Source organism: Homarus americanus, unplaced genomic scaffold, assembly GCF_018991925.1.
Source record: "Homarus americanus isolate GMGI-L3 unplaced genomic scaffold, GMGI_Hamer_2.0 scaffold34360, whole genome shotgun sequence".
NCBI lineage: Eukaryota > Metazoa > Arthropoda > Malacostraca > Decapoda > Nephropidae > Homarus > Homarus americanus.
The window spans coordinates 2,829,288-2,901,376 of NW_024739403.1; the positions used below are offsets into that span (position 1 = coordinate 2,829,288).

Consider the following 72,089-nt stretch of genomic DNA (forward strand, 5'->3'; position numbering starts at 1 on the left):
CAGCCAAAGTAGCAGGGTTGATTTATCCGACACTCCCCCCCCTCCCCCCCGCACACACATACACACACACACAGAAATTTCATGTGTAGATGCGGTGGACGAGGGGCACAATTATGATGTGGTATATCTCGACTTTAGCAAAGCCTTCGACAGAGTCCCCCACGAAAGACTAATTAGAAAGGTAGAAGCGCATGGCATCAAAGGTAATATCCTTAAATGGATTAGGGCGTGGTTAAGGGACAGGAAACAGTGAGTGAGCATAAACGGCACTAAATCGCATTGGAGCAACGTCACTAGTGGAGTTCCGCAAGGCTCAGTACTTGGACCATTATTATTTATTATATACATAAACGACATAGATATCGGCATAGACAGCAACATAAGTAAATTTGCTGATGACACTAAAATAGGACGTGTAATTAAATCTGACGAGGACTCTGCAAAACTACAGGAAGATCTAAACCGATTTTTCGAATGGTCGGAAAAATGGCAGATGAAATTCAATGTGGACAAATGTAAAGTACTCAGTATAGGAGATGTAAACAGGGAAACCAGTTACCAGATGAACAACGATGCCATTGTGGAATCCAACTGCGAGAGAGATTTAGGAGTAATGATAAGTAGGAATCTTAAGCCAAGTAAACAATGTGTTTTTGCTCGTAACAAGACTAATAAAGTACTTGGGTTCATACAAAGGAGTGTTAGTTACAAGACTAGCGAGGTCATCTTAAAATTATATCTAGAGCTTGTGAGACCTCACCTGGATTACGCAGTTCAGTTCTGGTCACCGTATTACAGAATGGATATAGAAACATTGGAAAGAATCTAGAGGAGAATGACAAGACTAATCCCGGGCATTAGGAACCTTGAATACAGAGACAGGTTAAAGTATCTTAATTTGCACTCCCTCGAGAGACGTAGAGTGAGGGGCGACATGATAGAGGTGTATAAATGGAAGTCAGGGTTAAACAAAGGGGAAATTACAAAGGTACTCAAACTATCCAACCAGGAGGGAGCCCGTAACAATGGTTTTAAATTAGACAAATTTAGATTTCGGCGTGAAATTGGTATACACTGGTTTGGAAACAGAGTAGTGGATGAGTGGAACAAGTTACCAAATATCATTATTAACTCGAATACGCTGAATAGCTTCAAACATAGGTTGGATGCTTATATGAGCAATAGGGGTTGGGTATAAACGGGACTGCCCAGTATGGGCCAATAGGCCCGCTGCAGTTTCCTCCATTCTTATGTTCTTATGTTCTTATGAAAATGTCAATTATTGTAATTACAGAGACAGTATGATGCTAGGATTGAGTAGGTTATGTAGGTGTTGTGATGTGTGGTGACTGAAGATAAAGGATGATTTGTTATGATTTAATAGAGAATGTAAGGGGAGGACATTTAAGGAAAAATTGCGAGGAAATACAAATAAAATGTGATAAAAAAGAGTGTAGGTGGAAGACAAGGATGAGAGGAGGGTGAATAGAAGGGGAGAGATGAGGAAGGGTAGGGAGTGCGAGAAGGTGAGATGTGAGGAAGGTGATGACTGGTTGGCTGGTGGGGGCAACAAACAGTTTCCGGTAAGCTGACACCGGCCGAATCCGTCGCCTTCACCTCTCTATACCGCCTTCACATGTCACATCCGAACCCACAATTTGTTTCATTCACAGAGTCAATAAAAATTTGTCTAGAGTATATAACTTTAGAATTAGTGATTTAGATGTTGTAGATGGCATTTTTGGATCCTGCCAGCTGTTCCACTTGTCACAACATCCTCGTGAATGGTTTCTTGGAGGTCAGGTCAGGTCATAGGGTGTGGAGTCTCCCCGCACTAGTTTGTCAACACAGTCATAATACTTGGTTGAGTTCCCAGGAGCCGTGTTACTCAGCGCGCGGGAAGGTGAGGCGACACTACCGTGCACAACCATTCTAAGAGTAAACTAAAATACGTACCTTAAATTTTCGACTATATTTTATACTTTACTTTTAACTTTATTCTCCATATAAGTAAGAAAAATAAGTACTTTTGGTTTTAGGTTTAAGGAAAAGAAATATATGAAATCTTTAACATCTTCAGTGTAGGCCTAAGGTGTTTCCTGTTTTTTTGTGTGTGTGCTGACGGCAGTGACATTTGTGTTAGGTACAGGGTGAAGGACTGTAAATTTCAACTTCGACACTCAAATGTTGGGAAAAAAGTCTCAGATCAGTTCAGTTTGGTTTTATTTTTTTAAATCACGAAAAACCCAACCCCCTCTACTACCCCTTCCTATAACCCCCTCTACTACCCCTTCCTATAACCCCCTCTACTGCCCCTCCCTATAACCCCCTCTACTACCCCTTCCTATAACCCCCTCTACTACCTCTTCCTATAACCCCCTCTACTACCCCTTCCTATAACCCCCTCTACTACCCCTTCCTATAACCCCCTCTACTACCCCTTCCTATAACCCCCTCTACTGCCCCTCCCTATAACCCCCTCTACTACCCCTTCCTATAACCCCCTCTACTACCCCTGTCCCCTATAACCCCGTCCATTACCCCTTCCTATAACCCTCTCTACTACCCCTGCCCCTTCTGCCCCTCCCTATAACCCCGTCCACTACCCCTTCCTATAACCCCTCTACTACCCCTCCCTAGCCCCTCTACTGCCCCTATAACCCCGTCCACCCCTTCCTATAACCCCTCTACTACCCCTCCCTATAGCGCCCCTCTGTCCCTCCCTATAACCCCGTCCCTACCCCTTCCCATAACCCCGCCCTACTACCCCTTCCTATAATCCCGCCCACTACCCCTCCTAGAACCCCGTCCTACTACCCCTTCCTATAACACCCTCTACTACCCCTCACTATAGCCCCTCTACTACCCCTCCCTATAGCCCCCTACTGCCCCTCCCTATAACCCCGTCCACTACCCCTTCCTATAACCCCTCTACTACCCCTCCCTATAGCCCCCTCTCTGCCCTCCCTATAACCCCGTCCACTACCCCTTCCTCTAACCCCTCTACCCCTTCTTATAACCCCGTCCACTACCCCTTCCTACTACCCTTCCTATAACCCCGTCCTACTACCCCTTCCTATAACCCCTCATCTACCCTTTCCTATAACCCAGTCCACTACCCTTTCCTATAACCCTTCTACTACCCCTTCCTATAACCCAGTCCCTACCCTTTCCTATAACCCCTCTACCCCTTCTTATAACCCCATCCCCTACCCCTACCTATAACCCGTCCACTACCCTTTCCTATAACCCCTCTACTACCCCTTCCTATAACCCCGTCCACTACCCTTTCCTATAACCCCTCTATTACCCCCGTATAACCCCGTCCACTACCCCTACCTATAACCCGTCCACTACCCCTTCCTATAACCCCGTCCACTACCCTTCCTATAACCCCGTCCACTACCCCTTCCTATAACCACCTCTATTACCCCCACGTATAACCCGTCCACTACTACCTATAACCCCGTCCACTACCCTTCCTATAACCCCCTACCCCTTCCTATAACCCCGTCCACTACCCCTTCCTATAACCCCGTCCACCCCTCCCCTACCACCCCTACCTAACCCCGTCCACTACCCCCCTCCACTACCCCCTATAACCCCGTCCACTACCCCCTACCTACCTATAACCCCCACTACCCCTACCTATAACCTCCACTTCCTATAACCCCGTCACTACCTACGTCCACTACCCCTTCCTATAACCCCGTCCCCTTCCTATAACCCCGTCCACTACCCTTCCTATAACCCCGTCCACTACCCCTTCCTATAACCCCGTCCACTACCCCTTCCTACCCCCCTCCTACCCCTTACCTATAACCCCGTCCCTACCCCTACCCCTCCACTACCCCTATAACCTCTACCCCTACCTATAACCCCGTCCACCCTTCCTACCCCTCTATTACCCCTTACGTATAACCCCGTCCACTACCCCTACCTATAACCCCGTCCACTACCCCTTCCTATAACCCCGTCCACTACCCCCTACCTATAACCCCGTCCACTACCCCTTCCTATAACCCCGTCTACTACCTCTTCCTATAACCCACTACCCCTACCTATAACCCAATAACCCCGTCCACTACCCCTTCCTATAACCCAGACCACTACCCTTCCTATAACCCCTCTACCACCCCTACCTATAACCCCTACTACCCCTTCCTATAACCCCCACCCCTACCTATAACCCCGTCCACTACCCCTTCCTATAACCCCTCTACCACCCCTACCTATAACCCCGTCCTACTACTCCCTCCACTTTTCTTATAACCCTTCCTATAACCCCTCTACCTACCTATAACCCCGTCCACTACCCCTACCTATAACCCCGTCCACTAACCCTACCTATAACCCCGTCTACTACCCCTTCCTATAACCCCTACTGCCTTCCTTATAACCCCGTCCACTACCCCTTCCTATAATCTCTATTGCCTCTTTCCAGTTTATCGTGCAACTCTTTACCTTCTGTCTCGTCTTTAGTAATCAGATTCAACTTGGTCATTGAGGATTTAATACGGTAAAACCACGTCATGTACGCCGAGAAAAAACACGAACTAGTTTATACACAATGTGAACCACGCGCCCACAAGTATGGTCACCCACCTAAACTATAAACCACGAAACCACCACCAACACTACACGGAGGCAGGGACACCACCACTACTACCAACCACGTCATGATAACCACGGCTTGAGGAGGAGGAGGAGGAGGGGGGTGTTCGATATTTGTCATGTTGTAGTGAGGATCAAAGCCAATCGAAGCCATGACAACGATAACCATCATCACCATCCAGGTTATGACAATCTTGCAACAGCCACCTACACTTCCGCTGTCACCTACACCTCCACTGCCCGCCTACCACACACACACACACACACACATATACCACCACCACCGCTAACACTCCCAACGTCCCTCACACCCCACCCACACCTACGCCACCCACACCTCCGCCACCACCTACATTTCTACCACCACCCACATCCCCGCACCGTCAAGTATCTGTCGGTAGGAGCACAAGCTGTCCCTACTCACACAAATTCCGCGTGTGCATTGTTATGGCTGGACTCACAGTAAGCCTCGAGGTGGTATAAGATTCTCAGTATGATGAAGTGTTTACTATATGGTGCCCTATGGATGTTAATTTAGATAGAAAGGTTTTGTAGGTTAAATATCAACACTAAAAATAACATCGTGTGTGTGTGTGTGTGTGTGTGTGTGCGCCCGCGCTCAGGGTGGCCGCCTAGCTGTCCATCTGGGTAGGTTTTAAGGCACCTCTCTCCTCCAAGGATAGGTGCTCCCCTCCTGATCAATGAGGCAATATCAACTGACAGGTAAATATATCTCACAGGTGAACATAATCTTCTGGCGTTGAGTAGCGGTGTGGGTGGGTGTGGGTGTATGGAAGACACATACACCTCTTCTGTGTTTCTTCCTTACCTCTCTAGACCCCTCGGTGCTTTGGTTAACTCTTCCGTTGTTGTCGAATAGTGGAAAATCTATCGCTACCGCTGTTTTATGTTCCTCTGCAGTAGTTTCCATTACCTCAGTTCTTACTCTTTACTCAATGTGCTTAAAAGGCTTCAGTCGCTTCTTCTACTTCACCATTTACGTCTGCAACCTCATCTCCTTACTCTAGTGGAACCTTTCAGGAATTCATATGTCTGTACCATGGAGACTAATGATCTATTGACAGACAGACAGACTGGTAGAACTTAACTCTCCTCCGTATACTGTATTATGAGGAGGGGCTTAATATATGTATTTCTCTCAGTTTCAATTAATAAATCTCAAATTATTTTGTAATTGTCTCAGTCACTATCTCACTAATACCTCCTCAACTCTCCTGTCATTTCATAACGTGTGTGTGTGTGTGTGTGTGTGTGTGTGTTGTCAGGAGCAACATACCCCAGTCCCTTCAGTCTGAAGTTATGCCAAAGAGGATAGTCAAACACGACGGTATCTGCACACTCAATTTTATTACGCAATATTCAAGCATAAAATATTTTGTGTAGTGTAAAATTCAACTAAATAATCTATTCTTTTACTGTAGGGTTTTACTTAAGAGTAGATACTGTGTGTGTTCTCTTGGACATAGAAAAACAAATCTATAGTGGATTTTAGTTAAGAATTTTACTTCAATAGTTTGTCTTTATTTATTGGGTTGTGTTTGAGAAAGTATCTTTGATAATCTATATAAACAACTTGAACAGCTTGCCATTAGTACTCTTGATACAGTTCATGTATACTACAACGTACTGTAGGAAGCTCTACAGAATATTTACCATAAATTAAGTTGAATACAATATTAGACTCCTCACACCACCGTGTTGCTTAACGCTAGCAATATTAATTTATTCTTGGGATGTATTAAGTGATAAATTTTTGTATAAATTTATCGAAAAAAAATTTTTATATTAATTTTGAAGATTCGTCTGTCAGGATATTTATTGATTACGTCACGGATCATAAATTACTGTACAGTGTGTTGGATGTACTGTGCTGTGTATTGTGTCGTAACGTGAGCACTTTAAAATCAAGGGTAAAGGTTTTTGGTACACTTTCGGGTTAGGAAACTACTGACTTGCTAGACTATCAAACAGAGGAACACTATGCAACAAGTGATCAAAAAATATCTTTAATGTTACGGAAAAACTTGGGGTGTTGACTATAACATTACTGCCGGGTCTATATTAAAGGATAAATGAAAATTTCTGTAACAGTAATTTTTGTACAATATACCCGAGACTGATATATCAAGGTACTGTAAATTACGACAGGGATTTGCTGAATATATGAAGACACTGCAGACAAAACTCTCACCATTTTAAAGTTAATTATGGTAGGAAATTATTCAATCATTTGTGGAATAGTTCCAAGACGTCTTTGGCTAATATTCACTCTATTGTGAAAAGAGTTAAAAACTTTATTACCCACGTTGGCTGACGGTACTCTGAGGAAAGTCTGATACAGACGTTGAGAATCATGAAAACTATTCATAGTATACTGTCACTTATTCTATTATCGTATCAATAAATATGAGATTAGTTCAGAATACTAAAATAACAATGAGTTTCGAAAAAGAAACAAACGTAGTGTTAAAGCGAAGCGTTGCATGCGTTACTAGCAAGTCTCGCCCTCCGCCAGGTAGGTGTTCGTGTCTCCCAGTTCGTGGTGGAGGCCAGAGTAGGGTCCACCGTCTTCTAAGGGGCTGGAGGCTAATGTGGAGGGTGTGGAAGGTGCGAGGGCATGATGAAGACCCGTGTAGGGATCCTCAAGGTGAGCACCCTGGAGATCGGTGGTGGAGAGCGTTGGTGGAGTAGCTGGTGCGTCCAACACGCCATGGTGGGTCAGTACGGGGTCACGAGACGTGCTGTCGCTGTTGCTGGTATTGGTGTTGCTACTGTCACTTGAGGCTTTGCTGCTACTCACGTTGCTGTTGTTTCTATCAGGACTGCTTTTGCTACTAGTGGTGTCCCTGATGTTATTATTCAGTTGCTGCTCTTGAGGCACTTGGAAGGCGGGCTTTATCTCGTCCGCCTGAGGTTGTTGGAGGTCTAGCTGGGTTGGGTTCTTCTTCTCTTGTTGTTGCTGTTGTTGCTGTTTTTCAAGTTGTTGCTGCTGCTCCAGTTGTTGCTGCTCCAGTTGTTGCTGCTGCTCCAGCTGCTGCTGCTGCTGCTGTTGACGTTTCATTGCCAACTGTCCACTCTTAGTCCGCTTCCATTTCATCCGTCGGTTTTGAAACCACACCTTAACCTGGAGGAAAATATAACAAGTATTATATAAATATTGCAACTATATTCACATTATATAAGTTAATTAATAATTCTTAATTTCCAAAGTCATTCTTGTAGGTCAAACTATAAGTTATAGCAGTAGATACATTCTGTTCCTATTGTGACTGTACAGTATATTTATCTCCAAGCAAAATGGAAGGATGGGCTTTAACGAATACTCAAAGAAAAGTTCCCGTAAACACTGTAACTGCTTGAGAAACGCTGAATTAAGACTCCACTAAAGCTTTACCTCGTAACTTTGTATCCAAACAGATTCCTCAATAAGAATTCCATTATTATTAACTATTCCACTTTCATACACAGTCAACCACCAGTAGAGTTTCTAAAATAAATGGACAAATATGTCGATCTATTTACTACAAAGGGCACTTTGCCCACACTTTACAAAGTCTACATGTGTTCTTTTATTAAAACAACTGAAACCTTATAGTAAAACTACCCTCCGTTTTTGCACTTTACTCTCACGGAAATTCATAATATATAGACAATATTTTGCATTATATCATTGCGACATAACCTTTGACACCATCTCATTAGAAATTGACATTCTATCAGATTACTTCGACAGACTTGCGGATATTACACCGACAGATCACCAAAATACACAGTCAACCATAGGTATGACTATGGGTGTATTATGATATTCGAACCCATAATGCTCTCAAACAGTCTTCTAGCAGTACGGCATTCCGTTTTCGATAATGTTAGCGTGTATATATTGTAATATTATCAGTTATTAATATTTGCCCTATTGACGCCAATATTTTTATAAAATGTCTGTACACACACACACTTTGTCTCACTGTTATGAAGCGTGTCTCCGGTATTGTTTCAGTGATATTCCTTTTTATGAAACTAATTCGAATGAATCTTAATTGTTTCGAGTTTTGAACTGTTCAAAATAAACTGAAAAACGGGGTAACAAATTTGTTTTAATAAGCCGTGTGTGCAAAGGTCTATCAAACGTGATTTTTAATGTAATAAAAACAATAACAGAATTAATTACCAGAAGAGGAGAATATATTTGTAGAAAAATATAGAAATCTCTGATGTGATAATTTAAGTGTAAGAGTTTTCGAGGATCAAATTAATTTAAATAATCATATCTTGTAAACTGTTCATGAGTATTGAAAAGGTAATGAGATAATAAACTTGGGAAAATAGTCATTAACAAAAGAGTTATTAAAATTCTACGAAATAATTACTGCAAACACACTAAGTTGTTATTGAATTATACCATTACACGCGTTTCGTTATTTACTGACGTTTCGGTTATCATCATCTACACCTACATCGGCTAACAACTCACACAACTCATTCTCCCAAAACAGTTAACATAACACTTTTACGGGAGCAACAAATTTGCTCTTAGTTACAGAAAAAGATCTAAATGATTATGTATCTGTCTCTCATTACTTACTGAAGGAAAACATACCTATTCAGTTACAGTAACGGATAAGTGACCCTCTATTCCCTACACAACCAAAACCCAGCTCTTTTGTACACGTAGATCAAGGTGACTGACTGACTCACTTGTCTCTCGGTGAGGTCAAGCGAGACGGCAATCTCATAGCGGCGTAGTCTGGTGAGGTAGTTGGAGTGTTGGAACTCTGCCTCCAGCTCGCGGATTTGGTGCTTCGTAAATGCCGTCCTCTCCTTCCTCGGCTTGCCCAGCAGGTCTGCCTTTAGTGCATCTTCTGTTGGAGGAAATTAGACGGTAAAGCTAAGAATGGCTGAGATCTCGACACAAGCAATGTTATGTGCCCTTGTTTATTGTTCTTATCACAGAGGGAAAAAACCGCTGTAACAAAGTTAATGCAAGACAGATAACTGCATAAGTATATAGCGATGATAGTGTGATATAAGGTAGGTGGGGAAGGGGGAAAAGCCTCATTCCATTCATTATATGTAAGGAACACCGTGGAGGCTTGGTACCTGGCTTATATAAGATCACAACACACATCCCACCACCGCACCTTAACTATTCACTGTTGTCTAGAGTCTAAGCAGCAGTATACACTACCCTCACTAACACCCTGTTCATCTGCCTGCCACCTCATTGGCAAGAGCACTTCATCCAAAAAAATGCATTTACAGTAACACACATACAAATCTGTCTTTCATCTCATTTGCAGGAACACATGCAGTACACACACTTGGTATCGCCTCACCAAGTCCAAGTGGCGAAGACGTGCCTATTGGGGGTGCTCCCGTGAGTGAGCTGCCAAGGGTCACGTGTACAATCGGCCACACTTTCACCTGGTACAGTTAGCGTTGTCAATCCTCTCTCTCCGTGATGTGTGAACTCAGGAGTATCGAAACATTATTCCGAAGCGCTCATGGGTGAGGGGGGGGGGGATGACGGGGTGTGAGGGGGTGACGGGGTACACGGGCACACTTAGTACAACTTCATTAACCATCGGTTCTATGTTCTGATTATCCAGGCCAAACTATGTATTTGGTTGTCACCTATTGGTACTTTGATTCGCTGCTCAGGCTCCCATTTGAATCAGTCCTGTCAGTGTTGTTATTATTGTCAACTCTGTATTTTTCTGACTAAATAAACGGTTTCAATATCAATCCAGCACACACACACACACACCCTACCACTACATGCCTTCCCCTCCCACACCCGTTGTCTCCTCCTAAACATGTAGTTACTGTACTACACACATGTCACGGCAGTTCCCTCTAAAAGTATGCAGCCTTTATCCCAGCCACCCCCTCACATACACTGCACATGCCAGCCTTGAATATAAGAAAACAACGTGTGTGTGTGTGTGCGTGTGTGTCCATATCTGTATGTATGTATTTGTGTAGGTGTGTGTGTGTGTGTGTGTGTGTGTGTGTGTGTGTGTGTGTGTGTGTGTGTATGTGTGCGTGTGTGTCTGCAGCTGCAGTGATTAAAAGAACAATAGCGAGAGAAGCGTCACAAGCAGCATGGCACTGGCACCCGGATGCTCAGTGCCAGGTCCGGGTAGGGGCGGGCCGAGGGAAGGGGTAGACGGCGATAAGAAGCCACAGACAAGGAAGAAGAATGTAAAGCAAAAAAAAAATAACATAAAAATATCGAGATGATGAAAAGGCAGAAAAGAATAAGAGAAGTTATCCAAAAAAGGAAAAAAAAAGATTGAAGGAATTTTTTTATGAATTATAATAAAAATTAAAGAACGAAGAAGAAAATATATTAGATTATTTATTTCAGAGACCGCATGTGAAGAATAGTGATAAATCAGCATTCACAAATTTGTGAAGCAATTACGACGAATTAGTAGTAGTTAGGTGATAGCAAAGGAAACAAAGAAATGAGAGACAGTAGAGTAAAACTGTCTCTCTGACAGTCTCTCACCACACCTTGATTAAGAGACATTTCTTCCCTTACAAATCGCATTAGATATTATAACTACATAAAGATTGTTTCATTACATATTTTATTTTTTCTCTTGGGATGTCGGGGTGTTCTATAGGTTGGCGTCACATCGTTGCCATAATAGACCTGACCAGGCCATGGTTACGCTGGGAGATACATTTTTATAACATGTGTGGGGGGGTAGTTTGGTTGAGAAGGGAAGGGAGGTAAGACGAGTACTGGAACGGGGTTGTTGAGAGGGGATTGAGGGGCAATGGAAGAGGTGGTTATGGAGGGGATGGAGGTGGACACTGAAAGAGGTGGTTGTAGAGAAGATGGAGAGGCAATGGAAGGGGTCGTTTGGGGAGAGGATGGAGGGGCAATGGAAGGGGTGGTTTGTGGAGGGGATGAGGTGGACACTGGAAAGGGGTGCTTAGAGTAAGGGGCGGATGGGTGGAGGGGGGTGGGGGAAGCTGGGTTATTTACTGTAAATGCGTATAGTACTGGCACCAATATTTCCACTTCGGATGTAATGCTACGTCCTTATAACATTGCCCGTATCTTAACACAGAAAGACCTGGCCGCTGCTTGCCTTGGCTTGGCTTGGCGGCCCTCTGTACTTACTCTCCCGCCTTACCCTCTCCTCCCCACTGAACCGTTATACTGGGGTGGTAGGACTGGCCGCGGTCATCACCCCACTGGCACTACAACACCATCACTGGCACTACAACACCACCACTGGCACTACAACACCATCACTGGCACTACAACACCACCACTGGCACTACAACACCATCACTGGCACTACAACACCACCACTGGCACTACAACACCACCACTGGTACTACAACACCACCACTGGTACTACAACACCACCACTGGCACTAAACACCACCACTGGCACTACAACACCACCACCAACACCACCACTGGCACTACAACACCACCACTGGCACTACAACACCACCACTGGCAATACAACACCACCACTGGCACTACAACACCATCACTGGCACTACAACACCACCACTGGCACTACAACACCACCACTGGCACTACAACACCATCACTGGTACTACAACACCACCACTGGCACTACAACACCACCACTGGCACTACAACACCACCACCGGCACTGCAACACCACCACTGGCACTGCAACACCACCACTGGCACTGCAACACCACCACTGGCATTACAACACCACCACTGGCACTGAAACACCACCATTGGCACTGCAACACCACCACTGGCACTACAACACCGCCACTGGCACTACAACACCACCACTAGCACTGCAACACCACCACTGACACTACAACACCACCACTGGCACTACAACACCACCACTGGCACTGCAACACCACCACTGGCACCAACGCCACCAACACCACCACTGGCACTACAACACCATCACTGCCACTATAACACCACCACTGGCAATACACACCACCACTGGCAATACAACACCACCACTGGCATTGCAACACCACCAATGGCACTGCAACACACCACTGGCACTGCAACACCACCACTGGCACTACAACACCGCCACGGGGACTACACACCACCACCACACACCACCACTACAACACCACCACTGGCACTGCAACACCACCACTGGCACTGCAACACCACCACTGGCACCATCACTGGCACTACAGCACCACCACTAGCACTGCAACACCACACACCATCACTGGCACTACAGCACCACCACTGGCAATACAACACCACCACTGGCACTACAACACCATCACTGGCACTGCAACACCACCACTGACACTACAACACCACCACTGGCACTGCAACACCACCACTGGCACTACAACACCATCACTGGCACTACAGCACCACCACTGGCAATACAACACCACCACTGGCACTGCAACACCACCACTGGCACTGCAACACCACCACACACCACTGACACTACAGCACTACCACTGGCAATACAACACCGCCACTGGCACTACAACACCATCACTGACACTACAACACCATCAATGGGAATACAACACCACCACTGGCACTGCAACACCACCACTGGCGCACACCACCACTGACACTACAACACCACCACTGGCACTGCAACACCACCACTGACACTACAACACCATCACTGGCACTACAGCACCACCACTGGCACTGCAACACACCACCACTATGGCACTACAACACCGCCACTGGCACCACAACCACTGGCACTACAACACCGCCACTGGCACTACAGCACCACCACTGGCACTACAGCACCACCACTGGCACTACAACACCGCCACTGGCACTACAACACCGCCACTGGCACTACAGCACCACCACTGGCACTACAACACCATCACTGGCACTACAACACAACCACTGGCACTACAACACCGCCACTGGCAATACAACACCGCCACTTTACACTTCTGCTAATGTTTGAATTCACTGCATCTTTTTCTTTAAGTTACCCTAACCTAACCTAACCTAACCTAACCTAACCTACTGTGGGTATAATTTGGCTATTTTATGACGTCTTATATGAAATAGGGTAAATTTTACTCTGGACGTATTAATTATCATCAAGCTGTAGAAATTAAACCACAATATTATTTATCCCTGTATAGTGTGAATTATATCACGTTAAATAGGGATAATCGCTGATTAAGCGTGGTTAGGTTAGGTTAGGTTAGGTTAAGTTAAGTTATTGTAACTTACTTGATCATCTACAGAGCCAGTCAAAAAAATTTCCCCGTAAGAATTACATAATTGTCATCGCTATTGGGCAATTATCACTATTTAGTCTAATAGAGATAAGTAATAGGAAAGGCAACGAGAAGTAAACGAAAGACAAATGATAAGAGAAGTATTATAATGACAAGAGAAGTATTATAATGATAGAAGTATTATAATGATAGGAGAAGTATTATAATGATAGGAGAAGTATTATAATGATAGGAGAAGTATTATAATGATAAGAGAAGTATTATAATGATAGGAGAAGTATTATGATGATAAGAGAAGTATTATCTTCATAATGATAAGAGAAGTGTTATAATGATAAGTGAAGTATTATAATGATAAGTGAAGTATTATAATGATATGAGAAGTATTATGATGATAAGAGAAGTATTATAATGATAGGAGAAGTATTATAATGCTAGGAGAAGTATTATAATGATAAGTGAAGTATTTTAATGATATGAGAAATATTATGATGATAAGAGAAGTATTATAATGGTAAGAGAAGTATTAAAATGATAAGAGAAGTATTATAATGATAAGTGAGGTATTATAATGGTAAGAGAAGTATTAAAATTATAAGAGAAGTATTATAATGATGAGAAGTATCATAAATGAAAAAACAAAACCAAAGAGGAAACAGCAGCAAGATAATATAAGAGAGGAGAGGAAACACGAGAAGGGTAAAACAAAAACAAAAACTAGGATGAAGAGAAGAATACAGATAAGAAGACAGAGAAGAAGACAGATACGAAGACAGAGAAGGAAGAAAACAACAAAACACGAATAAATAACAATACGACAAACCAAAAGACACTGAGAAGAGAAAAAGATGAAACAAGAAGATAGGAAACAATCGTGAAGAGGAAATCATTGAGGAGACAAAACTAAGACAAAAGGATAATAAGGGAAGGGAAGACATCAAGAGTGAAGAGGTTATAAGAAAATGAGATACAGGGGAGAACAAGATAATGAAGGTAACTACAGTGAGAGAGAAAAAAAATCAAAACAAGTCTCATCGTTATTAGGCAGGAGAGTGGAAAGAAACGGCTGAGAAAAAAAATAAAAAAAAGCGTTTAAACAAAGGGTGTTGTTTTACTAACAGGGTATCGGGGATGAGAAGTAGTGGTGAGGGGGGTGAGGGGTGAGGGGATGGAGGGAGTTGAGGGGGGTGAAGGGAGTTGAGGGATGGAGGGTGTTGAGGGATGGGGTAAGGGATGGAGGTTGAGGGATGGGGTAAGGGGATGGAGGTGTTGAGGGATGAGGTAAGGGCATGGAGGGAGTTGACGGTAGGGGTAAGGGATGGAGGAGTTGAGGGATGGAGGGATGGGGGTGTTGAGGGGTGTAAGGATGGAGGGAATTGAGGTGGGATAAGGGGATGGAGTGGAGTTGAGGGATGGAGTAAGGGGATGGAGGGGTGTTGAGGGGGTGGGGTAAGGGGATGGAAGGGAGTTGAGGGGATGGGGTAAGGGGATGGAGGGGCGTTGAGGGGGTAGGGGTGTACTTGTTGTTGTGGGTACGAGGGGCGACGACCGTAGGTCCCGTATTGTCTTACATCCGATCTCTCTCATAGACATCCACCTCATTCTCTAACATCCACACGGCTCCCGTCTACATGTATTTTGAAATTTATCATAAACTATTATATTAAAGATAAGTCTTTACACTATTATTCAACTAGAAAACTTATCAAGCTGTGTTATCCTAGAGAAACAGACTAGTGCCACCGTAAAACTTGTGCGATGTGTTGGGTGCCAGACGACACGGCTTCCCAGCTTGTCTTACACTCACACTCAGTGAGGAATTTATTACAACCATCCCTAGATTTTATGTTGGACCCATGAAACTGTATATTATCACCTGGGGTAACTGACGCTGGTTAGCCACTGGCGCAATTTAACACGTGTTGAGCGTCCAGTCAGTTTACTCCATTAAATGAAACTAAATGTGACCAACGTGGTGAAACTGGCGAGGGTGGCACCTGCTCCCGACACACTTATCTCGCCACTGCTTGTAAAAAAAAATTAAAAAGTACCACGCACATGCTGAGTGTTTATGTTGCTGTGATTCCTTGCCTCGATAATGTATCCAGTAAAGTTATTTAGGAAGCCCACTTAGTATCTAAGAATTATAACCCTATTTACATTTATTCTTTATTAATTAAATTTAAGCAGTTAATAATCTCACATTCTCTATAAAAAAGAAGTGTGAGAAATATGAACAGGTTGATAAGGATATAAGTAGCAACATAACTATTGACGACGAAAAATAAATCACAGTCTTAAACATGATCCTACACTTGGTTCAGCTTATCTTCAGTATACACTCCTTTATGTAGCAGCACTTTACAACACTCACTGCCAACTTGTTTTTATGTGGAGTTTCTCTCTATAATTGGCTTTAATTAGCGCCTTGTGTGATAAACTGGAGTAGATTATCGTGTTGTTTACGGATCTGGTCTGGATTTTCAGACTGCAATACGACGCCTATCTTGGTAGAGAATGATAAAGATGAAGTTCGAGTTGATAAAAACATGAATGCCAGTCATCCAGCAGGATGGTGGCGTTTGTGTGAGAGGAATTCCCTTCGTAGAAATTATGACTAAATCTGCTCGAGTTTTATGCCCTTATCTTTTTTTTCTTTTTTTTTGTAATTGGACAAATTTCTAGTCTTCTTAGAACTCCTTATCTAGAGAATTAAAGTCGTATATAATAAAAATATAAACCCCAAGGGCAGAAAAATTATCGTATAAAAAGACACTGAACGTCCATCTCTCTTCCCAGAAATAGGATTAATTTTGTCTTGAGAATTTTTACTCTCGTGTTCCACTTTCTGACATGCAGCTCAGCGTTTACAGAATACACAGCCCTACTGCCACGATAAAATAATCTCCCTTCAACCTTGCAAGCAGGAACAGCCTGCCACCCATGCCCCATACAATGATACCTCCTCCTTCCCCATCCCCAGGCAGCCCCTTCTTTCCCCATCACCAGGCAGCCCTTCTTTCCCCATCACCAGGCAGTCCCTCCTTCTCCCATCACGAAGCAGTCTTCCCTCCTTCCCCACAACTAAACAGCCCTCTCAAACTCCCTACCCACCTCCCAGCCAAACTTACCACCGCAAGCTGTCGCATAATTTTCTCGGTTGGTGGCGAGAAAGTGTTGGAGCAAGTTTTGTGTCCTGGTGTGTGTGTGTGTGTGTGTGTGTGTGTGTGTTGTTGACGCAGGAGGTGGGTGCTCCACATCCTGGTGGGGGCGGGAGTGTGTCGTCTGCCAGACCCCGGCTCCATCCCTGCCTCCACGCTCTGACACTAACTATATCCTCGTAATGACACTGCTATGTGACTCCCGCGCACAAAAAACGCCCATAAAAACGTGTGCGCCTGGTCCGGGTAACGCACAACCGCCGCTCTGACGTAGCCGTGACGTAGGCGTGACGTCAGTCGGTGGAGTCTCAGGTGGGGCTCAGAAAAACAAAGAGGATCTTGGGTCATGTTTCACTGCGGACTGCCATCTTGCTGACTTTAGGTTACTGCCTCTCTCCCTTCTCTGTTGTGAACTTTTACCGCAAGGAAAGTTCATAACTAAACAAGTAGAGTTAAGTGTGATGGGTTAAGTTACATAAAATGAGAGTTTTTCATCTTCTGACTTCTCGGGTATTATCTCGTATGGGGCAAGGAGCTGAAAGGTCAAGAGGGAGAGATGGTCAACACTTGACTGGTGACAGCTGTCTGCGGGCCCGCGATACCCACAATAATTGCCAGGGAACTGACGAACGCTAATTATCACCAAGAGCGGTTACATACACGATGACATAATGCCATTTTTATAGCATTAGACGGGAAGGGGAAGGGAGGAACCGTTCATGTGTATACGTTCTCATGACTGCCGCTGGGAGAGATTTCAATAGTTTCTTCAGTCAAGCATATATTCTATCAAGCTAGATCTTATTACTCCCTTGGGTAATATAACGTCTCCTAGATTACGGAGCTCACCCCAGCTGCCCACCACCGTCACTATTACAGGCACTACCACCGATACTGACACCAGCACTACCACCGATACTGACACCAGCACTACCACCGATACTGACACCAGCACTACCACCGATACTGACACCAGCACTACCACCGATACTGACACCAGCACTACCACCGATACTGACACCAGCACTACCACCGATACTACCACCGATACTTACCGATACTGACACCAGCACTACCCGATGACACGATACCAGCACTACCACCGATACTGACACCAGCACTACCACCGATACTGACACCAGCACTACCACCGATACTGACACCAGCACTACCACCGATACTGACACCAGCACTACCACCGATACTGATACCAGCACTACCACCGATACTGACACCAACACTACCACAGGCTACTGCTACTAATACTCACACCTACTGTCATATGCTATCGTAGGCACGGTAACATACATTATCACAGGCATTGTCTATTTTCCAAACACTCTCATGGACACTGCCAAAGACATTGTTACAGGCATTACCACAATCAGTGCCGAAGTTACAATCGCTGGCACTGATATGAACACTGTTACACAAAACATTAAATATATAGTAATGTCACTTGCACTATGACCAGCTCTTCCACACAAGCAATATCTCATGTTGGTATCAATACACCTGCCCCCGACAACTGCCCCCATTGCCATTTCACCTATTCACTCGGCAACCATCATACAAGATTTTGAGAACCGCCAAGAGTTTGAATTTTTGAGAACAGTAGCCCGCAACTTGCAATATTAGTGTGTGACGTATGTTAGTAATTTTTTATATATTGATTATGACGGATCTACATATTTTTATCAGATCTTTTACTAATTTTAGTTTTCTTAGAAGTCTGCAACACTAATATGTAGGATTAATTTTTTTCATCTCTATTCAGTCAGTTCCATGTTTTCTGCTTCTTATTGGTAAACGCACTCATTTCCCCCATCAAAGCAGTAAATTTTACAATCTGATACAATAATACCATGCCTTCAGATACTACACCTAGGCACTGTCACGTACTGTCTACACCCACAGGAACTATCACAACAGGCACCTTCATATGCACTAACAGAGTATTTATAACGGATATTACAAAGTCAACAGGTGTAAAGAGTGGCACTACACTTGGCATTGCCCTTAAGCTAAAACAGACACATCCACAAACACTGTCAGAGAATATATATTACAGGCACCACCACAGTGAAACATATTATGCCGCCGCAGACACTTCCAGACACAACAAAGGCTTGGGTTATATCACAGCAATTCCTTAAACCATGTAGTTATAGTGACCACATTACTCTCCCTATCCTGGCATTAGTACAGGTAAGAACTTTGTCTTATACTAGTGGTAGCAATCTCAGTTTAAGACAAATAATTAGCTTTGGTATTAGTTTACAATGGAAGTAAAGGAAATTTGACCTGTGATGACTCCGAGACATATTGTGTATGGTATTTCTTTATGGGGTAGATAAATATTCACAATATGTATTAATGGAAGCGAAGTAACCATTGTTAGTATTTAAAACCTAGAACTGTCATAAGTCTGGTCCAGTCTATGCGGAAACTTCGACAGCTACCATACGATAATAATTTCCTGTTCGATATATTATAGAATGGGACATCGCGCTTTGATTCACGTCTATACTTGATTTGAACTGGGGTTCACTCTATAGGCATTTTCCGTGTATATCAATGCGACCGAAGCAACCCGCCATGAGTCATATCCACGTCTGCTATAGGAACCGAATCCCACTCAACCACTCCACTACAGCGCTGATTAGATTTGATTTTATAAATTTTCTCAAAACTCGAATGACAGACGGGTGACGAACCGTTCTCCACTACAACACATAGTTGATTGTCGTTTGGAAGTTGTGGGAGTCTCGACAAACTATACAAACTATACAACTATACAAACATCCTGACTAAGTTAAAGATCAGAATAGAAATCCCCATGAAAACCTAATGCATGTGTTAACTTGGAAACCGATATTTGCTATCACCTCACAGTCACCAAAGAAACAGATTAACACTGACATAAATCTTGTGTGATCGGTTGTCGCCGCCTTGGTGTTGTCGCTGCCACTCATCTCGTCGTCATGATACCCCTTACAGTGCTCCTCATCCGGCGCCCGGGACACTTTGGACTAGAATATATCTGTGTTCACTTACGATCGTCCCATGTTAAACTGGATTATATGATGTTATTATTATCCTCTGATGTTTATAGCACCTAACCTGGGAATGTACGTACAAAGATAAATGTTCCCTTCATTTTAGAGGTCCCACCTCTAACAGGCCCCAGTTCTAATCGACCCCACCTCTAATAGGCCCCAGTTCTAACAGGCCCCAGTTCTAGTAGGTCCCACCTCTAATAGGCCCCAGTTCTAACAGGCCCCAGTTCTAACAGGCCCCAGTTCTAGTAGGTCCCACTTCTAATTGGTACCACTTCTAATGGGTCCCACTTCTAATAGGTCCCACTTCTAATAGGTCCCACTTCTAATAAGCCCAACTTTTAATAGGTCCCATCCCTAATAGGTCCCAATCTAACCAATCATATGACTTAATTAGCCCACCACCTCTCATGATGGGTACAGGTTCTTGTGTTCCTTATCCAGTTGACTTGGAAACCATGTTAGACGACACTATGGTAATGTACACAAAGTTGAAGTGTGACAATATGCACAGCGGTGATGGGGGTCGTGTTATAAACAATATCGATGAATTCATATTAACATGATAGTGTATACCATGATGTTAATTATATGATTGGTTGAAATGAACTATCGATTATAGACCAACGCTAGATTGAGGTTAGGTTAATGTACAGGATGATGCCGGAGATATGGTAGCGTTTAGTTTGGTAGTATACTTGAAGAAACAAGCTCCCGGCGCACCTATATTGAGAGTGTGACCAGACAAGTGGGAACTGTCTCAAAGGTACATTGGTTTCCTGATTTGGTGCAAAATAACAAGACTTAAATAACCACAAATTCCCAGAAAAAACTGCACTCTCCTTATATAATCTCTTAAAATATTTGTAATTTATACTTTTCTTTATTTTTTATTGCCATTAAGAACCATTATACAGTATAGTGTCACGTTGATAGATAATTAATTACTATTGCCAATGTCTTTTATCATCACGACACGATCCTGGGTGTGATTGTCTTGTTGTTTCACTATAACACGATCCATGTTGCATTACTTCCACTCACTTACCAGATTACTATGTCATTAACTTTACATCATAGGGTTTTGGTACTCCAACACGTTATGAATTATATTTGATGGATCTACCAAACAGTCGTATTTAACTTTCGATGATTGAATGTTTTCAACCTAAATCATCTGTTCGAATAAAAAAAATCATCTGTTCGAAGGTCCATTTATTATGTGGTGTCTGTCTCAGAGTCTTCATCTGTGTCAAGTTTGACGACTAAATACAAGTTTCGGATCGAGTAGAACTGTACATTGAGTCAATTTTTTGGCTTTAGTGATAATGTTTAATAACAGCTTAACTCTGTTCTTTAATAGGTGACGTTCTCGTAAATTTAAAAAGTTTTTCACTTTTTACGAGAATCTAAACCAACAATATGTCAAATAAGCGAATTTTGTTGTCTTTCCTGCAGTTTATTCCTTATTAATTATATATAACTATTAATAAAAAAGTTGTAAAAATTATTAAGTGTAGATTATAACTAAGATTTGATTAACAAAGGAAATGCTTTAAAAAATGGTGACTTGAATTATGGTTTAAAATGATTAATAACTAAGGGACGATTAGAATTTATGGTATTATTGAAGTTAGTTTATAGGCCAGCCAGTACCCGGCCACTCACCAGCAGGTCACTCGGGAAGGGAAGCGGACATTTCGGTCGTCAGTAAGTAAACAGACTCGGGTGGCAGGCTAAAGTAAGATGATACACACAGGCTGCTACAACAAAATCAGTAAGGTAAGCAGGCTATTGACAAAACTACATTATGGTGGTATTGCAGGCTATACACAGGTTGTATCAATAGAGACATACATAGGGCTAGCAGACTACATGTATGATGAATCAGTGACTAAGTAGGTTGTAGGTTGGTGCTCTACATACATAATGAATGAGTGAATAAGCAGGTTAGGATGGCAGGCTATACACAGGATGTATAAGTAAGAAGATAAACTAAGAAGGTGAACTACACCGAGAATGAATCGGTGTACAGACTTGATCGTTGGTCACACACAGTCTGAGACAGTATGAATGCAGACTACGGTCACACACACACACGGAGACTGACAGTAGACACTGACGGTAGACACATACTCGGGCGGTAAGTACATAAGTTCGAATTATAAACACTTAACTTGAGGTGCTGTACACTCAAGCTAGGATGGTTTAAACACACAGCAGTACCATGAACAATAGACACAACATACATTAGAGCTTTGTCAATAGTGTCATGAATGATTTATCACAAGATGGTTTGAGCAATATACATATGCTTTCTAGAACACACAAACATTTAATAAAGGCAATATACACGTATTGTTCAGGACCCAAGCTAGAACGAACCCGTATATACATGCTAAATATGTGGCAATACACGCTAAAGTTACGTTCCGTACACATATGACATTAAAATACAGCAAAACAGAACACACTCATTAAAACGGTTCCTACGCAGAGTATAGAAGGACGCACTCGTAGCATAGGACGACACACTAGCAGGGAAGGATGGTCAAACACAGCCTACGACAGTGTCAATCTACGCAAGCTATGATATTATAAGACTGTGCACGTGTGAGGACGGTACAATCATAGGTTTGTAATGTACACACACACACACACACACACACACACACACACACACACACACACACGCAGTAAACAAAATAAGGAGGTAGGGTTAAAGAGTAGCCCTGCCACGAACCACCAGTCTCTCCCCTCGGTGTTCCCTAAACCAGTGTTATGATACCCGAGGAAATTATTCGCTAGGTGACAGAAATAAGAGCTGCTGCCCGACGCACGTTCCCTTCCCCTACCTAACTGGCTGGGAAAGGGATGACGCATACTGAGTAAAACTTTTCTAGAAGTTTCCTGTCTTTTCATTTTTGTTATCTATTTTATCGTAAGAAGATGGTACCTGTATATAAAAGGGTGGGTTTCTTTAAGACAATTTTTTTTATAACATGGAGGAGGACAAGTGGTGAAAGTACGGCTAAACAAAGTGTGTGTTATTACGGTTGACTAAATCTCTTGCGCAGCTATAATGCAGGAACGTAATAATGGTTAAGATCGTACTGTATACTATCAAGATTTGGTAAAAGATTTCGTTGCCTTTTCGCGTGAGCGTTTTTTTTTTTTCAACAGTGTGTAGGTAAAATGTAGGAATATGTATGTTTGTGTGTACCATTCAGACATGAGTATATGCTTCTTCGGATACTGTCACAGTTTTTGAATATTATATGTAAGAAGTAATGTATGTGATTAAAGATTCGTTAGTACCATTGCAGTAAGAAAGTGTGGTCTGTAAACACTGATAAATACATCTATTTGTTTACCGTCCTCTTCTGTCTGCCTTCTGTCCTAGACCCTGTACGTTACAACCATCCTAGTTTGAGTATATAGCACCTCAAGTTAAGTGTTTATAGCTCGAACTTATGTACTTACCGCCCGAGTATGTGTCTACCGTCAGTCTCCGTGTGTGTGTGTGTGACCGTAGTCTGCATTCATACTGTCTCAGACTGTGTGTGACCAACGATCAAGTCTGTACACCGATTCATTCTCGGTGTAGTTCATCTTCTTAGTTTATCTTCTTACTTATACATCCTGTGTATAGCCTGCCATCCTAACCTGCTTATTCACTCATTCATTATGTATGTAGAGCACCAGCCTACAACCTACTTAGTCACTGATTCATCATACATGTAGTCTGCTAGCCCTATGTATGTCTCTATTGATACAACCTGTGTACAGCCTGCAATCCTAACTTACTAACACTGCCTTTGTATAGTCTATCACTAGCCTACCTACTTGCTGATTCACTTGCCTCAGCCTGTGTGTATCCTCCTACTTTAGCCTGCTTACTTATTGATTCTGCCTCTTTAGACTGCTACCTTAACCTGTTTATTTACCGATTCAGCCTGCATATACTGTAGTCTGTCACCCTAGCCTGCTTATACTCAGTGGTTCAACATGTGAAAGAGTCTGTTTTATAGAAAGCTTACGAGTTGGTAAATTTAACACTTGTGAATCATTTTGCCATGTATGCTTTCAGAGAGTGCCAATAAGTATTTCTTCTTTGTGTTTGTAGGTGTGTGTATAATAGTGTCTTTATGTAAATGTGCATGTCTTATGTTTAGGAGGGAGATAGGAAGGAACTGGTTCACAAATAGGGTGGTGGACGAGTGGAACAAGCTTAGCAACTTTGTAGTAAGTGCGGGAACTCTGTAAAGTTTCAAAAGGAGGCTAGATAGATTCATGGATGATAGAGAGTGGTAGTAACTCTCGACAGGAGCTGCCATGCACAGGCCAACCGGCCTATTGCAGACTCCTTATTTTCTTACGTTCTTATGTTCTTATATGCGTACAAAAATGTGCATGTGTGATATTTTTGTGTGTTCAGTCTTATTTATTGTAGGTACTTTTTACGCTCTCAATCAGTTATGTGTATCATTATAACTTCAGGATGTGTATATGATGAGCTCGTGTACACAGTCTGAACCCTTGTGTGTATCTCGTAGTTTGTAAGTGTATCATGAGGGACATTGTACCTGTATGTCTGCCGTCTGTTAACTCTGCCACCGGGAGTTATCAAGTATTGTCTGAATAAAACAAAACATTGAACATTAAACATCAACCCCGAGAGCGTAAGGGTGAGGAACATAATCTTAAAATAGAAACTAAGTGTGTGAAGACATGAGATAAAAGTGACAAATACGCAAATGTTTGGAGGAAAGATGTTACGGTTTCGGTGGGATATATTGGAATCAATTGAAGTAAGATGGAAAAGTTTAAATAGTGGTAGTGGAGAATATCAGGTAGTGAAAAGGATGCAAGGTAGGTAGATGTCTAATAGATGTAGAGCAGAAGTTGGGTATAGTGTCAGACGGCTACTTATTGTTTAAGATTACTTCTAAACAAATAGAATCGGCAATAATTCAGGTTAATTTACCAACTAATGATAATTAGAATGAGTTTTATAAGAATTTAAAGAAGGTAAAAGAAGTTGTTAATTTTAATGAATATGCCATGAAAAACGGTTCTTAATAGAGTACCACAAGGCTCTATCCTTGGACCCACCCTCTTTGTGATCTACATAAATGACATCTATAAAAATATATCGAGCTACATTGTCAAATTTGCGGATGACACGAATATATTTGGAAAGGTAGCAAGTCAAGACGATGTAGCAACAATGCAGAAATACCTTCATGAACTGTTCAAATGGTCTCGAGACTAGCACATGCGCTTTAACATTACGAAATGCAAAACCCTACACGTAGGATACAACAACCCTAATCACAATCATTATGTTAATAACACTTTCCTGGATACTGTCGATAAGGAGAACAATCTTGACGTTGTGATAGATCATTCACTGTAGCAACAGCAAGTGACAAATGCTACTAAATGGTCTATGTGATCAAAACCAAAGCAAAAACGTTTGGGGTAGCTTATATGTGTACTACTGCAGTGAGTGTGTGTACCGCTGAACCTAATATGTGTATAACAGAAGCCAGTGTAGATACTCCGTAGGTCATCCTGTGTATACCACAGATTCTCGTGTGTGTACAACCACAGCTCTGTCCACAGCACTATGTGTGCGTACCACTGCGGTTAGCGTGTGTATAGCATCGTGGTTAGCGTGTGTGTAGCATCGTGGTTAGTGTGTGTGTAGCATCGTGGTTAGTGTGCGTACCTCCACAGCTCGTCTCTGTACCACCACAACTCGTCTGTGTACCACCATAGCTACAGTGAGACTCAGCACGGCTCTCAACGAGTACCACCACAGTTTGTGAGTACAACGGGCCCCGGTAGCATCTCGGGTGTCTGTGAGTAAATAATGGTAGCTTTTATGTTGTACAGTCGGCCGCTGTGTTGAGGAATACCAAAGGTAGGGTTACCGCTGCTGGTGAGAGCTAAGGGTTGAGAGGCGCCCATCTTCCGCGATTATCCCAGCTCAGGAGAGAAATGTTGGGACGATCTACATGATCTAGCATTGACAGCTTATCCTTAATACAGATAAGTTATTGTTTTCCCCTAGTTGAAAATAATAACATTTATATTATTCGAAGTTCACAGTTTTCGATAACGTTTTAGCTCTGGTTTCTTGAATATGAAATTAAATATTCCCACGCACCTTGACCGCCTTGCACAGATAGCTGACACTGCCCTCCGAGTTACCAGAACGAGGCGCTCACATCTTCCCTGAGACCACTACTTTTGTGAAACTATAAACGACCTTAGTGACTGACTCCCTGAAACACTCCACAGAAACTAGAGATGTTGATAAGTTTCTTTAGCTAATACTGATACATAAACAAGTTTCACTGCCCTGTGAAAAAATAATTGACTTTATATAATTCCGTCTACTGTGAACTGATGGTTGATTTTCAGTTACTTTTACGATTAATTATGTTGGGATAATTTGAATAATTCTATAACGTATTTTTACTCTAACTATTGGCCGAATATTTCCTTCTGATCTGAATACAAACAGTTCACTCTAGTATAATCATAATTTGTAATGTTCTCAGAGATATTTAGAGCCTCAAGTTTATCACCAGATCACACACTAGTTAAACTCCATCTATTTATATCAAACTCAAATATCTTTAATCATATATTTCATAATAACTCACCTGTGTACCACCACAACTCGACAGCAGATCACATCACACAAAAAACAATAAACTTACCTCAGTTTTAAAGCGACGATTAATTCAGGCGTTGATTTTTAATAAGGTGAAAACTATATTATTCTTTATATATATATATTAATTTCAAAGGTTATCATCTATAGCGAATATAAAATCTGTCGTTCAATGTTCATAAAAAAATGATAGCACCGCATTCTTTCAAGCACTAACACGTCCTTCCTCCTCGATATCATTGATGCAACAAGAGACACAGACCAACACAAGGGAGAGACGAAACTAAATACTACATAGCACAAATAACTGAGTATCTCGGCGGTGTTGTGTATCTGTCACGCTTGAGTAGTAGTGTGAGTGGGGTGATCAGCGCTCCCGTCTCCGAACATTAACTCTTATTATACTTAACTAAATCATGACTTATTTAACCCTTTCTCATTAATACACTAATTAGAACCTGAGAAAAGGTGAAAAAAACAACAACTCGTGGAAATGGAAGTCGTTAAAGAGAGAGAGAGGGGGAGAGAGCTAAGGTGAGCCGTTGTCCCTTGTAAGGCGAACCATGTGTGCTCTCTCTTTCAAGACTCGAGATCAAGTGACTTTTAAAAATCTCCCACAGCTGTCTTGGCTAATTTTCTTACGTCTCGGTAGTAGTTTTGAGAACATTTCACTACAGTACTGTCCCTTCTGAAGGCTTTATATGGTATAGTGAATATTTTGTATTCCGTATATGTATTTAATATTGCATCGTTAGGTATAAGGCAAAATAAATTAAAACAAATTTACTTTAAAAACTACTACAAATATATTATTTTCAAGGGGAAATGAGACAAAATATAAACACATATTCAAGAATATTTGATTCGCTGAAATATTGTTTCTTTACCAGTTTGTGTGCTGCTACAACACCATCTGAAGTCGAAGCTTTACGGTCATGTTCCTCTGTAAATATGACCCTTTTGACGGTTTACTGATTGATGGAAAATCATAGTTGACTACCTTCACAAAATCTCAAGTTTCTGATGTACCGAAAAGTAATAAATTTGAAAAAAAAACTAACCACTTAAAAGCGTTCGATACTACCGCTTCCTTGTTCTAATTTGTTTACAAGTTTTACACAGTCTGTGTGAGACACAAATTTAAGAAATATGAAGACGAAGACACACAAAAAAGTGTCGGGATCACCGGCCAGACCAATAAGTGAAACAGATTGTGTTACCATCCTACTGTGCCAGAGGGGCTGAGCAGGTCAGTACGTGTAGCAGATTTTGTTGCCATACTACTGTACCAAGGGAGGGGAGAAGCAGGTCATAAGTGGAGGCCATAATACTCAAATACGGCGTTGGGTTAGGTCAGCAAGCAACCATGGCACCTACCTGTGGTGTCAGAAAGTCAATGGTCAAGGCAATATGTAAAGCTGCTGTGGTTGTGTCATTCGGCTACCGTGTCAAAGTGCCACAAGATAGGCCATTAGAATTATTTTTTGGTGAGAAGAGGCAATTGATTCAGTCAATATGGTTGATTATGTCACTCACCTGAGGTATCAGCTGGGTCGTGGGACAGATCAGCACGGTGTTCGCTCACTAAAGATCCCAGAGAAGTAAGTACGTCGCTACTCAAGCCCCCGAAGCCCATCTCCCCAACATTATGGGTTGTTAGGGGCAAGAGAGGACCCAGGGAGGCAGCTTGCTGTTCAGAGCCCCCTACGGTACTTGGCAAGACAGATGTTAACGTCGCTAAATCGTCGGTTGGCGGTGACAAACTGCTGAAGGTGATGGTGTGGCTAGGCAGGTAGTTGGAGGAGGTGAACTGTGAGGTGGGCGTGTAATGAGAGGTGGGCGGGAAAGCGTTGGCAGAAGGCAGTAAATGTGATGTTGCAGGTGGGGAGGAGGTCGGAGAACCATTGCCATCAGAGGGTGGATCACTATCAGGTGTCAGGGGTGCCGGGTACTCCATAGGGGCGGCGTAATGCATGGGGTAAGTTAAATCATGAGGAGGATGGAGAGCATCATGAGGCGTGGGAGTCCGTGGTAAGATGGGAGGGAGACCATATTCTACCAGTGAGGAGGAAAAGAGGCCGCCATAGTCCCGTGCGATGTCAGTAGTTTCCAGAAGCCCCCACTCCGAGCCCGGCAACAGATTTGGGTATGTAGATGCCCTAGGAGGTTCCAGGGGCGCCAGGCTTGCCAAGGAAGACCCCAAGGACATCATGCTTCCAGTGGTGGTCACTGGCAGGGACACACCCCCGCCGCTCAACATCGTTTGCTCCATTTCTTGTGATCTTTGTATTTTGTGGTTGTCGTTCTCAGCACAGTTGTTTATCACTTATTCCCACGACACCTTGTGTTATGTTTCCTGGCAATGAGAGTTGTCGCGTAAATATTGTTATTTTAAGTGTATAAACTCTTTTCGCTAAACAATCACTTAACGAACGATACATAAATGTGTTGCTATTTGCCAGTAGATTATTGTTACCTTATTTCACAGCAATCATATTCTTGTTGCTATAAACTGAAGTTTTAAACACAGTAGATTCTTAACTGCAAAAGTGAAAACTCTACAGCATGTTTATAGTGAGCTGTGTTTCACTGCGGCGACAATGAATACTTAATTTTGGGAGTCAGTACTGAACCACTTCACTGAGGCAATCAGGCCTATTAAAGTGCAGTTAGCAATAGTAACTACATGCACGAGCACTTAACACCTCTCACAAATTGGCATCACCTCACAGTCACTCAGCGTAAGCACAAGCGGATGCGTCAGGTCTTCACGGAAATCTGTGGCGTGTGGGCCACCACCTGTCAAGCGAGGGTGTCGTGGCGGTGTGTGTCCCCTCAGTCGAGGACACCCGGGCACAAGGGGGCGGGGCTTCCTTGACATAGAACCCGCACCAACCAACCACAAGTCCCCCTCACCAACCTGCTTAACCAACCATAACATGAACTTTAGTTTTGATAAGAATACCGGCACGTGATTGGCTGTACAGGAGCTAAGATCAACAAGTGTTCCCCTTCCTGACAGAAGTCAACCTGAATATCCAGGGCTTCTGGTCGCTGTTGTATAAACAAGGTTCTGCCCTACACACATCTTACTCTAAAATTGGCACACTCAGCCTACTATACTACTTCAGAGTACTATACAATATTATGCCTTGAGTTTCTCTCTGGTAAGAAATCTCAGGTTTTGTCGGAGGAATCTTTGCCGCAGAGATCCACAGCCTTAATGAAGTAAATAATATATTTTTTTCATTATTTCCACTGGACAAATTAAGTTGTAATGTGAACGTTGCATTCCATGTCAATATATTCGACGATTCACACGTTCATATAATACTAACTCTCCAGCAGTTGGGTATATCATTAAAAATTCCTGATAATGTGTTTCTTGAACGACTGAAAACTAATAAGATATATCACTAAGAACTAGAATAAAGTCAAAACTGTCCTCGAGAGAGATAGCTTTATTTTCTTTATAGTTTATTTCGTATTTATTGGGTGGAACTTCATTTCTATTTTTGTAGATTTATTGATACTGATTAGTCCCCTAAAACACAAGGTCACCTCTGGCATAAGCATAAGATACCTTTGGCTTTCCTTAGTCAAATTGACTTACTGTTTACCATTGTTCGTATAACCACACTGTCTCCGCACAATCACTTGTTACTTGTATGGTGACTTTATTGAATGGATACAGGTATATACAGTATGTCTATTCACAAAAAGAAAAAAAACATAAAATGGTAATAGAAAGAGCCTACGCGTCTTTATACATCGAAGACACGAATGAATTGAATGTTTATGTACAAAATTTATTCACATCTAAATCAGACCACACCACCACACTCTTCACCTATATACTGAACACGTCTACGTACCGAATGATAATGTGAGGCTACAATCAAAACATTCATTCATCAACTTACCGATCAACACTACTTATTGACTGTTATTGAATGATAAATTGAATATTGTTTATGCCTCTGCTGATAAGTTTCCCTCGGAGTCACATTCGTAAACGGTGAATTAATCCTATATTACAGCTGAAAAATAAATCGCCCCCCAAAATCCATAACGTCCTATAACATTTGGTAAAGTATCTACAAGTGTTCGAAAAAGAGTAACTCAAGCAATTATGAGCCGGTAGATGTAAATAAAATAAAGGACAATTACAATCATTATCAGGCGAAATAAGGAAATCTAAAAAAAAATATAACTTTCTCCTGAACAGCTCTCAATGTACGGCCTTTCACTCATGTTACAATAGATAATGTATGGTAATGTAAGTGTAAAATAATCCCCTACATTACTCACCACCTCAACTATTATACTTTATCAACGTGGACAGTAACTTTGGTGAAGACATTCCAGATTACCAAGAGGGATTTGGAACCTACTTACACATGAGAATGTTACAGAAAATGAAGAAATAGTTTTCGTAAAATTTCCAAAGCTTCAACAGCAGCCTTGGCAAGATAACAAGGCACATATCATTAGTTATCTTGTACAGTCAGACATAGTAATTGTTATCCCCCCCCGCCCCCACGTTAGTAACCGGAGCCACGTCAAGTGAAGGTCTTGTGATTGGACAAACACTCCCCTCCCCTGTCTAAAACGTCGTTGTGTAGTTTTGGAACTGTCTTCACTGTGGCTCTGGTTACTAAGGGAGAGGCAGCAATTACTACTTCTAACTGTACATTTGAGACTTCCACTATGGTTCAACCTACATCTAAACCTGGTGATAAGGCCTTTCTAAGGACAACACTTCTATGTCAATTCTATTTGCTTAAGTAAAATACTCGAGAAGCTGGCATATAGTAGACAAGAATTTTACAATAACAAGACACCATTACGAAATCTCATTTTAACTTTAAAGGTAAAAAAAAAGAACTGAAGGTATCCAACTGTCCTTCAGCAACGACTCTTTGACACTCATTTCAAAAGCCCTAGCTGATACGGTCGACTTCACATCTTATTCTTAACACATAAACATCATGCCGTGATGGCTCTGAATCACGGGAATGAGTCTCTGAACTTACTTAGCTTGGCTGTCATCTGGTGCGGGTGTGTTGGTTTATTTAATTTGGAGTCGATGCTTGCTTCAGTTTGGGAGGTGAGCGAACCTTTGATCCCGGATGAACGTGAGATTTGTACAGTTGAAGTAAATTTTTTCTAGCTTGTGTATTCGAAGGTGTGCTTTTAATTTCTAAATCTCGTGTAGGATCTTGCATTTCGTAATGTTAAAGAGCATTTGGTAATCTCGAGACATTTGAACAGCTCATGCAGACTCTCTGCATTGTTTCGACATCATCTTGACTTGATACCTCTCCAAATACATTCGCGCCGTCCGAAAACTTGAAAATTTGGCTCGATATACTTTTATCTAAGTAGTTTATGCAGATATAGATATTTAATAATTTCTTTGAGAAATGTGCTTACCAAGAGCCTGGCAAGAGAGCTGCACCTCTAAAAAAAAGCACAACCATGTCAATGCTGTTGTATAGTTTGTCTCTAATATTTGGTCAATAAACTCTTTTAATTTAAATGACTGAACTTCAATTAATACCAGTTTCCACAGCAATTATGAAGAAATTGTCGGCAGTGTCTTGGTCAGTGTAAAGCATTATGGAATTTTATTTCTATAGTTGATAGTTAAAATTTAGTTGTTTTCTATAAATATTCTAATATCTTTAAAAGAAAACGTAAATAGCAAACTAAAGTAAATGAAGCGATGGATGGCTACTTAATATTATCACGTTGGAAACACCGCTTCTTGTCAGATCAGCCAAATTAGGCAATGTTGGATCTGGTTACTATTTTATCAATCTACTGCATAATATTATATTTATTGATTTTTAGAAAAATGGGAGATAAAATATATTATTAGTGTGACATAGATTTGACACAATTTATTTAATACTTTTAAAAATACATCAAATTCTAACATAGAAAGCAAAAGCTAATATAACTCAATAGTTTTATCGATTTATTATTTAGTATAATTATTGTACACTCTGGACGCTTGCCATATCTCGACAGTATACACAGCCTCGCCGAAAAAAAGAACTACATGTTTCTACCATAAAAATGACTGAGAACTGTACACATATATTTGAAATTATATCTTGTGTTATCTTCATCAACTTTCTACCAACAACTAAACGTCAGGACCAAGGCGAGACAAAATATTTTGAGCTACATTCATATATCACGGCTGGTGATGGCGAAGGGGGGCTTGCCGAGGAAGTTGCTGCTGGGGCGGGTGGTCCTCGGTGTTTTCAACTGCGTCTGTATCAGGAGCCAACACCTCACCACTCTCCCTCATCTGCTGAACCAAGCGGTAGTTGACAGCAATACTAAGGGCCGACGAGAGGAACCAGGAGTGATAGGCTCTGCAGAAGGGACAGTATAGAACACGTGTGACCCTCAGTATACCAGTGATGCACTTGGAACATAGGGTGTGGCCACAAGTGAGGGACCGAGGCAGCCGGGCCTGGAGATTATAGGTCTCTAAACACACCCCACACTCCATCTCAGCATCCAACACCAACTGCAACGAGGATCATAACGCTTGTGATACAATACATGGTAATCCTTAAGGCTGGCTGGCGTCGGTAGTTCTTAAATACTAGCACTACTGCCTTAACCCAATATAAATATATATAAATAGGTGCTAGTTTGTACAAATTGTCATAACTTTATGTTCAAAAATACGTATTGCGTAACTTGGACAAATCTCGAAAAAAATACATGGCGTAGGAACTCATTAATGATGGTTTACCATAAAAGTTATAAGAGGAGGAGAATATGAATTGTAAACAGTATAAGCAAATATATAATGAATGGCATAAAAAAATACCAGAACTCGCTAAAAAGCTTCGACAATATCCTGAGCTATATTTAAACAATGTGCAAACTCATGTAATTGATAAATGCAATGTGAAATAAGCAGGAAAAGTTGTAAACAAAACAACACATAATAACAGCGTGTCACATTACCTGTCGGTTTAAAATTTGTCCCATATTGGTGAACCTCCTGATTTCCTCCTGCTACACTGTCTCTCACTCAACTGTGTTTGCTGACCTCTGATGTAACCTTATATTACCCCTATTACCTCACCCCCCTTATAAAAATACCAGGGCTTGACCTAGCTCTTCCACTGTGACCTGACCGCCCCATCATTTAGGTCATTTCAGTAAGCTGGCCTGAATCTGACTACATTAACCCAGTCTTTGATACATTTAAAATAACCCTTTAGGATCTGACATTGCTACCCCAGGTTATTTAACTTAATATTCCCTAGTTGTTGTTCATATAATTATCATTCTTGATCTCTCTCTGGCTAATGCAGGGGCGGATTCAGGAATATCAAAAGGGGAGTCCAAGAAGTTGTCGGTGGGAGAACAGGGCGAGCACAGGGAGCCCACCCAGCCGAGGGTAAGGTTGGGTGGTGGGTGCTCTTTAAGCCCCCGATAATTTTTTTTAATCTGACCAATATCCTGGGCATTTTGAGGCCTTGTGCATTTGATATTAGGAGATTTTTCTGAGGTCAATAATAATAATAATGTTTTAATATACAAACACGCCTGAGTACAATACTGCATTAAATAAAAAGTATTGGAATATTTTTATGAAAAGGGAATCTCCTGACCCCTCCCCCAGTAATGTAATAAAGGAGTTTCTCAGGGGAGCGCGTCCCTGTTTGATCTGTCTAAATTTATACTTTTTCTGGCCGACTATATTTTATAGAAAAATTTTCCATCAGTTTGGGTCATTATAATTTTTGAGGTTCAAGCAAGTATGATACTTGTCTACCGTGCATCTCGATATTCAGGTCATTTCTGAGGTCTTATCCCCTTGAGTGGTTAGAGAATCCGGTGAGGTCAGGTCAGTAACTGAGGTTAGGACACCTTGTACACTTAAATGCGGCCAACACATCGCGATATCAAAATCTGGGAATGTGATGGAAGCTTTGTTCTTGAGTTTCTTCGTGCTATTGAATATCTAATTTCTGTACTGCCTGGGATACCCGGGTTTGGGATCACCTGAAGAATCTCCACCCTAGTTCATTTCACCAACAGTTTAACGAGTCTAAACCTCAGGTCATGAAACCTTACTTTATACCTTAGCAGCCAATGAGGAGTTTCTATCAGAAATTATCTCAGGTCGTTGCTGGGTACGGCACATCAAGTGCTTGTGTGTCTGTTTGCGTTTGCTGACTTTGGCTGTTTTATTACCATGTTATATAATAAATTAAATATTTTACATAAGAACATAAGAAAGTGGGATACTGCAGGAGGCCGACTGGCCCATACAGGGCAGATCCCTTTCACACCCATCCCAGCACTTCCATGTGCCTATCCAACTTCGTCTTGAAGCTCCCTAGCGTCCCCGATCCTACTATAGCACTCGGTAGCCTATTCCACATATCCACAACTCTATTACCAAACCAGTGCTTGCCTATATCCTATCTGAATCGGAATTTATCTAATTTAAAGCCATTTGTTCTAGTTATTTCGTTATTACTGAGCTTCAGAACATCTTCCATTTTACCCTTGTTAATCCCACTTACCCACTTGTACACCTCTATCATATCTCCCTAACTCTACGCCTCTCTAATGAATGTAAGCCTAAGCTTTTCAGTCTTTCTTCATATGGAAGGTTTCTAATATTATGGATCATTTTTGTCATTCTTTTTTGTACTCTCTCCAAAGAATCTATGTCCATTCTATAATAAGGACACCAGAACTGAACCGCATAATCCATGTGTGTGGCCTCACTAATGCTAGGTAAAGTTTCAAGATAACGTCAGCAGTTCTGTTACTCACAGACCTAGATATGAACCCAAGAATCCTGTTTGCCTTGTTGCGAACGCTAATACATTGTTTTCTAGGTTTCAAGTCGTTGCTAACAAATACACCTAGATCTTTTCACAAACTGAGTTTTCTATTTCCGTGTTACCTAGTTTATACTTAACGTTTGTATTCGTCTTCCTATCTGTAGTACCTTGCATTTATCAGTATTAAAATTCATTTGCCAGTCTACTGACCACTCATGTAAGGTATCTAGATCTCTTTGAAGGTGTTCAAAGTCACTGTCTGAATTTATCACTCTCCCCATTTTGGTATCATCTGCAAATTTACTAATCCTACTAGTTATGCCTAAATCAAGATCATTAATGAATATAACAAAACAGCAGAGGGCCTAATACAGATCCCTGGGGAACTCGCTTTTGACCGCACCCCAGTCTGACTTTAATCCATTTATGCTGACTCTTTGTTTCCTACCAGTTAACCATGACCTAATCCATTTTAATACTGATCCACCTATTCCATGTGCTTCTACCTTCCTTATCAATCTCTCATGAGGACTCTATCGAATGCTTTACTGAAATCTAAATAAATTATATCATATGACTTATCATTATCTACCGCTTCATATACTTCTGAGAAAAAGCTAAGCAAATTTGTGAGACAAGAACGTCCCTGGGTGAACCCGTGCTGAGAAGAATGAATTAAGTTGAATGTTTCAAGGTGGCTTCTGATTTTTGTAGCAATAATTGACTCTAGCAACTTGCCTATGATTGACGTGAGACTAATGGGACGGTAATTTGATGCTATTGATTTATCACCCTTTTTGAAAATCGGAACTACATTTGCAAGTTTCCAAGCTTCTGGCACTAGGCCCGATTCTAATGACTTATTAAATAAAACTGCTAATGGATTACTCAACTCATCTCTACATTCTTTTAATATTCTAGCATATACCTCGTCTGGACCAGGCGATTTATGAGGCTTCAGTTTGTTAATTACTTTAAGCACATCTTTACTAGTAATATTGATATTCATCAACATAGTTTCTATACTGTCGTTATATACCTTATGAACTTCTGGAAACTGTGCTAGGTTTTCATTTGTGAATACGGAGCGAAAATGACTATTTAACGTACTACACATTTCTAACTCATCATCTTATCTTAAGGGGTTTTGTCTTACGGATTTTTGTCCGATTTTTCCTATCTACACTACATTCTTGTTTATTATATTAATAAATAAATATTTGGAATTTCTTCATTAAGTACTTTAACTTTATAATCTATTGTCTTTTATGTTTTTATTATGATTATCATTCTTGATTAATGAATCTACCGTGGGGAAAAACGACAGTGTGTGTATGGCAACAGTTGTGAAGGCAGAGGTCATAGGTGGAATTTTGTGGTAGTTCTCCCCAGTGGCTGACCTACCCCGAAAAGGTGGTACTCTCGCATTAAAAGTGATGAATGTCACAGGAAATAATTAATATTTTATTTAAAAAACATTAACACATTGACAGGTAAAGTAATAAAACCAAAAGCATTTTAAGACGGACACAAGAACATAAGAATGGAGGAAACCGCAGCGGGCCTATTGGCCCAAACTGGGCAGTCCCGTTTACACCCAACCCCTATCGTTCTTACTGTATATCCATCCACAGATTGACAACACATAATTTAGTATCATGGCATTATGGGTATATACAAAAAATCACATCTTATTAAATACATTAAACATTGTAAAGTAATAGAGGAAAGTTTGTCCTCAAACTGACCACTGGATCTTTTATCACATTTCCACCACAACTTAGGTTTGCGACGGACAGATTTTTGAACCACATTTATTACTGTTGTTACGAACCCCTCCACCCAGCACTACGAAGCACGCCATCTATTGTCCTGATCTACCTACCCAGCACCACGAGCAACGCCATCTAGGGACGAGACACGAGTATGACTCGTCTTAGTTACCACTCCGAGGTTTCCCTTCTCCCTATCCTGGTTGTTGCGTCACCTCCTCAGTCTTCTTTGTCAGCTCCAATTCGAGGAGAGAGCACTTGGCTCTGGGAAGTGACCACAGGATCATCTATCCTCTAAACCTACGTGCAGTGACTACCTACCGTCTTCTACAATACTCAGCCTTACTCGTCAGCCATCTCAGCTCCTCACTTAAGTACTAGTATCTTGTGTTAATTTCCCCACGTCCACTTGCTTCGAGATTGTTTTATGTTTATTAATATGTATATACTGTTAATGTTTAGGTTAAGTTTGGTTAAGGGTAATTTATAAGCTGAATATTTTGTTAAGGGATTTATGGTACTCTATTATATACAACGAAAACTCGCATCCTTTGTCTACCCTTTTATAGTCCGATTGTCTTTGTTTTTTTTTATTGTTGTTACCTGTTGGGATCTGGGTAGACGTATAACTATATTCTAAATCCCCAACTCGTAACACTGTCAATAATATCCATGGCAGCCGTACATAATCCCCGAAAATAAAATCATCGACAACGTAGCACAACTCTGAGCTTTACACGTTTTTGCTCTTATTTTCAATTGTGAATAATAGAATTTACAAATATTATACTGTAGTGATTATAATTACGTGTCGTATTGTACTAGACTAGACCAATTGCGCAGTTACCCAAATGTAAGCAGACCAGTTATTAAAACAAAATAAAAATGAAATTCAAGTATACTCGTATATTCACCATGAAGAGTAAAACTTGGTTAAAGTTTCTTAATGAATTCAAGCATTTTCGCAGTTGTCAAAGCTTTTGTTTGGGTCCCACTAGAGATGTTAATAAAGAAAGTGGAGGAGTGGAGGTACAGTACGTGGTAATGGAGAAGAAATACTAAATTGGATGCGGGGATAAATAGCTGACAGGAACATAAGATCAGCACAACTTGAGATTTAGGGCACATTAACTTTTTTTTTTGGGGGGGGGGTAGCTCCTAAACGGTAGAGTGTTCTTTCCTACTGATCTCTTATTATCATGGTGTTTCCTCAAATTCATGCAAACGATACAAGAATTATACATTTATCTTTATACATTCCGTATCAATATCCATCTAACATTAGTTGGGATTATGAAATCTGTAAAATTGTGTTTTATTACATAAGAAAAGTAATGTGTTGCCTAACATGGCACAAAGATTGCCACTGGAACCACGCCAACAGAAGGAAGCGCCACAAAACTGGGTAATTCGTACACTCATAATGCCCTGTTGATATTTCATGAGACGTCTCGTAGGATAGTTTAGTTGGAACACCTAAATGATGAAACTTGAAACTACTTACAATTATTTTCAGTCACTGTTGTCTCTATAAAGGTTTTGAATAACAGAAACAAGATACTGATAAGAGTATTTAAATTTAATTACCTATCTGTTCATGGTCAATATTTTATTAACATAAGTTTCCATCAGTCGTGCTAAATATATTAGAGAAATGTAACAATATTTTTCAGAAGTTTATTTTATTTACTGACGAGAAGAGTTGTCGCAGGACTATCTGACGTAGTCGTAGTAGTAGGCGGGTAAGTGGCTGTTGCGTCTGTTGTAGCCGTGAGTCAGCTGCTGGTGGTGCCCGTTCCCGAGTGCTTCAATGAGCAGTGAGCCCTGAGGTCCATATTTGTTTGCAAAATGCCGCTGGTTCCTGTGGGTGAGGAGATTCTCATTAAACTCCAGGCATAGGTAAAGTAAATCCGGAACTCCACGCAGTGCCGGATTTAGACCTGTGGAGGCCCATGGGCAGCCTCTTTGTGGAGGCCCCCCTCATTATATCTACCCAAGAAGGTGGGGTGGCGAGTGAAGCGAGCCTAAACATCTGGGAGTTCAGGGGGGCGCTGTAAGCCCCCCGGGAAAATTTTTGAAATTTGAACACTTCTTTGGAGAATTTTGAAGCCATATGCAGATATATTGAGGAAATTAGAACATTGAGAAATTTTTAATTAACTGTATATTTATTGGTAGTGTACAAATTCCCATGAATTTTAAAGAATGAAAATAAAAATAATCCAAATGAATAAACTAAATAAAATATTGTAATATGTGGAGGCTCCCAGATTCTGGAGGCCCCTGGGCAGCTGCCCACTTTGCCCAGTCCTGAATCCGGCCCTGACTCCACGTGATTATTAGCGAGACAAATCAGTGTCTTCGCTAAGATATGTGTCGCTTACACAGAGAGAAGAGAAGGGATAAAATTTAAATGATACTTGTTTGATAACAGATAAATCTTGATTAACTCATCGTAGTCTATAGGCTATATACAATATGTTAGATTTTTGCGAAATCCGTTATTTTGTAAAATGACTGGCAAGTTTGTTGGTTATTTTGCAAAATAAACTGCAAATAGGCTAACCGAACATTTAAGGTCATTTTACTAATTGGCGGGTGATTTCGTAAAATAACCGACTTCGCAAAATAGCCGTAACACACACACACACACATACACTTTGAATGTGTAACAATAAAATTCAGGAAGGCAGACGATTGCTTAAATAATCATCAGGGATATAAAGTGTTTTTAACGTATAAATTTATCATAAACAAACACTATGTGATAACGTTATTGAACCTGTAAGCTGCATGAGGGTCTGTCTCGTAGTGGACAGGGGTGACGATGTACAGGTTCCCCAGTTGGCTGAGTGTTGCTTCCGTCGCTGTCAACACTAGCCACAGCAGCACCACGCCCGCCCTCTGTCAGGAAGTTAAGGGTTAGTCAAGGTCATAGTTCCTGCTCCCACCACCACATAGTCTAGTGCTTAGTAAAGATCACCAAAAACCCTCACTACTATACCACACTGTAGGCGAAGTGAAGGTTACTAGGAAGATCGTAGTCATTACTAAAAATTGTAGTAGTAAAGACTGCAAAAAAAAAATATTCACACCCACCACACTCTTACAGCTTAGGACCCAAATTCGCCGCAAACAGAGAGAAGCTGGAGAAGCAGCCATCCCCCTGGACTCCTCGCCCACCTGGTACGATGTCCTCCGTAAACTTCCTGACCTCTCGTATGTCTATGGGAAAGGGTCGCGGAAAGGGGACGTGATTGCTGCCCGTATCATCATTGGGTATGACTTTGCTTGGGAGATTGGAATCCCCACATCCCCTGAGCAACGCTCTTGTGCATTATGCAGAAGACCCGACAGCCGCACCCTTATCCACTACCTCCTAAGATGTCCCCACACACAACGCTTCCGTGACGCCTGCTGGACCACCACTCCACGACCCCCTGACCGAGACACGATGATCCTCCCCATACTGGCCAGATATTATGTAAATAACATTGATTATGTGGTAAAGGAATATCCTTCCTTCCTTAGGCTTTAGTAAGCCCCTTTATAATATTTATACTGTATATACTTGTCACACTTGCCAGATGCTTCTGGTGTTATTGTACAGGGGTACCTAGTGGCCATAGCCATCAAACGAAACATACAACACAAGATACACGACTCATTTCAAGAAAACTTTCTGGCGATCGAAATTAACTGCCCAACAGGACCTATTATAATCGGCACCTGTTACCTCCCTCCGAGAAGACCCATATTCCCACTAGCAGACATGCTCAAACTCCTGAGAAGAAACATACCAGCATATTTCTTGGGTGATTTAAATGCTCGACATCGCGTCTTGGGACACCAGGACAACAACGCCGTGGGCAAGATTTTAAACACATTACTGAGTCATGGCAACGCAATACACCTCGGCCCGGAATTCCCCACATACATCAGTGCAGGTAAAATCGGACATCCAGACATAGTACTAACAAACCAGCATCACCATCTTAACCTGCAAATGGAACCCGGCCCAATAACCACCAGTGACCATCTCCCTATCGTAGCCACACTCTCCACGTCGCCAATTCAGATCCCTGCCAGGACGAGATACAGCTACAGCCGATCCAACTGGGAGGAATTCCAAAATGAGCTAAGCAACCACCAAATAACCCGGCTAAACAACAAACACACCTCCCAAATAGACAGCACACTGGAGACATGGTACGGAAACGTGATCCAAGCAATGGAACACCACATACCCACGACCACTCACCGCACATTACCACACCCCCAATACACACATCAATCAAGAATTTTACAGACACAGTTTAGTAACTTATTCAAATTAATCCTAGAACATGGATGGACGCCAGAATACAGAATACAATATTACACCATACACGATCAACTAAGAGACATGTCCAAAGAAGCATACGTGAATAACTGGGAGAAATTAATAACAGACACAGAAGCAACTTACCACAACCCGAAAAAATTCTGGCGAAAAATTAAAAACCTAATGGGAATCTCAAGCAACGAGTCAAACTACATTTTAAATAGCAACCAAATCAAATTAACTGAACCCAAAGAACAAGAACCTGAATTCAGAAAATACTGGAGCAAAATTTTTCAAATAAGCCAAGAAGACAACCTGAACTTCTGTATGAATACCGAGCAACAAGTAACCAATCACATGACACACACAACCCACATCTGGCAACCAAGTCCCAGCATAGACACAAACGCTTTGGACGATCTTTCCACACTGATTCAACCAATCACCGCAGAGGATATTCAGAAAACAATAATCAGTTTCAAGAATAAGGCCCCGGGCATCAGTAAAATTAACAAACCCATACTCCAGCATCTACCAATCAACATGATACACCAACTCAGTCACATTTTTAATGCAGCACTTGCCTCTGGCTACTTCCCAAGAAAATTTAAAACAGCAATCATCAGACTTATATCAAAACCAGGCAAATCCCCAACCCAAGTAGCAAACTACAGACCAATCTCTCTCCTAGAAATACCGGGAAAAATCCTAGAAAAAATAATTAACCGCCGACTGAGAACACAACTCGAATTTGAGGAGAAATACAACCCCAGACAGCATGGATTTAGAAAACATAGAGGAACCCATACAGCCTTAGCCCTAATTTACGAAAACATAGCAAACGCGATGCACAACAACGAGCAATGTAACGTAGTACTAAGGGACGTAGCTAAAGCATTCGACAAGGTCTGGCACCTAGGACTCAAATACAAAATTACCACCCAAGAACTTCCCAACAACTTTACTTCCTTTCTTTGCAACTTCCTCGACAATAGAGAGGCCAAAATTATCATAGGTAACCACACAGGCCCAAGCTTCAAATTATACAGCGGAGTACCACAGGGAAGCAACCTCTCGCCAACACTACACAATATATACGGCGGACATGCCACCTCCTGTACACGGAGAATATGTAGCTTATGCTGATGACGTCACACAAATCATCCGACATCCAGGCAAGGGCAAACAGATGATGGCAAGGATAACAACCCACGCCATCGAGCAAATCAACGAATATGAAAAAAAATGGAAAATTCAAACCAATACACAGAAACTAATGATAATACATATTGCCAGAAAAAACCCTACACCAATCACAGTCAACAACGTACCTATACAATACTCCAACCAAGGTAAAATTCTGGGACTCACAATAACAAGAACAGGCATAGCAAAACACGTAAAACAACGCAAACAGACTGCCCAATCACAACTCACGAAACTAAGACGATTCAGCAAAATGGACACCAAAATTCAACTACACCTATACAAAGCACTTATCCGCCCACACCTAGAATATCCACCAATACCACTCAACACGATCAGCAAATCCAGTCAACTTAACTTAACTTCCGCCATACACCACCAAAATACAAGAACTTCACGAATTATTCAATATCGAACCACTGAACATACGTACACACAGCCAAGCACAGAGAGTATGGACCAAACTTGAAGAGCTGGAGGACCCATTATTCTCCAAGTTAAAAGAAGAAGGAACAACTAAAACACACAGCTGGTGGCCTAAGAGCTTCCATGCTGACATTGCAGAACAAGAACCACTCTACACAAAGAGGTAAACAAATAACACTACCACCGGACAAATAAAAATTAACACCCATTACAATAATGAATATCTAGCTAGCTTAACTCCTCCCCCCTCCCTCCTCAACCTCCTTCCCTGAGCGGACGGGCTTGTGCTGCGCGCTGCCGCCACCCAATCATTTCAACTCGTCTCCGCTAGGTGGACAGCCCACCTGCTATCTACCCCTCCCACTCTTCTTCCCGTTTCCACGCTTTACTTCTCTCTCTCTCTCCTCTCCTTTCCCAGTGCAAAGTCATTTGCCACTTTACTTCATTATCATCATCATCATCATGGTACCTAGTGACAGCACTAGGATCCCGCTTCCTCTCTCAAGGAATAAACAATTGAAATTGAAATTGAGGTACCACCCTAATACTTAAACTTATACATACTACGTGTTAAAGAATAGCTTCCAAAACTGTTATCATTTGGTCTTCATAGCACCTATTTCTTTAATACTATTAAAATTAAAAAGCGTGTCGTATTTTATCTTACATTTGTTAAAAAAACAAGATTAAACTATGCACGTAGACTTTTTCTTATAATCCAAGGTTCAGGAGATATAACAGGTGTATGGCCAACCAATATGGTCCGGCTATCTGATGTGTTATTGTCAACGTCGGGAATTCCAGCGGTCTCAGAATGGTTGACAGACGCTAGTGCAGAGAGTGTAGCCAAGAACCAACTAGGAGAAATTACTAAGGATAGCAGATAATAGTTAAGTTCAATAAATTGTATTAAATAATTGTGATAATAGAATATTTGACTCTCTTTAATGTTAGACACAAATATAAGAGTATTCTATAACAAAACCTTAAATTTTCTTGACCATAGTTTTTTTTTTACATATCCTATTTATGTTATTCCGAATTCGTTTCTCTGAATGACATTTTAGGGTTAGTTGACCTTAATCATTGCTGGATACGGTACCACATAAGAGAGAGCAAGTTATTCGACATTTCCACTGCGTGTTGGATTGTTTGGTCACAATCACAAGTCACCCAGCAACTTGATCCACCGCTTATCACTTTACGAAATGTTATTCACGCATTGCTTTCCCTAGTGTGTCAAATTAAGAGAAAGAGTTACAAGACGAGCAATGTTAGTAGGTGTTCATCACATTTAAAGATACAATTAATTTAAAACACACACACACACACACACATACACATTGCAGAATAAAAGATGGAGGAAACTAAAACTAAGAATTGAGGAAAAAGAAAAACCACAGGACTAAGGAACTCTCTTAATGATGACCTTCATACCACACCCACACTGAGCCTCTATACTTCCTTGCTCACTCTCCTTATACGTGGACTCTTCCTTGTTATCCCCCTCCTACCTGAATACTTCCTTGTTAATCTCATACCTGGACATTTCTTAATCCCTTTCCCTAGACACTCACTCGTTACCTGGGTATTTTCCAGTCAGCCATCCCCCTCCCTGTATACCCCTCTAGGCAATTCATCTTTCAAAGATACTGTACAATACATTGCCGGGAAAACTGAAACAAATCATCAAGTGAACCAAAACACAAAAGACCTAAACGTTTGCAGACTATAGACTTTTAAGGAAACACATCACGGCCTCATAAGACATCATCAGCTTAAGTTTAGACCCAAGGAAAGAAAGATAATGTGCAAATTGTAATGAAAAGGAGGAAAAGAGTTAATGGTCCATCAAAATTATCAAATATACTAAGGACAAGGTGCAAATAGTCGGCTTTCTGAATGATGGAACATTTTAGTGGTGTGTTGACGAGTGGAATTGTGCCAGATGATTAAAGCAGAGTTGTTATTTGTCTGATGCAGAAAACAATGATGATGGTGTTGATAGTGGTGGGTGTAGTAGTATGTGGTGGTGATAGCGAGTTGGGGTGACGGTGGTGGTGTATGGTAGTGGCGAGTTGAGGTAATGGTGATAGCTAGTTGGGGTAACGGTGGTGGTGTATGGTGACAGCGAGTTAATGGTGGTAGCGGTAGCGTGTATTGGTGGATGCATTTCAGCTGGAACACAAAACCCTCTTCAATTTCTTCAGTAAGGAATTGCGTAGAGGCGACAATTAACACAGCGCTTGGTTACTGCAGGACCACATAGCACGATTTAGATAACACACACATATACACACACGAGTCTACCCAAACCAGGAATTTCCCCGAGGGTCACTGAGGATTTCCAGACACCGTATCTAATCCCTCAGCCCCGCCCGTCTCCTTAGTTCACGCTTGTTGGTAGAGATAATCTCCCTTGTCCTCATTATACAAATCTCTTTCTCACATCATATTTGAGGTTTCAGTGAACCTTACGCTATGCCCTTTTATTGGACACACCTGTACTGTCATATATTTAACACAGGGAAGGTTTGTTGGGTGAGTTCTCGGAATTAATTAAAGGAATGTTAATGTTGCTCTTCAGACTGTAAACAAAATATGAGTTTCTTTGTCTGATTTATATATCTACATGATTCTGGTAAATAATGACTTAAATAATGTAGAAATATGATAGATACACAGAGACAGACACACATAGGGAAAATAGATTAATAAATAAATATATATGGATTTAAAGTTAGGGGTAGAACCACATATTATTCAGCTTAAGATATTAAAAGAAGTATCGCGTCTTAAACTAAACATATTCCCAGGGACTAGATAACTCAAGTCTTCTATACTAGGAATCTGTAGACTGTCAAGTAAGCATTGTAGCGCTATGGGCATTATATTAAAGATAACTACGTTCATCATTCCATAGAAAATGCCTACACTATACTTTGACAACCAGACTATACAATCCTGTTATGTACTAAGAATGTGACACGAGTTTAATGAACATACAAAAACTCACACACATACAAACCGATTACATTAGTACATTCTCTCAAGGTAACAGTATTAGATACAAGTAGAAAAAGCAAGTAGTAAATAACATGTACTTACCATAAATGTTTTTAAGAGATGCATCATCCACGGTGGTCACTGTTCTCTCAAATACTTATCACTGAGAAAACTATACAAGATTCTCTCCGATATCCAAAACCTGAGCGGCGAGAGGTGTGTTACTGCGTCGTCGCTTGGTTCATTCACGTCACTTGCATAACAAAGTTGAGAAATTCAGGAGGTGATTATAATGAATGAGAGGGTCAGTGGGAGTTCATAATATACGATGTTGCATAAATAGTTCATTGCTGGAAAGATGAGGACAGTAATTATTGGTCACACTGTTGTTCACTTAACGAGGAGAGTCGATATAACGCAGAGAACTCAGATATATGGTGATCATTGTAGGTAAAACACTCGGAAGGAATAATAGATTTATATAGATTTATATATATATATATATATATATATATATATATATATATATATATATATATATATATATATATATATATATATATATATATATATATATATATATATATTTTTTTTTCATCAATTCTCAAACTGTTACGAATATATGATAATGGCGATTAGGGTTAGGTTTTTATTGTGCTAAATTACCGTTTCAGTATAAACAAATGAACAATAACAAGGCAAGGAGAGAGTGTAATTGGTCTGCAGTATTTACTTCTATGGATCAAATAGTTTCCTGGAAATAACGTCCCTAACTTGTTATACTGTGTGTTGACTCGGGACAGCATGTGTGGCACCACGTGAGGACAGTAATGGGTCAAGGTTCTCACACACACGGGCGGCTAACCACTACCTGTCTTACTGAAGGTTAAAGGGTGAATTTATTGGTAAAATTTGCATCTGTATTATAAATGAAAGTTGAATACGAGGGGACGGACGACCATGTCACTTTTAAATGCGAAAGTAATTGTGTTCGAGTTAAATGATCGAGTTATATACGTAGGGACTTACTGTACGAAAGAGCTTCCTGTATAAGCTGGCATTAAGAGGAATTAATCTTAAGCTCAGTCTATCCAGTTGACGGGACTAAGTAACGTAGGTGGATGTATATTCAGCTCAGGACACTGGTTCGGGGAATGAAAGTTAATATAACTCTTTTTCTTTAGGTTATTCTGGGAGGAGCCAGTAGAGTACTTGGAAGGAGGAAGGGAACACTATTGGTCTGGTGACGGGAAGGAGCGTGATAGTGAACGTGGTGTAGGAAGTCTTATCTTGATAACAACTCAGGGAAATGTACTGTACAGATAGTGGAATTCTGATTACAAACGCAACTCCTACAACGAACACGGATGAATACCGGACTATTTCGCCTGGCACATGAATATTGTTGTACCGCGACCCACAACAAGAGCGTCAGGCGCCATCTTTGTCTCATTGTGTAGCCAGTGCACCACTGTTATTGTTGAAATTTCGTCTTTTGATGTGGAAATTCGCGTTATTTGTATAACTAGTTTGTTATACAAGTATACAATTGTAACAATGAGTCGTCCAAAGCGAGTGAGAAAGCTAATAACCCTTGAAACTAAGAAAGAAATTATAAAGAAACGTGAGAATGGAAGAAACATTGCGAAACTTAGTGATGAATATGGGATGGCTAAATCGACTATATGTACGATTTTGAAGAATAAAGAGGAGTTAAAAACTGTGCAAGTGGCTAAGGGAATCTTTAGACTTAGCAAAGCAAGGTGTAATGTGATTGAAGAGATGGAAAATTTACTCTTAGTGTGGATAAAGGAGAAAGAAATGGCAGGTGGTAACATTAGTGAAGCCATAATTTGTGAGAAGGCTAAACAATTGTTTGAGGACCTTAAAGCCAAGACTCCCAGTGGAAGTGATAGTGATGTGCCAGTGTTTAGGGGTACCTGCATGCTGAATAACACTAAGGTAAGATAAAGTACCGTATTTTTTACATTTTCCACAGAATTTTTTCAGTGTTAAGCGGTTTTATTTGGGGGCCTGGAACTGATTAATCCTATAACGAACGAGGTTCTGGAACCAATTACGTTCGTTATAGCATACCCCACTGGTATATATATATATATATATATATATATATATATATATATATATATATATATATATATATATATAAGAAATCCAAGTTATTGTAGAGAATTGGGTTTTATCTAGGTTCGATAAACTGTGTTGCCTACACTTTGTTTAACTAACATTATTGTTTGATCTGTGCCACCTACCATCTGTAACACTGTAAGGTGAACGGTGTTTACTGTGGTGTTCTGACGGAGATTGACTGTACTGTGCGTTATTACCTCGTTATATTATCAAAATGTTAGGTATCATTTGAATGCACAGAAAATATTTCAGAATTTAATTTTACTTCCTCTGTCAAACGTCGTATACACATTGGTGCCTCCAATGTCTATACATCTTGGCTCCAACGTTACTGTTGTCTCCAATGACAGTGTCACCGTAGCGGTACACTTCCAGACGAAGTTGGCTGTGTGAGGGTCATGGTTCCACCTCATGTGATGAAAGCTTACGAAAGGATTTTCCTTAATGTTCCCTGTAGATTAATTAGTTCCACATTTCCCGGTGAAACCGTGTTACTAAGTTTAGATCTTAATTGTCAAGTTATGGAAATGAATTTCCTGACCATATATTACCAGCAACACATACACACACATATACCTGTATATGTGTGTGTATCTATGAGGAGAAAGTTAAGATTGTTGATCAACAAAAACAAAACACGACATATGCAATCCTCTACGCTCCGCTTGGGTAGTGAGCTGAATAAACTGTGTTACCCACACGCTCAAGTCTTCTCTCACAAAGGCACACATCCGAGTATACACAAACACGTAAGGAAACGTACAGGTCCACTGGTACACTAATATAAACACACTAACAAACACATTTAATCAGTTAGAAAATATCGTGACATCTAAACTGAAGGTCTTAAACAGTACTACAGAGACAAACAGTTGGTAGCTTTCACGTTCTATGTACAAATTGTGTACACGTAATACCGTACACGATAACTTTATACAGAGGAAGCAAAAATCAAAATAAGTTAGGTATATCTAACTACACAGATGTTAAAGAGATATATTATATAAAACTAATATGTTAAAGAATGAACGATAAACACATTTTAATGAAAAGGAGTATCATATGGCATACTTTAATTTATAAGTGTAAAAACTCTAGTTTACAGGATATTGTTTGAACATGTCACCTAATAAAAAGAAGTAAACTATCAACCTATGGCTTACCAACTACTCACAAGACTCTTGCTACATGTAAACAACAAACAACACTTTGTTTCACGTCTGGCGGAGAAACATAACATTCTTTTGAAGTTTAGAGTGAGAGGTTACCAAATATCGCAATCATCAAATCACTGTTTACAACCCTGTATCTCATTACCATCTCAATGGCGTCAAATATCGGCTGAATATTCGGGAGAGTCATAATCATATTCCTCTATATGATAACGTTAACAGGAATCATGACCAAAGACTTTAATATAATTACAACTTTCCTGATCTTTGGAAACTATAAGGGCTCTGTTTTAATGGTTTCTATCAATTATAATACACACACACACACACACACATACATAGGCTACGAACACAATTTATGTTCAGCATTTCAAATTACTTCGTACATAATTCTTTTTACATTTCAAATACAAAATGTTCCGTTAGATTTTTACAGATCATACACACATTTGTTAACACAGTCAAACATATCCAACAGACTTACACAAACTAAACACACCCAAGTAAGCATATTAAAAAACACAACCAAACAGCGTTACAATGAGAAACTGACTGTCAACCAAACAGATACAGTGACACAAAGCTCACCTTCACCCACACCACAGCAAAGTGCAAGGACTTAAGAGTGTCGTCAATGTTGACATAGATTAATGACAACGTCAAGGATAACGTTCATGACACCTGGAGTAAAGGTCTTGAACATATTAAGTCACTACTTAGGCATGGGTCAATAACCTACGAAATATATATATATATATATATATATATATATATATATATATATATATATATATATATATATATATATATATATATATATATATATATATATATATATATATATAAGATGATGATAAATAGATATACACGAAATTCATAAAATGTTAGGTAACGAAAAGCATTTTTAGTTCACTGCACATTCTTAAATCACCATTAAGTTATGAAACGAAGACTGTAACTTGTAAACGACCGGTTATTAACGCACACTTCGTACATCCGGTATAATACGGGATAACAACACAACATTTCAGCGACCAGCTGTTCTCACACGTCTACCTCTCACTGTGGCGAGACTTGTACTGGGGTTCTGTCGACACTCGACAGGTGTAGAAGGTGAGGCTTGGCCCACCCATCAGGGAGCGCTTCACGTGGCCTTGAGGGGAGGACACGCCACACGGTAACCTGCCCTTGTCTAGATATAACACATTCATTTTATCCACAGTTAGATATTCTTATCTGTGTCTGTGTGAATACATGTATACTTTAGGTTTAACTCTACCGCCGCCAATAACTACCAAGTCCCCCCCCTCCCTTCATCATGCTACCTGCTGTTCTTGGGTATTTATTTCTCTCACTTCTAGGATGTCCTTAACCTCATCTAGGCATTTCCTTCTTGGCCTTCCCCTCTCCCTCCTACCATCCAGCTTGCACTCTACCATTCGTTCACTCCCCATTCTCTCACTTTATCCACAATAACCATAACAAACCTTAATCACTTTATGCCTGACTCTTCCTTCACATTTATGGGTCACTTTTTTATTTTTATTTTCTGTATATAATTCACCTCACAAATTTCTTTAAGGCATGTTGTCTCTGTTGTTTCGGATTTCCTGTTAGTTATTGCGTATTGCGCAGTGAATCCCCTATATACGTCATCTCTTTGTTTTTTTTAAACATTTATAAATACACCTACCACTTTTTTTCGCCTTTCATCGCCCTGGGAGTCAATTAGTCAATCATTCACTGTTTCATTTGCTGATTCGTCTAACCCTTGTTAATTTAAACACTCCACTTCTATTTTTTAACCATTCAAACTAACTAACTTATTCACTGTATATACCCACTCGCACTGACCCATTATCATTCTTCAACTCATTAATACAGCCAGTACCTCTTTTACTTAGACGCTGCTCACTTCACCACACCCTAAACAAAAAATAAGTTTGCTTTTCATTTGTTACCTTTAAAATAGCCTTGATTCTCACATTCATATCGTAAACAAAATATAGGTTGTAAGCGTGAGAGTGAGGACCTCGGCTGTGTTTACTCCGCCTCTTCAGGAAACATAGTCAGCGTGGCAAGGTCGTCCCCGAAAGGAGTGTGGCACAGATAATTAATTTATTGACCTTCGCAGTTCAGGTTGACAGACTTTCACTAGAATTAATACTGGTTAAGCAAACTCGAGTTACTCAAATTTTGTTGTAGAATCTATTGGTACTTTTTATCAATTAGGGCGGATAGGTTAACAAAAATACTTATTTACTGACATAACAGCATATTATTCAGATAAGTTTATGGACTTCCAAATAATTTCATCTAAAAACAGGAAAGTAACTTTACAATACATCGATTGAAGAAAATAATAGTGTAATAGAAATGACATACGTTATTATCAGTGCAAGAAATTAATTTAGTGACAATAAACGTGGTGAAATTAGCAGGACATTAGTAATGATAGTTGTAATGATAGATATATAATTTTTAATTTACAAGAACTATTTTTAGTTATAGAATAGTAATTACTAGTTTTTCATCATTAGTAAATCCTCTTGATTATCGGAGATATTGCTATTAATGCTATTAACGGTGTACGTAAGGTTAGGTCTCATAGATCCCACGGCTCGTTTGGGGTCACAGTAGAGAGAGAGAGAGAGAGAGAGAGGTAACACTGCAGACCGAGTATGTCATGGAGGACCGAGCTTCAGGCACCTGTGACGTAGCCGCCCAACAGCAAACCAAACTTGCATCAGTTGCCCACAAAATTATTACCTGCATTGTGGTGAAATCTTGCATATAATTCCTTACAATATACAAAGTTAACAACCAATAATATTTTAGTAACATTCGTATTTTCTACTACATTGTTGTTTACATTTTTAAGCGTAGTTATACATAAATAGGTATATAGATATTTCAGGTCACCTACATTTCTTAGTGTTTTAATATTTTAGATCTGTAGCGTAAGGGTTTCTCTACAGAATATAGGGAGTAAAATTGTGTTTCTTTTTCTCCTTCCCTCTTGGCTGCCTTGAGGAGTTGCTAGTTCACTGGTCTAAATTATAATGGCTGGTAAGGAGTTATTTGGATTGGATTCATTTTTTTTAAGTTTTGAGGTAATTTTATATTAGAATACCAGGAAGACAACAACGTGGGGCCTAACGTGATATGGAGCTCTCAGAGGAGGAAGAATAAATCGGCGAGAAATCCTTCCTTTGGTGATGTCTTGTAAATATTCAAGGTTAGGTTGAGGTAGAGTAGGCAAGTTTAGAGTCAATAAGCAAACAGTGTTGGTAGCTACGTCATTGTGTGTGTGTGTGTGTGTGTGTGTGTGTGTGTGTGTGTGTGTGTGTGTGTGTGTGTGTGTGTGTGTGTGTGTGTGTGTGTGTGTGTGTGTGTGTGTGTGTGCTTGTGTGTGAAGGATAATTTTCCTTATCATGTTTCACCCTGACCTAATGAAATAAACCCACAACTTTCATGTGGTGGGCGAACATCTTCTCTGTAATGACGTGTCTCGTTACTACTTATGATACACTCTGTTATTACCATCACCACAAACTACTGAAGACTGATCAATCTTAGTCGAGGTCGTGATATTTATTACCTCAGATTCCACATTAATCTGGGTTTTATATTTCCCTTCGTATGTACTATTTTTTGGGGGGGTTAGGTTAGTTTAGTTTAGATTAGGTTTGGTTAGGTTAGTTTAGGTTAGGTTAGGCTATGATCGTTTATGGTTAGTCAGAGGTATTTATATATAATGATTTTAATATATGTGAGATTGGAGAGGGAGTGTGGAGGTCGACAGTATAATGTGTATTTTGGGATCAGATTCATTGGTATATATTACATAGTTGTATAATGTTACTGTAGCTGTTCAAATAGACTTACAATAAATATAATGAACACTTAGTAGTGTAAAAGACTAGTGAACTACACGGAGTAATTCAACGCTGTTTGCGATCATATTAATTAACGTTTATATTTACGAACATCTTCATTATAATAATAATAATAATAATAATAATAATAATAATAATAACAATAATAATAATTAACGGTTTATTAAGATAACATGGCAGCCCGAAGGCTGAAAATATACAATGAACAGAGGTGATTGGTTTACATAAGGTGGAAGCGGGGAGTGGGTCACTTGATTTACAAAAATCTTCATAGTCACCCATATGTCAATGACTTTATATTTATTGTTCTTTGGTTGTATATGTCTCTGTTATATGTTGAAGATCTTACTTGTACCCCCCCCCCCCTCCTCCTACCCCACTATCCATCAGTTGGGTTACCTTACGTGTCACTGAGGTACTGTCACATGTATTGAGTTACCTGTGGGGGGGGGGAACCTAATATATGCAGGCAACTGTACATGTATACATTTAGGGGCCTACACAATGCCTCAAAATCGCAAGTCAATATTGGCATAGTAGATGAATGCGACATGAGCAAAACAGATTTCTTTGTCATCCAAGATAATATTCTAACTAAGGTATATAGTTAGTTAGTGTTTTGTAAGACGCAGATAACTGTCATTGTCTCTTGGGCAACTGGTTGACTCATTCTCTATTTATGTCACTAACTTGCGAGGCGAGGGCAGTTTTGCAAGCTGTCGAGTGTTGCTGGTGAACTAAACTGATGGAAGGAGAAATATAGTAGATGTTTACATATGCAGATGAGGCAGAGGAATCGTCCTAAATATGAAGAGTTGAATATGTTGTATATAGTTTACAGGGAATCGGTGCAATTAAGGATTTCATGTAATCCCCAAAATGATCAGGAATATCATGTAATCAGCCAAACTGTCAGGTATTGTATGAAATCCTTAATCTAATCTAACCAAACCATTACCCTTATTCTTTGATCATGTTAATTATAAACATTTCTTCATTACACACATATTCACTTACTGTATATGCAGCTAAGAAATTCCTGTAACAACATACTCGAAAAGGTATTACACGAATCCTAGGTACTTTTTTTTTTCACTGGCGGGAGTGATGGGTGATGACTGGCATTCGGAGCACCTCAAATGTTGCTCCAAATTAAGTAACGTCTCGGAGCAGCTTGGCGGTGTGGAGCAATATTTAGTGGTGGCGAGGTGTGTCATTCGCTCGTCTCTAAAACAGTAAGTTATTTTGAAACCTGGTGTGTATGTGATGACAAATGGCGGCGTTGCAAGTTACTGTTCTTTCTGTTCAGTGTTACAGATTGCTTTTATTGTTGCAGATATATTAGCCTCGTTTTGACAATGACAATTTCTAATATTATTATGACCTTTGTATTGCTATAGTATGCAATGATATATAATAGAGCGTATATTTCACTACTATGTCATACGGTCGAGTACACATGTGAGATGGGTGTTATCCAGTGTGACCCTCACTACCAAACATCACAGTTTCCTCTAGGTATACTGCGGTTTTCTCCTGTACTAAAACTGGACAAAAAAGTTCCTAACACAGTAACAAAGAACAGACCAACGTCCCAAACGGCTAGTAAACTAAGTGGTGAAATGAGAATAAAAAATATAAATAAAGGAGACAGATCAGACTGTGGCAACTGGCACCGACTGCGGATCTTGCTATTTATTGCCTGTACCTAGCAAGAGTCTCGCTGTCTTCCCTCTAAAGAGACTCCTACCTGAGGCGAAAAACTTCTTCCCGGAGTCTCAATGTGGATTTAGAAAACCCGTTTCTTCCACCCCGTTAATGCCAGTTCACACAAAATTTCACCTCATATTTACACGACTGTTTTAATGTCGGTTTTGTATTTCCTTTTCAGATAAATTATTTTTTTTGTCGTATTTCGTTTTTTTAATTAATAATTCTAATATATATATTCATTTCCACAATTATGTATCCTAAAGTTTGTGAAGTACTGTCATCCACTAACCTAAAATAGATTACACAATTAGTTTTCTTAGTCTTGACAAGAGGGCCAACATTTGTGAGCATCTTCGGGGCTATTCGTGTAAACATGGCAGATTTCAGCTCTCTGTCTTAAAAATCGTGACCTTACGTAGCCAAGAAACGGGAAAAATATGTCTTTTGATGAGGGAGAGTTCTACCTTTGGTGACCAATGGGACAAACTCTAAATAACTCCAACTACGGGACACTAAGGATGTAAGTGTGTGCATCTCTAGAGCAAATTTCAGCTCTTAATCTTCAATATTCTAGACGTGCATATGTTATCTTTTAAATTTGTAAATACTACACTGTGGACCGCTCTGATTTCCCTAAGAAGTTACTTAGAACAATGAACAAGAGGTTTTTGTTTATTATTATTATTATTATTATTATTACATTAATATTATTATTTATCCAGTATGATAACCACAAAGGCATTAAAAAAATCTAACAAAAAAGTGTCACAATAACAAGAGAAGCAACAAACGCACCTTATAGCAACGAATTTCTCACTGCAGCAACACACCGCAGTACGAGAGCAACAAAACTCGCCACTCACACACACACCTTATAACGTCCTTGAAAATAACCTACTTCCACCCAACTAGAGACGGTGTGTCGCCATCGTCCGTACAGCTCTTATGACTCTTGAGTAACCCTGCAGCTAGGACCAACCTGCTGATGGCAACACTGTCGCAGGAGGCCTTGAATGTCACGGTACAGCAGAGAGGACGGGGAGGGAGGGAGAGAGGGAGGGAGGGATGAGAGAATAGGAGCAAATTCCATGTTGTTGGTAAATATGACGGTACGGGTGGTGTGATGTAGGTTACGGTGTGGGTGGGTGGTGGTGGTGGTGTGATGTGGGTGACGGTGTGGGTTGGTGGTGGTGTGATGTGGGTGACGGTGTGGGTGGGTGGGTGGTGGTGTGATGTTGGTGACGGTGTGGGTGGGTGGTGATGTGATGTGGGTGACGGCGTGGGTGGGTGGTGGTGTGGTGTGGGTGGGTGGTAATAATAATAATGATAATAATTAACGGTTTTTTGAAAAAATTCTGCAGCCCGAAGGCTGAAAATATACACTGGACATAAATGACTTATTACATACATTGGTGGTTTGACAAAAGCCTTCATTAGAGAAAGGTAAAGGAACATACAGTGAACATACAGATTAATGTCGGTGTTGAACAGCAAACTCGTAGTGTAATAATAATAATAATAATAATAATTAACGGTTTATTGAAAGAGCTTGGCAGCCGGAAGGCTGAAAATATACAGTTACATATTTGGGGAATGGGTTTCGAATTACAAATAATATACAAGTAACATAAGTGATGCAAATAAGATATATAATAACTAGATGGGGAAAAGCTCAAACTACAGTGCATTTCAACATAGTGACAGTGCAAGGAGTAGTGTTTACTGGGAGTGAATACACTGGTTTATTACAGGTTATTGATAATTTTTACAATGGTTGGGACTGGGCTGTTCTTATAGCGATCAGTTCGTGCACGTATGGGCTGGATGCGGTTGTGGTGTCGAACAGCAATTCTCGGGCTAGGGATCTCAGGTGGTAGTAGGAGCCGGTGTCGAGGATGGTGTAGAAGCTTCTTACCAAATTTGCAGATGAGGTCGTGGTGATGGTCAGTGAGAGTCGAAAGGGTCAGTGTGTTGAGCGCTTCTTGATATGTGGAGTAGGAAGGGGGCGGGAGGAAGACCAGGTGGGGGAGGCATAGGTGAGCTTGGGAAGTATAAATGTTGTGTAAACACTGAGGAGCTCGGGTGCAGGAACTCCGAGGGACTTGAGTCGGCGGAGGAGGTGGAGACGGAAACTGGAGGATTTGACAACTTCACTGACGTGTGGTTTCCAATTTAGTTTGTTGTCTATGGTGACGCCGAGGAGCTTCGTGGAATCTACAACCTGGAGTGTGTTCGGACCTAGAGTAATGGAAGGAGGTGGGACAATGTCGGAGGAGAGGTTGATGTGCATAACCATGGTCTTGGTATGGTTGATGGTGACATGGTTGTTGGTGGCCCAGTTTTGGAGACTGTTCAATAAATCCTGAAGGGCGGTATAGTTGGGAGCAGAATTGTTGACGCTGATCCCAATGGTGGAGTCGTCGACATATTTCCAGCGAGCAGGGGTTTCTCTTAGGGCATCATTGATGAGCATAAGGAAGCAGAGTGGTCCCATCTTGGTGCCTTGGGGGACGCCACAGGTGAATGACTGAAAGGTAGAGACAGCCCCTCGGAAGCGTACAGCTTGGCGTCGGTCGCTGAGGAAGTCTGTTAGCCATGGTATAAGACTTCTCCGAAGCCCGAGGTCAATAGCTTTGTTGATGATTATATTGTGGTCGACTAGGTCGAATGCTTTAGTGAAATCAATGAAGGCGACAGCTACAGACGTTTTTCGTTTCTCAAGATGGCGGTATATGTAATCGAGAAAGCTGACAAGACAGTGAGTGGTGGAGGAAGTTTTCATGTTGCCAAATTGCTGAGGGTCTACGACTCCTGCAATATCAGCATAAGCCCAGTCGAACACAAAACTTTCACAGATTAGGCTGGGTATTGGGGTGATTGCAATAGGTCGTAGCTGATTTAAGGATTGTGGGCTGGTTGACTTGGGCACTGGTGATACATAAGAGGTCTTCCAGTCAGCTGGGCATCTGGCTTGACTGAGAGAAGCATTGATGATGGAGCATAGGGGTTTAGCAAGCTCCGGGGAGAACTCCTTGAAGAGTTTCATTGGTAAGTCAATGGGGGTGGTAGAGCGTTTTAATTTTAGTTTGTCCAGGCGTTTTGCTACTTCAAATTCTTCTACTAAGTCAGTGGGAAGGGGGGCTGGTAGGTAAGCAGGGAGAGTGGTTGTGTCAAGCCGGGGGAGCGTCTGGCATATAGTAGCGAAATGGTTATTTGTTTGCTCAGCTGCGTCAACATTAGTGAGATGGCTAAGGAAGGGGAGGGGGTGTGTCTTATTGTTTAGTCCACAGAGATCTTTAAGCTTACCATACCATTGACTGATGTTGGTCTGCTTCAGGTGTTGTAATTTGGTTGGGTAGTGGGACTTCTTTGCAGTGCGTATTTCGCGGATGACCCGGTTGCGAAGGGACCTGTAGTGGATGTGGTCATTGAGATGAAAGGCTCTGTCTCTCTGTCGCATAAGTCTTTTGATCCGAGGTGTGATCCAGGGCAAGTCAGCTGGGTGAGATCTGACGGACTTCTCGGGGAAGAAGTGGTGGTGAGCTTCCGTGGTGGTGTTGGTATAATTTATCCATTTGGTTTCCACGTCATCCACGCTAAGTACTTCAGTCCAGGGATGGTGACTATCCACTGCCCGAAGAGGCGCACTGCAGAGTCAGTAATCGGCCTGTAGGTCTTGATGTAGGGTCTCTGTACTTGAATGGGAGTGGCAGCTGGGGACCAGAGCACTGATAAGTGTGGGTGACGGTGTGGGTGGGTGGTGGTGTGGTATGGTGTGGGTGACTGTGTGGATGGGTGGTGGTGTGGGTGGTGGTGTGGTGTGGGTGACGGTGTAGATGGGTGGTGGTGTGGTGTGGGTGACGGTGTAGATGGGTGGTGGTGTGGTGTGGGTGACGTGTGAGTGGGTGGTGGTGTGGTGTGGGTGGTGGTGTGGTGTGGGTGGTGGTGTGGTGTGGGTGGTGGTGTGGTGTGGGTGACGGTGCAGATGGGTGGTGGTGTGGTGTGGGTGGCGATTGATTTTGATTTTGCCGCTTGCAGCGGCTACTTTATTGTGCACCCCACACTCATCCTGTGAGCGGTAGCGCAAAAGGATTACAGAGTAGGGTTTACACAGGGTCATAATAATTAACCCCCGTTGTCAGGATATTATGGCACTGAATGTTACACAGTATTTCAATTACATTATTTGTTTAGTTCTATACATAAAGGGTAACTTATTCACAACTGCGTGAGTACAAGCGTGTGAGGCAGTATGTCTGGCCTCACACTTTGTTATTCACATTTACGTGAGAAGTATTCAAGCACATTGCGTATTTGGTTCTGTACATGAGAATTGATATAGTTACTAAGTGCAAAAAAGTGGATACAATCTTAATATGTCGGCTATCTTGCCATTAGAGATGAAGTGTTGTGCTATTTCACACACAGTGTGCTTGGACCTGTCCCTAAAAGGTTCTATCTTCACACAGTCGAGGACGTAGTGTTCAAGTGTGTGGCCATATGTATGGCCACATACTTTACATTTAGTTTTGTTTACATCTGCTTGAGGAACATACTGCCAAAGGTACTTATATCCTAACCTTAATCTAGCTGTTACAACATCTTGTAATCTAGTGATCTTGTTACTTGCTCCATATACATGTTTCACTTGATACATCTCATCATGGTAACCTATGGATCGACTAGTGCCTGTTTGCACTAGTCTGCTTGCGTCAAACTCATCAATAAGTTCTTTCCTAATTACAGTTTTAAGGGTTCTTTTTGACAGACCCAAATTGTATTCAACCGTGTCTTTGTTAGACGCGAGTTTGGCGAGGGCATCAACTCTGTCATGTTTTATGAGGCCTATGTGAGAGGGGATCCACAACAGTTTGACCCTGACACCCCGGTCAACAAGGCACGCATATTTGTGTCTGGCTTCAGAGACAAGAGCGTGACAACCTGAGTCGAGGGTGCCAAGGGCAAGTAGTGAGAATAGAGAGTCAGTGATGATGAGACTGTCAGTAACAGTGGTTTCAATGAATTTAATAGCTGTGAGTATGGCAACTAATTCAGTTTGTAGAGTGGATGCCCAGTTGTTAATTTTAACTCCTTTCTCAATTATATTACCGTCAAGTTGAGTCAAAACAATAGCACTTCCAGCCCTCCCACAGGCGGTGTTAAGAGATCCATCAGTGTATATGGTCTGTGTGATATTATCATCAGTCGGTAGAGTGTGTATGTGTTCAAGAGCTCTCAATTTGGCAGTGTGTTGGAGATAAATGCTTTGTATAATTAATTTTTTAGGCGGATACGTCGGTATTGTGATATCGAAGGGAACTGTCCGCCAGGGTGACAGGAAGCGCTGTTGTGTCTCAACTTTGTACAGGTGGTCTAGTCCAGACATCTTCATATGTGTAGCTGTAGTTTGGATCCATTTAGACTCAGTAGTCCCATGGTTCATACATTCTAGCAATTTTAAGGAAACAATGTTATCAGGATCACCACGCAGAAGCCTCAGGGTTATCATGAGGTTGACTTCAATTATTCTGTCTTTAACACTGGGTATACCTAGTTCTTTCCTCATATTAAGTACTTTAGTGCTCATGGGACATCCAAGGATAATTCTGAGGGCTTTTTTTGCATTTTCTCGAGCTTGTCAACGCCTTTCCCGTCACGAATGACCAGGGCTGGTGCGTGGTAATCTATCAGAGATCTTATATAGCCTAAGGTACATTGTTTTAACATTCTAATATTAGCACCATAGTGCGGGCTGTACCCCGCTACACTTCTAAGAGGTCTCAGTCTGTCAGTACATTGGCGGGTTAGCTGTTGTATGGCAGGTAGGGTACAAGGGACGGAAACACCAAGATATTTAAAAGAAGAAACATAGTTAATAGTGTTGTTACCTATCTTGAACTTGGCGGGGCCGCGTTTGCGGTTACCAGCTTGTTTGTTGAACACCTTAGTTTTCTCAGTGGAGATGATAGACCGAGATGTTCACAGGCTGCGTATACATGTTTCAGGGTGGTTTGCATTTCACGATGAGTTTTAGTATGTTGTTACGTTTTAAGTGCAGGAAAGTGGCTTTCTTACCGTAGAACTCGGATACCTTCACACTGGTTACTCACCCAAGAGATTATGGTGTATCACTACGTAGAATTTTGCTCTGCTTCCGGCACTCAATGCGTTATGTACTTGAAAAATGATGATTTAGTGAATTCCACTAACTTCCAACATGCATCTAAGTTATTGGTTATACTTGTCATAACCAATGAGTCATTACCCTTGGTAATAATGATAATAGAGGGATCACAGATACGGGCAGATGATTGCACTTACGTTTATTTGGCACACTTCCATACACTGGACTTATAATTTGCATGGATAGGTCAGTCACTCACATTCACGCCACAGTACCGTAAGTTATAAGGGAGAGTTTGTCAACCTGGTGAATTAATCGTTTAGATCTATTAGGCCGGCCTGGAGTGCTCTTGTAGCAAACAGGCCCTCACCATTGATCACTTCCTTTACAGGATGTGTTAACTTGTCGCTGGACTTAACAAAAAAATCTCGGGGATTTGCACACACAGACCCGTAGCACTGGTAGGACTGTATGGCCCCTAATCTTAAGTCCGCGGAGCAGGAGGTCTTCTCTAACCCAAGGTCTAAAGCCCACTGGCTAAATTGGTTTTTTTTGAGGCGTGAAGTGATGAACAGTACACCACTGTCTCACTGGCCTGCCCCCCCCTACATGTCCCAGTCATGGCTGGCCGGTTACCTTATCTCTACCGTAAACAAACATTTGGGATGGGTTGTGCGGGAGGCCCAACGCAACCCATGACAATATATATATATATATATATATATATATATATATATATATATATATATATATATATATATATATATATATATATATATATATATATATATATATATATATATGCATGCATGCTTCTTGGGGGAACGTAACCCTCAGTAAACACAGCATGATCTAGAGCAGTGGTTCTCAACCAGGGGGGAATTCCCCCTAGGGGGGGAATTCAGGTTTTCAGGGGGGAAAACTGATTCGGGAGCAAGAGATATGTTCGATGAGAAATCAATCACAGAATTTTGGCCCTTGATGTGCGATTCCTACCCAAAAGTGGCAGAAAGAGCTATCCGTGCATTGCTTCCGTATGTGTCGACATATCTTTGTGAGTCAGGCTTTTCAACTCTGTTGCAAATTAAAACGAAGCAACGTAGTAGATTAGAGGTAGAAAATGACCTGCGTTGTGCCCTTTCAAGCACTCCTCCGCGTATCCCAGAATTGGCGAAGAAAAAACAATCACAGGTTTCTCATTGACTGTAATCTTCATCCGAATAAAATTAATTACAAATTTACAATATTCTGGTATTCTATTGAACTTTTTGTTTATTGCATTATGCTTCAGTGTGGTCTGTTAAGTAATTCATTATAAAAAAAAAAACTATTTTACTTTTATTTAAGTTTTATAAATCCATCAACATTTTCAATTGGCATTTAATTTGTAAAACTCCACTATAAAAATAATCCATGTAAAATTGTAAATGTATATGTACTAATATGGAAAAAATAAAGGATTTTCAGTATTATATGCATATTATTTGGAATGCACTTTTTGAGGCAGACAATCTTGGAAAGGAGGGGGTAATGACATTCTGACATATGGTGAAAGGGGTGCATGGGGCAAACAAGGTTGAGAACCACTGACCTATATCCATTTTGGCTAGTTCGTACAATATCAGTTGCCTATTGGCAATATCAAATGCAGCTTTTAGGTCAAGAAATGTGGTGTATCTGTGCCTTTCATCACCATGCACAGTTAGGAATGTGGTGATGCAATTATGTACACATTTACCATGGGTGAAGCCATTTATGTTAGGAGACATGTGTTCTCTGATTCTATATAAGAGTCTGCCAAGAACCATCCTCTCAAAGGTTTTACACAGGCAGCTGGTTAGTGATATGGGACGAAAAGCATCAGGCTGTCCTGGTTTCGGTATTGGTACAACAATACTGCTTGACCATGATGTGGGTAGTTGGCCCTCGGCATGACTCATATTGTACAATACCAACAATGGATTGCCTGGCACGCGCCTTAGTAGTCTAACGATGTTGTAGGTGACTCCGTCCTCTCCAGGGGAAGTAGACCTACCCCTGGCGAGGGCGGGGTCAAGCTCCCACTCAGTATATGGAACATCACACTCATCGTGCTGTTTGCCCAGCATAAAGCTAATAAGATTACTTCTCTCTACAGACTTCGCATCAAGGAGTCCCCGAGTCCCAGCTGGTAACATGTCATAGCGAGACACATGAGTCCACTTTGTTATTAGCTCATTCGACTTTTGCAGAGGGTTTGGATGGGAGACGTGTCTATTGTTTTTACCTCTGATTATGTTTATGTCTTTCCAGGCTTTGCTGAGGGATGTGTGTTGGTTCAGGCTGTTGACATACGTCTCCCATGCATTTTGTCTGAGTTCGTTTACACGTTCCCTGACAGCAGCAAGGTAAGCTTGATACAATTGCAACATTTGAGGTGTTCTAATTTGTTTGTAACCCTTACCCACCCTCCTGACCCTAGCCCTGAGTTTTTTCAGCTCAGGGTCATTATAGCACTGCTGTTGCCTGTTCCCATTATGCTGACCACGTTTTCTCCTTTTTTTTTTGGTGGAGGCATTGTTGGTGAAGTATGCATAAGTCCTATCTATCAGATCGTCATGGAAACTTTGATAGTTGTCAGGCTTGTAGTCCTTGTACCAGTCATGGATGAAGTCTATGAACTGGCTTTCATGTTCTTGCTTGAGTGTGATTCTACGTCTGTTGAGTTTACCACCAGTGGGGGTGTCATTGGCTACATGTATACTAGCTTGGATTGGGCTGTGGTCAGACATAACATCAGTGACAACATCAGAGCTATGAGTTGTGTATGATAGATTAAAGCCAATACATTTGTCTAGACCCCCGCCATAGATGTGTGTTGGTTCATTATTACCTATAATTTGAACATCTTCATATGCGCTGAGAAGTGAGATAAGTCTCCTACCATTGGTGTTAGTGGTGGAGTCACCTAATTTCTTGTGTCTAGTATTCAGGTCACCCATCAGGACAGTGGGCTCAGTGTGTAAAAAGTCTGGGAGATCTGTGTACTGAAGCTGATCTGAGGGAGCATAGGCGTTTAGCACGTTGAGTGTGGAGTTGCCCAGGTGGATAGTGATCCCATGGTACTGAAGGTTGGTAGTCTTTTTGGATACAAGAGGTACATGCGGGAGTGACTTCATAACATACATCAAACATGTGTGAGTAGAACTAGGATCATAATACACATAATTGGGCAGACTGGGCGGGGGCTTACCATTAGGTGTGAGACACTCCTGCAGACACACAATATCGATGTCCTCAGTCACAACTTTGTGGTGTAGGTCAGGGTATCGTTTTCTAAGGGATGAGATGTTCCAACTCATCACCTTCACCGCTCTGTATCTTTGTCTGGTATTAACACTGGCCATTATGAAATGTATTTGGAAAGAAGCAAAAGGCATTGTATGATACTGTTCTTTTCTGCGCTGCCTGTCCCTTCGGTAGGCAGTAGGCCAGTTAACCTTTTTGAAACATTTCTGCAGCATGTACGGCTCAACAATTGTTGTATTTCAATGGCAGACAACAACACACTTTGGTTACACTCGACATCACCACCATTTTCTGTTTGTGTTTGTTCATCTTCACTGACCATGTCCACAGAGGCATCAGTAGAACTGTTACCAGTATCACTATTTTCCTCTGCGTGGACACTAGTTCCTGGTGGGTCTTGAGTTTCCACATCTGGTACTGACATCTGAATGTCTTCAGTTTGACTGTAATTTTTCCGTAGCTGCTGCACTGTGATGGTGGTGTTTTTTTTTCTTTAGTGTATCACAGAGGCTCCTTAACATTTCAGTTTGAGCTGTAAATTGAGCTTTGAGTTCTTTAATTTCATTTTTCAAATCATTGATCTCTTCACGTTGTGCGTGTTCACGGAGTGTGTTGGCAGCTACCTGTTGTGTCGGTACGTCTGTGTTGCCTCATACTGATCTTTCGATGACTGCTGGTGATGATCCTGGAGCTTTGGTGGGGAGGGCGGGCCAGGGGTTGGCCGTAGGGAGTACCCTAGCAGCATTAGCGTTTCTTGAGACCTGCCTGGGTGGCGGGTCTGGGCGCTGAAGGGGTGTAGGAGCTCTAAGAACATAAGAACATAAGAATGGAGGAAACTGCAGCGGGCCTATTGGCCCATACTGGGCAGTCCCATTTACACCCAACCCCTATTGCTCATATAAGCATCCAACCTATGTTTGAAGCTATTCAGCGTATTCGAGTTAATGATGATATTTGGTAACTTGTTCCATTCATCCACTACTCTGTTTCCAAACCAGTGTTTACCGATTTCACGCCTAAATCTAAATTTATCTAATTTAAAACCATTGTTACGAGTTCGCTCCTGGTTGGATAGTTTGAGTACCTTTGTAATGTCCCCTTTGTTTAGCCCTGCCTTCCACTTATACACCTCTATCAGGTCGCCCCTCGCTCTACGTCTCTCGAGGGAGTGCAAATTAAGATGCTTTAGCCTGTCTCTATATTCAAGGTTCCTAATGCCCGGGATTAGTCTTGTCATTCTCCTCTGAATTCTTTCCAAGGATTCTATATCCATTCTGTAATACGGTGACCAGAACTGAACTGCGTAGTCCAGGTGTGGTCTCACAAGAGCAAGATACAGTTTTACGCATGAACCCAAGTACTTTATTGCCTTTGTTACGAAAGTAAAAAAACACATTGTTTACTTGGTTTAAGGTTCCTACTTATCATTACTCCTAAATCTTCGAGTCGGATTTCTATGGCATCGTTGTCATCTGGTATCTGGCTTCCTGTTTACATCTCCTATACTGAGTACTTTTACATTTGTCTACGCGTGAATTTCATCTGCCATTTTTCAGACCATTCGAAAAATTTTGTTTAGATCTTCTGTAGTTTTGCTTTAGTCCTCGCTAGATTTCCATTAACACGTCTGTTTAGTGTCATCAGCAAATTTACTTATGTTGCTGTCAATGCCGACATTATGTATATAATAAATAATAATGTCCTAAGTTCTGCGCCTTTGGGGAACACCACTTCAGGACGCGGTTCCAATGGGACCGTAGTGCCGCACGTCACTGGCTGCTTCCCTGTCCTGTAACCACGCCCCATCCATTGAAGACGCCCACTTTGATGCTGGCGTGTTTTCTTACCTTTCTAATTAGTCTTTTCGGGGGACTCTGTCGAAGGCTTTACAGTCGAGATATACCACATCATACTTTGTGCCCTCGTCCACCGACATTCGAAAAACTGATGAAAAGAATGTTAATAGATTAGTTAGGGCAAGAGCGCCCCGCTAGAAGCCATGCTGGGAATCATTGATCAATCTGTGCTTCCACGTGATTTCGAATAGAGTTTGAGATGATTGCTTCCAGTAATTTGCCTACTATTGATAAAATAACCTGATTGGGCGGTATTACATTCGCCATCCTCCAGATTCTGGGTAATTACACCCACGGCTGGATACAGCAACAACTTTGCTAAGGACATACTAAGCTCTTCCTTACATTCCTTTAATACTCTAGCAAATATCTCATCGGGACCAGGTGACTTATTAGGCTTTAGTTTGTCTATTTGCTTACTAACATCGTTACTAGTCACTAATATCTCACTTAATTTGTTTTCCTCACTATCTCTGAATAGAGTCGGTGCCTCGGGTATCATGTTTAAATTTTCGGTGGTGAAAACTGTTGAAAAATATTTATTCAAATTATTGCTCATTTCTCTGTCGTTATCAGTGAGCTCGCCGGTGTCTGATCGTATTGGTCCAATCGTTTCTCGTGTTTTTGTTTGATACATTTGGTAGAATCCTTTGGGGTTTGTCTTCGCCTCCCTTGCTATCCTTACCTCATTATTCCTCTTTGCTTTCCTTATCTCGGTTTTAACCCTACTCGCCAATACCCTATAATAGTCCCGGAGGTGAATTTCGCCAAGATTTATCCTTCTACCTATAGCCTTCCTTTGGCCAATGATGTTCCATAAATAATTATTAATCCATTTAGGGTCATTGTTGTCTGATCTGAGTTTTTTGTATGGTATGTTCTGCCTTTGTACAATAAGTAACTCACTATTTAAATTGTCGTGGAACTCGGCAATCTCAGATCTCGTTATCAGGTCGGTGTCATCTGACAGGTTCACGGCCAAGCGCGACACCCCCTCTCTTAGCTGCCTCTTTAAACTGTCAAAGTTCGCCCTTCTGAAATCTGGTACTTTAGTGGAATTTTCCTTACGTCTGCCCTGAAAGTCTAACTGGAATCTAATTTCTTTGTGATCTCTGTTTGCAAATTCGTTCCCTACCTCGACCCTGCTAATGAGGTTTTCTCTGTTTGACAGAACTAAATCGAGTATATTATTACCCCGTGTGGGTTCAGTTATATGTTGACTTAGAAAACAGTCCTGGATAGTCTCGAGAAAATCTTCTGATTCTGAGTTACCTGTAAGGTCAGTCCAATCTATTTGGCCAAGGTTAAAGTCGCCTACTATACAGACTTTGTTGTGTATGGAAGCCCTGCGCATTTCATCCCAGATAAGTCGCTCTTTGACTCTATCAAGATTGGGGGGTCTATATATTACTCCTGCGATTAATTTTTCTCTACCGTCGATTAATTCTATCCAAATTGTTTCTGTATTCCGGTCAGTTTTTATTTCCTTATTTATTTCACACTTCAGATTATCCCTAACATAGATTGCTACTCCGCCTCCTTTCCTGGTCTGCCTATCGGTATGGAACAGTTTGTAACCCGCAATTTGGTATTCGACTGGTAACTCACGTGTGTCTAGGTTGATCCATGTTTCAGTGAATGCAATTATATCGATTTTTTCGGTACATACCAAGGCCCTAATATCATCCATTTTGTTTCTCATACTTCTACTCCAACTGTTTTGCAGTTAATACACTTCTGTTGGATGACACCTCCTTGAGCAACTGTATCTCTGCAAACCTGTGTTGCATAGTACTTGAGAGTATTATCAGAGATGCAGCGATGGAACATCTACTACGAAACAACCTTGTAAAAGATTGCCAACACGGTTTTATGCCGGGGCGCTCTTGCTTGACACAATTGCTCAAGGTATTGGATATTTGGACCCATATTCTAGAACGGGGTGGTAATATCGACAATGTACCCCACGAAAGGCTGAAAATCAAACTGGAAGGGTACGGAATTCGGGGAAATGTCCTAGCGTGGATAGAAGACTTTCTACATGACCGCAAGCAATGTGTGGTGATTAATGGCACGAAATCGTCATCTGTACCTGTAACAAGTGGGGTACCGCAGGGTAGTGTATTGGGCCCGCTGTTGTTTGTTTGTTTCATAAACGATATGCCTGACGTTGTACACTCCTCCATACAAATGTTTGCCGATGATGGCAAGTTATTTCGGGAAATTAAGAACCAAGCGGACTGTGAAGAGCTGCAGAAGGACCTCTGTGGGCTCCAAGAATGGTCGAAGGAATGGCTGCTGAGATTCAATGTCACGAAGTGTAAGAGGATGCACCTGGGGCGTACCAACGGCAAGGAGGCGTACCATATGTCCCAACGGGATGAAGAAAATGTACTAGTTGAGACTGTGTGTGAGAAGGACCTAGGTGTGTATGTTGACAATGAGCTGAAGTTCTCTGGCCATTGTGAGAAGAAGGTAAATCAGGCAAATAAATTATTGGTCTTATAAGAAGGTCGTTCAGATATCTAGACGGTCCGTCCTCGTGACGATCTTCAGGAGTAAAGTGCTTCCCCATCTGAGTACTGTCACCCCATCTGGTCCCCGAGATATGCTAGGGACTGTCAGTTGGTTGAAAATGTTCAAAGGAGGGCCACCAAACTGGTGCCTGCACTTCGGCATCTCAGCTACCCTGAGAGATTGAGCGCCTGAACTGCAGCTTATACCAGACGGGCAGGGGGACCTAGTTGAGGTTTATAAGCATCTCAGGGGCACTACTCAGTTGAGTGTCCTTACTTGAGCTGGCGGACGCTCGCCCCACAAAGGGGTCCAGCTCAAGATTGAAGAAGCCGCAAGTCCGGAAAACCGTGAGGGCAAACTTTTTCGGAGGAGGGTTGTAAACTCTTGGAACAATCTACCAGAGAGTGTTGTGACGGCACCGAGTGTGAGCTCTTTCAAGAGAAGACTTGACCAACACTGGAGCGGGTTCAGGTACATTCAGGAGCCGGTGCATGCCCAGTATTTGCCAACAGTGCGTGACAGAGACGTGACCGATCGCCCGGGCGGCTAGCGAGCCGACCTTTTGGTGAAGAATATAAAGGAAAAGAGACGTGACCGATCGCCCAAGCGTCTAACAAGCCGATCAGTGGCGAAGAGGATAAAAGTAAAAGTAAAAGCATGTTGCCTTGAGTAGAGACCACACCACGGCTTAGTCGAGGGGCATAACCGGGCCACATGGCCCCAGTGCTGACAATTGTAACACCTCCGGTTAGGGGGCTGATAGAGAGTTACCTTCAGAGTCCGATAGGCACCACGGACTCGAATGGTCTTGGGAGGGTCTTCCGAGCCAGCCCAGTCTGCAATGACTGCATTCTTGCCCATGATTCGCTTCGTCCTTCTGATGTCGGGATGAGCTTCTAGTAGTGTAGGGGTTTGGTACTGGTCGAGCCCTATTTTTAAGATGGTTTTCTTGCTCGATGGTTGGGATGATTGTTCCATGGTTATTCTCCTTATGCTATTGGTGAGGAGATCCTGTATGACTGCTGGGTCGCTTCTAATCAGAACATGATCTTGTGTACCGACTCTGAACTGAAACTCAGCCTCTGGGTGTTTGTCTTCCGCATCGTTCAGCCAGAGATACTTGTCTTCAGGTGATGTACCTTCATGTGGATGGGTGGTGGTGTGGTGGTGTGGGTGGTGGTGTGGTGTGGGTGACGGTGTAGATGGGTGGTGGTGTGGTGTGGGTGACGGTGTGGGTGGGTGGTGGTGTGGTATGGTGTGGGTGACGGTGTGGGTGGGTGGTGGTGTGGTATGGTGTGGGTGACGGTGTGGATGGGGATGGTTGATTTGATTTGATTTTGCCGCTTGCAGCGGTTACTTTATTGTGCACCCCACACTCATCCTGTGAGCGGTAGCGCAAAAGGATTACAGAGTAGGGTATACAAAGGGTCATAATAATTAACCCCCGTTGTCAGGATATTATGGCACTGAAAGTTACACAGTATTTCATTTACATTGTTTGTTTAGTTCTATACATAAAGGGTAACTTATTCACAAATGCGTGAGTACAGGCGTGTGAGGCAGTATGTCTGGCCTCACACTTTGTTATTCACATTTACGTGAGAAGTATTCAAGCACATTGCGTATTTGGTTCTGTACATGAGAATTGATATAGTTACTAAGTGCAAAAAAGTGGATACAATCTTAATATGTCGGCTATCTTGCCATTAGAGATGAGGTGTTGTGCCATTTCACACACAGTGTGCTTGGACCTGTCCCTAAAAGGTTCTATCTTCACACAGTCGAGGACGTAGTGTTCAAGTGTGTGGCCATATGTCTGGCCACACACTTTACATTTAGTTTTGTTTACATCTGTTTGAGGAACATACTGCCAAAGGTACTTTTATCCTAACCTTAATCTAGCGGTTACAACATCTTGTAATCTAGTGATCTTGTTACTTGCTCCATATACATGTTTCACTTGATACATCTCATCATGGTAACCTATGGATCGACTAGTGCCTGTTTGCATTTGTCTACTTGCGTCAAACTCATCAATAAGTTCTTTCCTAATTACAGTTTTAAGGGTTCTTTTTGACAGACCCAAATTGTATTCAACGGTGCCTTTGTTAGACGTGCGAGCCAGTGAGAACAACCTTGTCATGTTTTATGAGGCCTATGTGAGAGGATCCACATGCTTGACCTGGACACCCCGGTCAAACAAGGCACGCATATTTGTGTCTGGCTTCAGAGGCAAGAGAGCGCACAACCTGAGGTTGAGGGTGCTGGCGTAAGTGTAGGAGATAGAGAGTCAAAGGATGATGAGACTGTCAGTAACAGTGGTTTCAATGAATTTAATAGCTGTGAGTATGGCAACTAATTCGGTGACGGTGTGTGGGTGGTGGTGGGTGGGTGGTGGTGTGGTATGGTGTGGGTGACGGTGTGGATGGGTGGTGGTGGGGTGGGTGGTGGTGTGGTATGGTGTGGGTGACTGTGTGGATGGGTGGTGGTGTGGGTGGTGGTGTGGTGTGGGTGACGGTGTAGATGGGTGGTGGTGTGGTGTGGGTGACGGTGTGAGTGGGTGGTGGTGTGGTGTGGGTGGGTGGTGGTGTGTGGGTGGTGGTGTGGTGTGATGGTGGGTATGGGTGGTGGTGTGATGGGTGACGGTGTGGGTGGGTGGTGGTGTGATGTGAGTGACGGTATGGATGGGTGGTGGTGTGTGGGCGGTAGTGTGGTATGGTGTGGGTGACGGTGTGGATGGGTGGTGGTGTGGGTGGTGGTGTGGTGTGGGTGACATATGAGTGGGTGGTGGTGTGGTGTGGGTGGTTGTGTGGGTGGGTGGTGTGGTGTGGGTGACGGTAGATGGGTGGTGGTGTGGTGGGTGACGGTGTGGGTGGGTGGTGGTGTGGTATGGTGTGGGTGACGGTGTGGATGGGTGGTGGTGTGGGTGGGTGGTGGTGTGGTGTGGGTGGTGTGGTGTGGGCGACGGTGTAGATGGATGGTGGTGTGGTGTGACGTTGTGATGGGGTGGTGGTGTGGTGTGGGTGGGTGGTG

General features: G+C 41.6%; 2 protein-coding genes across 2 annotated transcripts; both read right to left on the reverse strand.

Moving 5' to 3' along the window:
- Positions 1-5,963: 5,963 nt before the first annotated feature.
- Positions 5,964-29,574, reverse strand: LOC121874527 (homeobox protein abdominal-A homolog). Its single transcript, XM_042378676.1, has 3 exons — positions 28,302-29,574; positions 9,334-9,497; positions 5,964-7,759 (listed from the first exon to the last, which is right to left on the reverse strand). The coding sequence occupies exons 1-3, from the start codon at positions 29,035-29,037 to the stop codon at positions 7,127-7,129; spliced, it is 1,533 nt and encodes a 510-aa protein (XP_042234610.1). The 5' UTR covers positions 29,038-29,574; the 3' UTR covers positions 5,964-7,126.
- A 3,396-nt stretch (positions 29,575-32,970) lies between these two features.
- Positions 32,971-33,785, reverse strand: LOC121874612 (RING finger protein 227-like). Its single transcript, XM_042378840.1, has 2 exons — positions 33,762-33,785; positions 32,971-33,312 (listed from the first exon to the last, which is right to left on the reverse strand). Exons 1-2 carry the CDS (start codon positions 33,783-33,785, stop codon positions 32,971-32,973), a joined length of 366 nt encoding a protein of 121 aa, XP_042234774.1.
- Positions 33,786-72,089: the final 38,304 nt, after the last annotated feature.

What these genes read in the sequence shown, in the direction of transcription:
- LOC121874527 (XM_042378676.1), bottom strand. Translation starts at nt 29,037, where the DNA reads ATGGAGCAAACGATGTTGAGCGGCGGGGGTGTGTCCCTGCCAGTGACC. An exon ending in CGACCCAGCTGATACCTCAG is followed by an intron (nt 9,498 to 28,301) that starts GTGAGTGACATA and finishes TTCCTCCAACAG; the next exon opens with AAGATGCACTAAAGGCAGAC. An exon ending in TTGACCTCACCGAGAGACAA is followed by an intron (nt 7,760 to 9,333) that starts GTGAGTCAGTCA and finishes ATTTTCCTCCAG; the next exon opens with GTTAAGGTGTGGTTTCAAAA.
- LOC121874612 (XM_042378840.1), bottom strand. Translation starts at nt 33,785, where the DNA reads ATGGGACAAATTTTAAACCGACAG. An exon ending in GACAAATTTTAAACCGACAG is followed by an intron (nt 33,313 to 33,761) that starts GTAATGTGACAC and finishes TCCTCGTTGCAG; the next exon opens with TTGGTGTTGGATGCTGAGAT.